At 39.6% G+C, this 72,089-nt stretch overlaps 1 protein-coding gene across 1 annotated transcript; it reads right to left on the bottom strand.

The window, feature by feature from the left end:
- Positions 1-47,999: 47,999 nt before the first annotated feature.
- On the bottom strand, positions 48,000-50,355 carry LOC141637265 (uncharacterized). Its single transcript, XM_074446827.1, has 5 exons — positions 50,107-50,355; positions 49,506-50,013; positions 49,322-49,426; positions 48,344-48,770; positions 48,000-48,221 (listed from the first exon to the last, which is right to left on the bottom strand). Exons 2-4 carry the CDS (start codon positions 49,554-49,556, stop codon positions 48,390-48,392), a joined length of 537 nt encoding a protein of 178 aa, XP_074302928.1. The 5' UTR covers positions 49,557-50,013; positions 50,107-50,355; the 3' UTR covers positions 48,000-48,221; positions 48,344-48,389.
- Between the last annotated feature and the right edge of the window lie 21,734 nt (positions 50,356-72,089).

Below are 72,089 nucleotides of genomic sequence, written 5' to 3'. Positions count from 1 at the left end.
CCCATATTTAAAGTTATAAAAATTGAATACGGCATAACACTAACACTAGCCCCTAAATCGCAAAGGGCTTTATCAATACCTATACTACCAATATGACAAGGAATAGAAAAACTCCCTGGATCCTTTAACTTTGGTGATGAGTTAGCTTGTAATGCGGCCGTGCACTCCTGAGTGAATGCCACCGTCTCAGCTTCATCAAAAGACCGCTTCTTGGACAAGATTTCTTTCAAAAACTTAGCATACGCCGGCACTTGAGTGACTAATTCAGTAAATGGCACAATCACTTGAAGATTCTTTATTACCTCTATGAACCTCCCAAATTGTTGCTCAAACTTAGACTTCTGCAATCATTCAGGAAAAGGTAGTTAAATTTTAATTGGCTCGGGTTCTTTAGCTTTGGTAGTAATTTTAGAACTACCGTTGTTACTTATAGGGTGTACTCGATCGAGTCCAGTGGTCACTCGATCAAGGATCCTATTTTCTTCCAAAGCCGTAGCTGAAACACGAGAAAAATCATGCTCTGAGAGGTGTCCTCGATCGAGCCCAGGGTGAACTCGATCGAGCACGGGTGATACTCGATCGAGCCCACATGTACTCGATCGAGGAACCATGCTTTGCATCATTTTTTCGCTTTTCTTCTTATCCCGTGTTTGATCCTTGCTTAATTCTTTCTCGTCATCGCTTAGCTCGAGATTACCCTATCCCTTAGGATGCATGTAAGGAACCTCATCTTCACCAATGGGCACATCCGGACATTGATAAGTAGTACCGCTCCTCAAAGAAATATCATTAACTTGCTCATGTGCTTGCTTACCTTGAGGAGGAAGATTGTCGGACTATTTTGAAGGAATTTGTGCCGCCATTTGAGCAACTTGAGTATCCAACATCTTGTTGTGAGCCATTAGTTCGGAAATATAAGCCGTTTGCTTTTATTGAATCATCAAACTTTGTTGCAATAGAGCCTTCATCTCTGCCATCTCAATACTTGGAGCTTGAGGAGGAGGTTGCATCTGTTGGAAACCTCCTTGATTTTTCTGAACAAAGTTCCCTTATGGTTGATTACCCCGATTTGGAGGAATAATATAAGCATTATGTTACGGGGCTTGAGCATATGCATTCTGACTCCTTTCAGGGAAGAAGTTAGAATAGGGAGTACCTTGCTCGAAAGACTGGAAAGCATGAACTTGTTCAATGGTACTCATACACTTGGCCGCAGTGTGTCCATCTATCCCACATCTCTCATAGGACACCTCTTGATTAATCATTGCATGGACCGTTTCTTGCTTATTACCCAAAGACTGAGATGTCTTTAATTCACCTATTTGAGCCATTAAGGCCTCCAGCTGTGCCGCAATAACATTGTGTGAACGACTTCCACTCTTGCTACCACTGGGGTTACCATACTCAACAGTGTGAGTAGCTATCTGATCAATCAATTTCCAAGCATTACCGTCATTAGTATTATCATGGAATCTCCCATTGCCAATGGAGTCTAGCAAAGCTCTGTGATCATCATACAACCCGTTGTAAAACTGGTTGCAAAGGGAGCAAATCTGGAAACCATGATGAGGGACGGATCGAACTAGCCTTTTGAAACGAACACAAGCCGTATTAAAGTCTTTGGTAGGACCTTGTTTAAAACTCGTAATCTGGCTTCTAAGAGCATTAGTCTTCTGTGGTGGAAAATACTTTTTGTAGAATGCAAGAGCTAGCGAAGTCCAGTTAGTGATTGGGTCGATCTCCATATCCAAGTCACATAGCCATTCTGCTACATCATCTCTCAGAGAGAATGGAAAACGAGTCTGTTTAACTTGATCTTGTGTCACCCCAGCAGTCAAAGGAATAGAACAACAATATGTGACAAATTTCTCCATGTGCTTGGCAGGGTCTTCTCCAGCTTTTCCTCCAAATAGATTTCGCTCTACCAGGCTTATAAAAGACGGTTTGATCTCAAAAGTCCCTTTATCAATAGGTTCAGAATGACTTGCCAAGGTCAGCATCTTCAATGTTGTAGGAGTAACGGGTGCATAAATAAATGTGTCCTCTTCAAAGGACGAATCTTCAGCGAAAGTAAACCGCTCGTAGTCAAGTGTACTCAAGTCTTCCACGTGACTTACTTTTCTTTGAAATTTCCGTCTATAGCTAAAAGTCTTCTGTGGCTCGGGATCAAAAGGTACAATCTCCGACCTGTCAGACCTGGGCATACACAAAAACAACAATAAAATATCAAACTGTCTCAAGGAACTGATGCTCCCTGAGACAAAAGACAAAAATAAACAAAAACAAACAGAAAAATTGTTGCCTCCGCGGCAACGTCGCCAAATTTGATAAGGTTGTTTTCAGTCGTTGGCCTATCAAAATAAATCCTATTCTCAACTAAAAAGTATCTAGCACTGAGAAAGGGTCGACTCCACGAGGAGGCGAGTTAATTAATCTAGTTTGTTTATATTAAAGTTCGTCTTAAAGGTAAAAATTTATTGGGGGTTTGTTTGGTTGATTTCTAAACTAATTGCTATGTAAATAAAGACAAATTCAAATATATTAAAAGAGTCTAGGGATCAGGTTCACTAGGTAGTCATCTAAGGGTGAGATTTAATTCATTTATTGAGCAATTTATATTGTTGAAAGTCATACGACCGGTCGATTCTAATATGTCTTTTTAGATCTAAGCTTAACATTCGACCGCTATTACCGTAATAGAGGAATGCTTAGATCTGAAAGTAAGAACAATAAAGTAAACTAAACTAATAGTTTTAGAGATTTTTTTAGGGTAATTGTACGTAGCTAGGTAAAATAAAGCGTAAATAAACATAGGGTACGAATTGGGTATTTATAGTAAAACACAACCGACTTACGAAAATTGCGGAAAATCCCTGAGAATATAGGATCCTCGATCAAGCTTATGTGCACTCGATCGAGTACACTACTTCCTCGATCGAGCCTAGGTGGGATTGATCGAGTGTCCACTCTATTTCAGCTCTTTTCTTCGTGTTGTCTTCTTAACTTGTCTTCCTTTATTTTTCTAGATTCCCGTGCCATGCTTCGTGTATTCCTTCATGCCCACTCCGCGATGCCCATTTCATCCCTTTGCTCCTCAAATGCATAATTCTGGCATTAAACATCAAATAGCGGAAGTAACAACATTCTAACATAAAAGGCATGTAATTAATATAAATTAGCACGAAAACTGTATCAAAAGTAATTAAGGGGAGGCATAAATATGCATATAATTATGACTCATCATTAATAATGTAGGATCGGGCTGTATAATCATAGGATCGGGTTAAGATTCTACTTTAAAAAAATTTGACACAAGTTGGATCATAAGATCCTGATGTGACTCATTTTTGAGCACATTTAGTCCCCGAAAAAAAATTAGGGTCATTTCTTATCTTTAGTTTCCCACTTTGCATATTCTTTGAGGTTTTGTGTCCTTGGTAGGAGAGGATTGTTAGCCTTGCATTTATGGAGTTAAATGGATCGCATCTAATGACCAAGCATCGAAGAGGAGACCGACAATAGAAGCCTAAGCAAATAAATGAAGAGAAATGGGCAATGATGAAAGATCCGTGCATCCCCAAAACAATCCCCACGGATTGTTAGGGAGCCAAAACAACAGAAGAACCCTGGGCTACGATTCGAGTGTCTTGAGCTCAAGACGAGCGTCCCAGAGCCATGATCCGAGTGTCTCCAAGCCAGCCCGAGCGGATCTTCTTACAGGATCAACTTTGCTTCAGGCAAAGGCGCGCGGAATCCCCTCGGAGTTTCTGCATGATCCGCGCATGTCCCTCAAGATTAGCAAAATTCTCAAGCTTCTCTTAGGGTCTTAATCGTCATTTAAACCCTTAGTCACCCTAATCCTTGTACTTAATTTTAGTATAAATACCCTATTATACAACCTAGATTATCATGTCATCTTAATCTTAGAACATATAATCTCATCTTATTATAATCATTCTCTTAATTTAGTCTTAATCAAAGTTGCACTACACATTTCAATATTAATCACATCTTAATCTTTCCTTATTCTCTCAATTGTTCTTAGTTTAGTTGGGTAATTAGATGATTATTTGGGGTTTATTGGAGGATTGACAACGTTCCATCAATCATCAAGTTTACTTCTATTATTATTTGCTTTATTATTTGGATCATCTCAATAGGTATAATCTCTTTTTACCTTTGTTTAATTATTGTTAATCGCATTATTTATTCATCATGTTTTGCTTTGTTAGTATGATTGACACCTTATTAGCATGCTAAACTTGATCACGAGTGAGTAGTTTCTTAAGCTAGGTTTAATGAGGAATGAGGGTAACCAATCATAGAAATTAGTCTATACTTAATCTAATATATTTTCATAATTAATTGCTTGCTTGTTGTGATTTCAACCTATGCACATGTTATGTTTGATGAAATGCTAGACTATGAAACCTTGCATTTTTTTGCCCATCTCTTATCTTTTCAATGAGGCTTGTAAGACATAAACCAACTCGAGCCTCATTAGACCATGCATAGAGTTGAATAGGAAGAATTAAGTCGACTTGTAGGTGTTGTAAAGTGTTGATCGACTCGGCTCCGGGACCCAAATCTTCCTAGGGATTGTAAGATATTCACTAACTCGATCCCATCACAACAATAAGTGCTTGCTTCTAATTGAGAACATGTTTGTATGATCTATTTCCATGATTCCCCTATGAACCCATGACACCCTAGTGCCTTTAATCAATTATTTACAAACCCCTTTAATTTCTTTACTTTGTTTTCATTAGTTTACATTCATCTTGTTGATTAGTTTAGACCATACCTCATCTCAACCCAATTTGTGACCCCCTAAGACATACTACTTGCAATTGAAATCTTAAATCGATACCCGTCCCTTGGGATCCGATCTTTACTTACCTCTTTACTAAGAGTAGTTTGTGAAGTTATAAATATTTTTTGGTTAGGTAGTGATAACGACTAAGCACTAAGCACAAAAACGACTCGACCAAAAATGGCGCCATTGCCGGGGACGGTGTTCAATTGATTTGATTTTCGTTAATTGTTTTTAGTTGTGTCTTTCTTTACCTTGGGGAAGTCAATCTCCTCACGGTTGTTCTAATTTTTTTCTAGTTGTTTGATATTTTGCATGACTAGGAGATCACAAGGTAATTTGTTACCTATTGATTTCGAGATTGAAAGGACCTTGACCAACAATAGAAGAGTTGCTAGAGGTACTTCAAGAGTTGTAGGTATTGGAGAGATTGTGGACATTCAACCAAATAACATTGATTTTGTCAATCATTTTGCAAGAGAAGGAGAGGATAACCCAATTCCAAACCAACCACAAAATCAACCCACAATGCCTAAATTTTAATCACATTCCGTACCAATCAAGGAGAATCTATCAAATGGTACTCCTACACAACCACATTTAATCGGTAATTTCATTGCCAAATCCGCATTCATACAATTAGTTGAGAGAAGTCAATTTGGAGGGATGCCTAGTGAGGATCCTCATTTACATATGGAGACTTTTTGCGATTATAGTGATACAATTTCTCAAACCGGTGTTACTTAAGACCAAATCCGATGGGTATTGTTTCCTTTTTCCTTGATCGATACCGCAAAGCAATGGTTGAAGTGCCTAGACAAGGCTACCCTTGGTATTGATTCATGGAAGAAGCTAGCACTTGCCTTCTACAAGAAATTCTATCCTCCGGAAAAGACTAATATGTTGATAGCCCAAATCACCGGGTTCAAGCAAAGGGATAAGGAATCATTGTATGAAGCATGGGAGAGATTTAAGGACACTTGTCGTTCTATTCCACACCATGGACTTAGTGAGTGGTTCATTGTGCAACAATTTGGAACGGGTTATATGAAGACTAACGCAAGGTTCTTAATATGGGATCCAATGGGAGGTTTACCAAAGTTGATGACAATCAAACATGGGCCAAAATCGAAAAGATGGTGGTTCATAATTCCCAATATAGTAGGCCTCGAAAGGCCACTAGAGGAGGAAAGCATGAGGTAGATTCCATCACACAATTGGGTGCTCAACTAAGTGCTCATATCAACACTATCAACTTAAAGTTTGAGAAGGCCATGGCTAAGCTTGATGAAGCTTCCAAATCACCCAAACAACATGTTAATGCTATGGTGGCATCATCCTCAATCCCAAATGGAGTATGTGAAAGTTGTGGAACCCTGGGACATGATCAAAATGAATGTAGGGGAACAAATGAACAAGTAAATGCTTTCTAAGCATACAAGAGTAGTACCCCTTATTCCAACTACTATAATGAGAACACCAAATTCCATCCAAATCTTTCATACAAGAGCCAAAATGTTCAAAACCCTCAACCCACATACACTCCACCTCCAATGAGAAACCAAGCTCAAAGACCTTTTTTCAACCAAAGCCAAGGATATCAAAATCAACCTTCCTACAACCAATCTAATGACCAAAGCTTTGATGTTCAAAAAGCGATCCTCCAAATGCAAAAGAACCAACAAGAATTCTTCACCCAAATGCAAAAAGATAGCCAAGCTAAAGCAATGACCATCAACAACATACTTGCCCACACCAAAATGTTAGAGACTCAAATGACCCAATTAGCATCTTCTTGCTCTCAAAGACAAAAGGGGCAATTACCTCCTCAAGGTAACCCGCCCACAGGACATGAGACGGTTATTGCCATCCATTTGAGGAGCGGTACAAGATATGAGGGGCCAAAGAGGACAGTTGATGAAGATATTGTGGATGCTAGTAGCAAGCAAGGAGTTGTGGAGAACTCTAAGGAGGTAGATCCTACTATTAATGAACTTTCAAAGAAGAATAATGAAGAGAAGGCCAAGGAAAAAGAGCCTATTGTGATTAGACTTCAATTCCCAAGTCGCCAAGCTAAGCCTAAGTTTGATGAGAAACATGGAAAGTTCATGGAAATTGTGATGAACTTAGAAGTCTCAATCCCATTAACAGAATTGATCAACCATGTTCCGGCTTATGCAAAGTACATGAAGGATATTCTTACCAAGAAGAAATCCATCCGAAAGTTGGAGACTATTGCGTTTACCAAAGTGAGTAGTGCTATTCTTTAAGGGAGTTCCCCTCCAAAGCTCAAAGATCCGGGAAGTTTTTCTATTCCATGTATCATTGGCGACACTACAATCAACAAAGCATTGTGCGATCTTGGAGCAAGTGTAAGTGTCATGCCATACTCGGTATGTAAGAGGCTAGGAATGGGAGAGCTCAAATGCACCAACATCACTCTTCAAATGGCGGATTGATCAACAAAGATACCTTTAGGGGTATGGGAGGATGTGCCCGTGAGAATTGGCAAATTATTCATCCCGGTAGACTTTGTCATTGTAGACATAGAGGAAGATTCCAACATTCCTATCATCTTAGGAAGACCTTTATGGCACACCGCGGGAGCAGTAATCGATGTGAAACATGGAGAGCTCACACTTGAAGTAGGGTATGAGACAAGTACTTTCAATCTTGACAAAACAATGAGAACCCCCCGATTACATGAGCCATGCTTCATGGTCGATCAGTATAGCCGAAAAAGTTAGAGGAAGAAGTTAGAATCTCTATGCAAATAACAAGCCATGGGTAAAGAAACATCACCCATATGGAAGGAGAAAGTGGATGACCTTCAAGTAGCTCTATTCGGAGAGCATGGAATTTTCACCAACAACAATGAGAGCTTGAATATCTCACCCATCGTGACAAGTAATGAAGAAGGCCTCAATGGCCATGATAACAAGAAAGGAGAGTTGCTCTTGTCACCTCATGACATCATTGGGGAACAAGCTAGTGAAGTTTGTGGTCTATGGGACGATGAATTTGAAGGATTGGTCAATCCTTATATTGGAAATGCTATGACCTTAGACCAAGGTTTTGTAGATCCTTATCATCACTTTGACTTGGACTACAACAATGACGAAAACATTGCACAAAGATCTATGCAAGATCTTTATCGTCAAAATGAGCAAGCCTTCGATTACTTCTACAAGGTGTTGAGCAACATCAACAACACCTTGGCTCTGCCCCCATGATACCTCTCACAAGAAGGAGAGTTTGGTGGAGTCCTCTCTGAACCACCATTTATAAATATTCTAACCCCTTAACTAGCATTTTATTTCCTTTATTGCATCTTTGTCATTTTTTGGATTTGCATTTTTATGCTTTGATACAAGATTTTTGACATGAGAGCAAGTGTGGGAGGTATTTTAATGTGTAGTGTTTGATCAAGTATGGGGATGGTAAATGCCTAGGCTAACCAAGCCTTTGTAGTACAACCCACTACATTAAACAAGGAAAGGAAGGAAGAATGACATGGGAAAAGGAATCCCCACGAGCAGACCTGAGCTCGTGGGAGCTGAGTATGATCCGAGCGTCCCCAGGCTCAATCTGCGCGTCCTAGCCTTAGGACGTGGGAGCTGGGAAGTTTCAAAATTGTGGGAAAGACCCTGTAAGGAAATCCGCGCAAGCCCAGCTCTGGACGCTCGTCCTCCATCACAATCCACTTGTCCTCCATCACAATCCGCTCGTCCTACTATCGAGCCGCGGGTCCTGGGAAGGTTCAAAACTGATGAATTTTTGCTGAAGTAAAATATGCACGTCCCAGGCCTGATCCGAGCGTCCTAACTGTAATCCGCTCGAGCTGGCTTCAATCCGCGGGTCCCAGCACTGCTTTGATATTTCAGAAAGTCCTATGAGACAATCCGCGCGTCCCAACTATGATCCGAGCATCCCAGGTCTGATACTTAAACAAACACGGGACACTTCTTCTTCTTCCCAATTCATTTCTATCTTTCAAAAACACAAACACATACATTTTCCCTCACTACAACCCTCAATCCCCTCATTCAAAAACACCAATTTCTCAACAAAATTCACCACAATCAAAACAACACTTGCTCAAAACAAGATTAAATCACTCCTTCATCAACAAAAGACCATCTAAACATCAAATTCCTCACAAATTAAATCAATTTTCTAGGGTTTGTGCAAAATTTCGAAAATCCTAAATTGATTAAATAATTCATTAAAGTTTGAAGAAGCAAAGAACATTCAAGCAACATCTTGGATTGTTGATACCAATTTGATAAGGAGAACACAATGGCAAGAACCAAAGGCGGAACCAAGGCACCCAAAACCCAAAATTTATCAAAGAGGCAACAATCTCTTCTTGCATCTAAGGCTTTGGTAGTGACTCAACAAAGGGAGGAAGTCCAAGTAACCGTCAATCCTATTGAGGAAGCTACCACATCTACTCCGGTTGTAGAACAATTGTCAAATTTTCCAGAGGTAACTTTCTTAACCGATAAGCATAGGATTGCCTTTCTATCCTTTGCCAAAAAGACTATTGTAGCTACCAAGTTTATTTGTCAAGACACTTTGGAAAAATTGGGTGTGCTTGAGCGAACTAGAGCATTTTTTAAGTCCATGGGGTTGATGACCCTCTTTGAAATTGATGAATTAACTTACCCCTCATTGACCATGGAGTTCATAAGCTCCTTGAGGGTATATAAGATAGAGACTCGAAATTATGTTGATTTCCGTCTTGAGAACAAGAGTAGAAGCATGACTAAGGGTGAGTTTGGTAAAGTGTTTGGTCTTATGAGATATGATCATTTTGAGAAAAAGCCTTTGAAGTATGATGCCTCACCCCTTTGGAAAGCTATAACCGGTAGAAAATTTGATTCCTTCCGGGAGTGCCATGCTTTATATGTTCACCATCCGGGCATAAGAGTTTGGCACAAATTTGTGGCAAATACCTTGATTTCTAGGAAAGGCACCAACCACTTCACCAAACTTGATTTTGTCTACCTTGAGTCCTTCATGAATATCAATGGGAAGTTCACCAAAAAGTAAAACATTCTTCAACTATTGCTTGATCGGTGGCTCGAGATTGATAATGGGAAAGATGGAGTGGCCTTCATTGTAAACGGGGGCTTGGTAAAGAGGTTAGCTAAACACTTTAACCCGGAGTTCAACAAGGATAACACCTACAAACCGGTTAAGGGGAGCAACCTTCTTGATATGAGCACTATGATCAACAAGTTTCAGTGGTTCAAGAATGATAACCTTGACCATAAATATGAGTGGCTCATCAAAGAAGCCAAGTCCATTGTCTTGCCCAAAAAGATTTGCCATATCTCCGTCCGTAGACCAAACTACCTTCTTCCCGTCTCCAAAGAAGCAGAGTTGATAATAAAGCAACATAGAGATCCAATTGCCTAGCCCTCTTCCTCCACCATTGTGACTCCACCCTATCCTTTTGCCTACCAAGAATTCAAACTAAGTGGCTCTAATATCATGGTAGGCAATGACTATTTGACCCAATTAATGAAACAAATGCATAAAGAAGCTCACGATGACCGGGTGAATGCTTACCATGCCCAATATCCAGCCCTACTACATCTAGCTAGGAAAGGACTCCTTGATCCTTTGTGTCCTTTGCCTAGTTGGGCGGATAAGGAGGTATTCTTCCCTAGTGCTTCTTAAGATGACGAAAAGGTTAGTCGGGTGGCTAATGGAAAGGACGTTGTTGTTGTTGTTGAAGAGGGGAAGGTATTGGTTCATGCCAAGAAGAAGAAGAGTAAGGTTCAAGTTCCTATGATGAAGATGAAAATGGTGAATCCTCCGAGTCAATGGAGGTGGATGATGAAGAAGATAATGAAGAAATTGATGATGAAAGTCATGATGATGATGGCCGCACTAATGCCGGTGATGAGGATGTCGCAATGAGCAAAAATTGAGGGTTGACAAATCTTATTGGAGTATACCACAAGTGCAAGGTTGATTACTTGACTTCAACCTATTCCATTGTGAGTTTCCTACACCTCCTTTAGCTTTGTCTCTATAATATGTTTTTAATCTTTATCTTGAGCATTTGTTTTGAGTCCTAGCACCATATAAAAGACTCCCACCTCGGTTCCATTGAGGTGTCTCAAATTTTGTTCCTATTTGTAAAATCCAAAATGACAATTAGGATTCATGCATTGCATCTTTTCCTGTGCATGAACTTTCCTTCTTTTTACACTAGAAATAGTGTCTTGTTTGGTTTGGGGAAGTTCACTCACAAGGGATGCAAGTTAATTCAAATTAGCTCTCCGAACAATAGAAAGCATGCATCCTATAGGATAGATTCGATTGCATTCACTTGTTTTATATGTCATATAGTTTGCATATTAGTTCAGGAATCATGCATACTCATATAGATTGCATAGCATAATTTCCTATCGTATTGGCCTGGCCATTGAGGACAATGCCCATACTAGTGTGGGGATGGGAAATTCTAACTTAACCTTGCATTCAAAAATGATAAAAATGATAAAAACTGAAAAATTATTGAAAAATTCAAAAAAATTGAAAATTTTCTCAAAAATACAAAAACATGTTCATTCCTTTGTAGTATAGAGTTGTATATATTGTATATATTTGTGTTTGTTTGTCACTCTTATCACATTGGATCGACTACGCCACATCCGAAGCATGAGGAATATGAAGAGCGCATGGTATGATCTTTCCAAATCTCCTTTTTCCTCTCTATGTTAATGACTATGTGGCTTTATTTTGGTTGATGCGGTACAAACCAATGTGATTCTAGGAGTTACATTAATCTTATATGGTATACTAGTTGATAGAAGCATTTGCATTAGGTTTTATAAATGTTAGTTGCATCATAGCATGTAGTTGCATTTTAGGAAAAAATTTGTGAAAACATCTATTTAGGAAGCTTGATAAGTGTATATAAGGCCCTTATAGATACTTTTTCTTCTTTAGACTTTGCTCATTAGGATACCTCTAAAACCCCCTAGGATGTGTCATGCTAGTATCCTTTGACCCATGGACTAATGCCTATTCAACAGTACCTTGTGATGTGATGACTCCTTGGCTACCGTTTATTCAAAGGTGACCCTTAAAACCATGCAACCATCTTCCACTTCTATCATGTTTTGTCAACAAAAAGGGAATGGGCACAAAACTCTCAATTTGAGTTCAAGTACCAAAATGAAAATCAAGAAGTTTGCACAAATTTTGCATCAAAGAAAAGAGGACTTTGAAAATGTTCAAAAAATGCAAAGATGTTCAAAAAATGTTCAAAAAATGCAAAGATGTCCAAAAAGTAAAAGCACCCTCGTTACAAATTGGGGTGACTTTGAAAATGTTCAAAAAAAGCAAAGATTGAAAAATTTGTCAAGTATCAAAATGCCAAACATCAAAGAAATGGCAAGAAATTGTTCTCAAAAATGTCAAATGCCACAAGAAATTGGGGGGGGGGGGGGGGGATAACAAAATCAAAAGCAAACTCCCATTATGTAACTCAAGATATTATTGATCCCTTTATCCATTGATTCCACTTTTGTGCATGGTAGAGAGGGGACGACCCTTCTTCTTGTCTAGGCAAGAAGGGGAATTCCGTGATCCTACAGTGTTTCTAACATCTTAGGGAGTCTACTCTTGACAAAAGCATTTAGCAATTGAGGACAAAGGTATGCTAGCTTGACACAACTTGGAGGTGATTTGTTGGTATCCTCCTAGGCTTAGTAATTTGAAGAAACCATATCTATAATGGAGTGTATACCCTTAGATTGCTTCCCCCTTAGATAATTTCCGCCACATAGATGAGGAAAGTGGATATTCTTTTGTAGATGCATCGATTACTTGCTTTTGTGTGCTTAATGATTGGATGTATCGCCATTTCGGCAAGCCCCACCTTGCCTTGCAAGAAGGCATCTTACCTCATGGGTGTCATGTTGTGAGTGGAAGGGGCGGAGTGGGACCCGCTAATTGTCTCATATAGGCTATATTAGTAAGATAGTTTAAATAAAGGTCATTGTTTTAGTCACCTCTTTACTCGGGACGAGCAAAGGTTCGGTTTGGGGATGTTTGATGTGACTCATATTTGAGCACATTTAGTCCCCGAAATAACCGCATTCCTATGCTTTCTAGCATATATTAGGGTCATTTCTTATCTTTAGTTTTCCATTTTGCATATTCTTTGAGATTTTGTGTCCTTGGTTGGAGAGGATTGCTAGCCTTGCATTTATGGAGCAAAATGGAGCTAAATGGATCGCATCTAATGACCAAGCATCAAAGAGGAGACCGACACTCGAAGCCTAAGCAAATAAATGAAGAGAAATGGGCAATGATGAAAGATTCGTGCATCCCCAAAATAATCCCCACGGATTGTTAGGGAGCCAAAACAAGAGAAGAACCCTGTGCTACGATCTGAGCGTCCTGAGCTCTGGACGAGCGTCCCAGAGCCAGGATCCGAGCGTCTCCAAGCCAGCCCTAGCAGATCTTCTTACAGGACCAACCATGCTTCAGGTAAGGACGCACAGATTCCCCTGGGAGTTGCTGCATGATCCGCGCATGTCCCTCAAGATTAGCAAAATTGTCAAGCTTCTCTTAGGGTCTTAATCGTTATTTAAGCCCTTACTAACCCTAATCCTCGTACTTAATTTTAGTATAAATACCCTATTATACCACCTTGATTATCATGTCATCTTAATCTTAGAACATCTAATCTCATCTTATTATAATCGTTCTCGTAATTTAGTCTTAATCAAAGTTGTAATAAACATTTCAATATTAATCACATCTTAATCTTTTCTTATTCTCTCAATTGTTCTTAGTTTAGTTGGGTAATTAGAAGATTATTTGGGGTTTATTGGAGGTTTGACAACCTTCCATCAATCATCAAGTTTACTTCTATTATTCTTTGCTTTATTATTTGGATCATGTCAATAGGTATAATCTCTTTTTACCTTTTTTTAATTATTGTTAATCAAATCATTTATTCATCATGTTTTTCTTTGTTAGTATGATGGACAACCTTATTAGCATGCTAAATTTGATCATGAGTGAGTAGTTTCTTAAGCTAGGGTTAATGGGGAATTAGGGGAACCAATCATAGGAATTAATCTATGCTTAATCTAATATGTTTTCATAATTAATTGCTTGCTTGTTGTGATTTAAACCTATACACATGTTATGTTTGATGAAATGCTAGACTATGAAACCTTGTATTTTTTGCCCATCTCTTATCTTTTCAATGAGGCTTGTAAGACATAATCCAACTCGGGCCTCATTAGACCATCCATAGAGTTAAATAGGAAGAATTAAGTCGACTTGTAGGTGTTGTAAAGTCTTGATCGACTCGGCTCCGGGACCCAAATCTTCCTAGGGATTGTAAGATATACACTAACTCGATCCCATCACAACAATAAGTGCTTGCTTCTAATTGAGAACATGTTTGTATGATCTATTTCCATGATTCCTCTATGAACCCATGACACCCTAGTACCTTTAATCAATTGTTTACAAACCCCTTTAATTGCTTTTCTTTGTTTTCATTAGTTTACATTCATCTTGCTGATTAGTTTAGACCATACCTCATCTCAACCCAATTTGTGACAGCCTAAGACATAACTACTTGCAATTGAAATCCTAACTCGATACTCGTCCCTTGGGATCCGACCTTTACTTACCTCTTTACTAAGAGTAGTTTGTGAAGTTATAAATATCTTTTTGGTTAGGTAGTGACAACGACTAAGCACTAAGCACAAAAACGACCCGACCAGATCCTACAAAATTAAGATCCTGACTAGGATCGGGATCAGTTACCACGTTTTGGATCGTAGAATCGTAAGATCCTACGATCCGGATCGGGAGTTTAACAACAACGCCTACAACCAAAACTACCACATATCGGACCTTATCCAAAGAGTGAACAGCGACTTTGTGATGCGGGACTTGCATGAAATGGTGTGGAATCAAGGAGTGCGACCCGCCCATCGCCCTAGCTATTGGACCTCCATGGGAGATACCTCGGGTGTTTTTAAAGCTTATAGAATCGCTCCGTCGGATTGGAATACTACGATTCCTCATGATGCGGGACACTTGCTTGGCCCTTGGGTCGATATGCTATAGGGCACTACTTTGGCAATGCCTCCCAAGGAGGTGGAAGTGGTGAAGGTACGTTCGGGGTGGCGATGGATCCTACGGATCATGATGGTGATCGTGGGAAGGAGATGTTCGTGGAGGATGAAGGTGAAGATGAAGAGGAAGAGGATGAAGAATGTGAAGAGAAAAGGGAACAAGCAGGAAGAGGAGAAAGAGTGGTGAAGGCCCAAGCAGATTGGATGTAATGGGGGAAGGGCCTCGGCAAGAAAATGGAGTCATATCATTAGTATTATGAATATGAGTCAGAATTTTAAAAAACCTTTTGTTGTTGGTTCAACTTGAACAATTTATTTTGGTTGCTGTAACCTTTTCCATAAGGCCAAAACTCACCTACATTTGGTAGTGTGATGGTCTGGTAGCCACCATTCACTACGCCAAATTTGGCAATCAATAAGGAGCGTATCATAACAGTTTAATTCATTTAATAACGACACTTAGATTACCGTTTTCCAAATATTGGCGGAAACCTAGACCACACTAATAAGAATAACGGTTTCCCTCGAAAACCGCTGTTATTATAATTTGACAACGGTTGCTTAACAAACCGTTGTCAAAAGCTTGTAACGGTTTCCAAAACCTCATTATAGAATCACTCTTATCAACGGTCGTTAGAAAACAGTTACTAGTTTAAGATATCGGTATTTCGAAAACCGTTACTAAATTAACACCAGCAACGGTTTTTGTTACCCGTTGTTATGTTATAGCTACGGATTTTTTGTAACCGTGATTATTTTCTATTATGAGATAACGGTTTTCAATTCAATCGTTGTTAGTATTTGATTAGATTTTTCAATTTGATTACTGCATTCAAAACTAAACTTTAATAAATATTCAATATGACCAAAATAATTCTATAAATATGTCTTCATAATGTTTTAGGTCAAATTCTAAATTATCAAATATTTACTCTCTAATTTCTTTCTAAATTTCTCTCTAAAAAAAACTATGACTGGTGTATCGGAGCTATAATCACATTCTCGTTACACACAGCCTTTTACTTGCATTCTTTATAATCTCCCGGTTCATTATGGTGTGAATGGAAAGGGTTTAAACCCTAATTTTGGGTGGTTGACCCAAATGCTTCATAACTCCGGTTTCACCGCGGTTAAAAAACTGTACCATGTGTCTACAATCAAGCAAGGTTTTATAGGCTTCGCTTTTGTCGTGTTTGACGAAGCCAACTGCCATGATAGTTTTTGTCAGGCAAGAAAATTAGGGGCTAGATTTGCGGGGGAAGATGCGGGGAAAGAGGACATCTATTCGGATGATAAACAACAAAGCCCTTATCTATGGGTTGCGACCCATCTTGATCATCATCTGCTTAAACATTGCAGGAAGCATCACATTCTTGCCACCGTGCCTATGTCATGGGAGAGGGAGGCCATTCCACCTGCGCTTCCCGGTGATAATGAAGGGCCGATCTACGACTTGCTCTATACCGAAATTCATAATGAGTATCCTAATACTTCATCAGATTCTAGTAATTAAGTATTTAATTATTATATGGCATTGTAAGGTATTTGTAATACTACGGTTTTATGAGTCTCTGGGTATTCTATCAAGTGGGCCTTACTCTGTCGAGTAATGGTGTTTTTATTTTAGAAACAGTATTCTATCTGTAGGGATTGGGGTAATTCGACGTGTTTTGTTAATAACACGGATTAATATATAAATCTTTCCGTCACCTTCATAATACACTTTTACAAACCTAATAACTTTAAAAAGGAGATTCAACCTACGTTCTTCGCATCATCCGTGTTATTGACAATTCCCGGAGCTTGAGAGGTCGTATTTTATCGTTCTTTGCATCCTTGTGATCCTTGCGTCGAGGGTAAGATCTACGTACCAATTTTATAGTAATTAGTTAAGTTTGTTTAAACCCTAATTTTGGGGATTGGGGTTTTTTGTTGGTTATTGTAGTGTTAGTAATTATATGACTGTATGTTAGGAGGACGATTCGTAGAAGAGAGATTTTGATACAGCTGTTGAGATCGTCTGCTTGTTTTGCATTCCAGGTAGAGTTTCCCCACTCAGTATTAGTCACATAATGTGTTGGTTGTTGGTTGTGGTTGTTGTATAGTATCATACTCGTATTGTGACGGTTGTTGGAATTGGTTACTGTTGATGATTGTGATTGTTTGTATCTGTCTGTGTTCTTCGGGGGGCGTCCCTGGCTGAGTGGAGTCACTTGCGGGAGTGGCTTCATGCCCATTATTCGCCTTCTGTGGAACCCGCCACAGAAGGGATGTGCACATTAATGGATTTGGGTTTATCGCTCAATGGAGATGAGAGGGGCTTAGGTGGGAAGGGCTGTGGTCCCCCACTGGCGGAGTGAAGTTACCTGTTGCGATGGGTACATACGACCCTGATACACATCCCCATGTGACCGGTTCAAAATTGCAGGGCGAGTTCGCGACTATAGGACGTCTCCCAAACCTTTACATTAGCTCCTACAAAACCAATTAAAGAGATATGTTTTATATGTGAATTGAATGAGAAGTATGTTGGGTGTTTATAATGTGGCATTTGATAACATGAAGTAGATTATTTTGTTGATTATATGAAGAATTGCGTAGATTTGCATGCTTAGCTATAGTTATGATGCTGAGATTATAAAGATTGCGTATTACATTGGGGTAAGTGAGATAACATGCGGGTAGTGTGTACGAGTCTACATGACTCGATCGAGTGGGGGGCACTCGATCGAGTAGGTGAGGTGCTCGATCGAGTGGGCTTAACTCGATCGAGTGGATAGGTTGACGTTTTTATGGTCAGAACCGTGTTTTGGGGTAGTCGATCGAGTACATGGGGGCACTCGATCGAGTAGGGGGCACTCGATCGAGTAGGGGGCACTCGATCGAGTGGCTTGTCAGCTCGGTCGAGTATGTTAGAGGTCAGAAGGTCTGTTTGGAGTTTGGAGTCGGGGCACTCGATCGAGTATGTTGGGCACTCGATCGAGTAGCCTTAACTCGATCGAGTGGGTTTTGGTACTCGATCGAGTGGGGTCTGTGCAGGCTGTTTTCATGTTTTTGGTTATAGTATGTATGTTTATATCAACCTTTTCTTATATAGTTTCAAGATGCCGCGAAAGAAAATTGCCTTGTATACGAGAGCTGAGAGCATGAACGTTGATGACATAGTTAAGATGTTGGAGGACCAAGATGATCTTACGGAAGCACTAAAGAGAGTGGGGAAGGATAAGGAGGTTGATCATTCTAAGATCAGTCTCTACATAGCTAGGTTTAACTCGAAAGAGTATAAGGGAACCGGGGAGCCAATTCTTCTTGACAACTGGCATCGTGAGATGGAGAACATTCTGGATTTGGTACATTGTCCGGATGAGATGAGGATAGAACAAGCTGCGTTCTACTTGAGGGAGGCAGCAGGAGAGTGGTGGGATAAGGTAAAGTTGAATGCTATAGATATGTATAAGAAGCAGGGGCTACCTGCTATTCCTTGGGAAGAGTTTATGAAAGCTATGAAGACGGAGTTCCTGCTGGAGCATGTGAGGAGTAAGCTGAGGGAGGAGTTTGATGGGTTCAAGATGACCTCTGAGATGTCTGTGGCTGAGTACTACAAACAGTTTAATGAGAAGGCTAGGTATGCTGAGGATATAGGATTGAGTGATGAGAACTTAGCTCTGAGGTTTGAGAAGGGGTTGAACCCCAAGATAATGGAGAAGTTACCCGTGGGGATCCTTACAGATGTTAAGGAAGCTTTTGAGAGGGCTGGGAGTGCTGAGAGGCTGGTAAAGATGACCCGAGAGTGGGGTGCTGAGAAAAGAAAGGCTGAGAGCGAGGGTGGTGGCCAATCTAACTACAAGAAGGGCAACCACACTCAGGCTAAAGCATATTCATCTGGCTCAGGGTTTAGTACAGGGGCTTCTTATGGGCGTGGCCAGGGGAAAAGTAGCGGCAGCTGGGGGATGACCTGTTTTAAATGTGGCGGTGTAGGCCACAAGAGACATGAGTTCACTAGTGCGGTGATCGGGGGTTACCAGAGGCCGGGACAGGGGAGCTTTTCTCAGGGGCCGGCACAGAGTTTTGCGAGCAATAGACCTGTTGGGTCATGGAACAACCGGGGAGGTCAGAGCAACAACGGGGGAGGTAACCGCAATGGCGGTAATTCTTATCAGAAGCCAGCTACCAACACCAATAGCAATCAAGGGTCGGGTGCTAAGCCGACTACCTCAGTGAGTACTGTCCAAGGAGGTGGACAGAAGACCAGTGGAAAGCTGTTTATGATGGAGAAACAAGCAGCTGAGGACGACGCACTGGTAGTCGGACTTATATAATTGTATGTTCCTTAATGGTTTTATGTGTATGTAGAGGATCTGTGAGAACGAGGTACATGAAGGAAAATGGAAGCGTGAAGGACGTGATGACATTCTTGCTAAGGTAATCGGCAAAGCAGGGCATCCAGGTCGCGTGAGAGGGTTATCGACGCATGTTGGTATCACTAAGTATTTTGGAAAACTACTCGAAGTGATGATGATTCCAAGATGGTAATCTATAAATACTGTATTTGAACCAACGTAATTTATAACTATATATGTTGACATTAATTTCTACTACACATCTACATAAAATAGCCAGGTTGATGATGGGAATTCTAAAAACTGGGGAAAAGCCATCAGAAAAAGAGTTGGATATGGTTCAAGAAGTCATAAAGAAAGCAAAGGAGGAGGAGGAGGAGGAGGAGGAGGAGGTGGAGGAAAAAGAGGTAATAATATTTATGTCTTATATATATATATACAATGTGTTATATGATTTGGAAAATCAGTACGTGTTATATGGACAAGTGTTAATGTAAAGAAGGAAGCCGAGGACGACATGGCAAAGGAGAAGGAAATGGCAAAGGAGACTTAGCTGGGAACCGAGGATCGATATCAGGCAGTTGAAGAGGAAGAGGAAGCCAGGAAGGCTATGACAAAGGAAGAGATTGAGGTAGTTGATGATCAGACGTTCTTCTCTACACCGAAAAAGGTAATAGCTGCTAGTTTATAATTATTCATCTCAGTACACTTTTTTACTTATGAAATTTATTAAAGGTAGTGAATGTATGTGTACTAATTGATTAAAGCTGTCGTGAAGGACGATTGCAAGGTGGCTTGTCACCTGTTTTATTTACAGGGGAAACAGAAAGTTGTTGTTGCCAGGGGATACGTGTTCGCTTACGACCGACTTCAACAAGTTAAGGTTCATGGTATACCCCTTCGTCACAATTGCAGTAAGGTGGAAGTGTCCCAATTATATAAAGACGAGTATAGGGAAGTAAAAGTACCATTTCCCAATGAGGAGATCACTTATTTGAAAGAAGCCATAAGCTCTTATGTGCAATGACCTAACAACCTCATCAATGTTGTCATCCCCAAGGTACCTATACGCAGACGTTAATTATTACTTGTTCTTTAAATATATTAGGGTACGAATATTAACACATCGTAAGTTTTTTAATATTTACATTTGTAGAAGTTAAGCAAAGCCATGGTAGCAGCTAATGCAATTACTACTACGTCAACGGAAGTTGTTGCAGTCAAGCCAGCTTATGATTCTTATTATGAATCGTGTGAATATAAGAAAAAAATAAAAACTGCTTCGCTGATGGCTTTGCACAACTTGGATGTAAAGAAGTCACCTAGAGGGGATGCAGTCTTGATTAACATTGAAGAGGAAATTATGGGCGCAGCTGATATAGCCATACTGGACCCGAAGCAACTGATGGAATTTGTCGACCTTGACAATTTAGATGTTGTTCACATTTTGATTTGGATAAAGTTTTATTAATAAAACTATTTAGTCATTTCCATTTACGAATAATGATGTTTGTTAAAATTATCAATTACAATAACATTTTTCATTCCATGTGGCGTAATAGGTACCTGAATAATCAGATCGCTGAGTGGAAGTTCCCATTTCACGCCTACGGATTCTTGAGTCCTAAGGCGTTCTCTGTGCACAGAATTTCATACGAAGAACAAATCAATAGTATCGCTCGTCGGTTGATGTCGTCCAAAAAACTATGGCTTGCCCCCTACAATGAGAATATGTATGTATAGTACGTGATTATTGTAATAAATCACGGTTCTATAAATTTATTATTAACATGCTTAAATGCGTGTAAATGAACTAACAGTTCAATGTCCCAAATTGAATAAGAAGCATTGGGTGCTACTGGCAATCCAAGTGGAAACAAAAACAGTGTACTGGATTGAATCTCGCGAAGGCAAGCCCTCTGAAAGTTGTGTAAGAATGATAACTGAGTAAGTTTACAACCTTCAATAATGTCCTTTGTTATTGTATGACTTGAGACATATATATGCAAATAATAATGGCATGTGTGTATATTTATGATTTAGTGTTTTTGAAGCAAAAAAAAGATTATGTCCACTTGAAAAATATGAAAGCGACGCTGTTCCCAATTTTATCACGCCATTAGTAAGTGTATTCTTAATAATTACTCATAGCATTTAATTAATGTTTATGCGAGAGGTTGATTATCTAATTCAGCTGATTTGTGTGTAATTTATATAATAATCTCCTAAAGCACCAGACGACAAACAATGCGCCTTTTACGTTTTCCAGTCCATGTAAGAGGTTATCAATAGAAAACTATCTACCATTCCGATACGGGTTAATGTGATTTAAAAACTATTTCATACGTAAATTGAGTTCAATTCTGTATACTTCCATGTATTATATCTATTTTGATTATGTATATTTTGAGTTGTAGTTTCCACAAATACTGAACAAAGTCCCGGAATATTCGCCAGAGGACATAAACCAGATGAGAAATATGTGGGCCAGTTATGTTGTTTCATCAGCGAGGTCTCAATAGTTTTCTCATGCTTTATGTACGAGTGTGTATATATAGATCCATTCTGTATTGGTTTCTTTTGTTTTCTCAATAACAGTTGTGTTTTGGCTGTTGATCATCATGTTTGTACTATTTTTAAACTGGGTTTAATTGATTGCGGGGTGTAATATCTTGATACAAGATTGAATTTTTGCACTGCAAAGCTGCTAAAATGCTATTTTTCAGCAGTAGCTGGAAAAATAGTATTTCAGCAGCTGCTACAAACGCTACTGAAAAAATAGCATTTCAGCAGCTGCTAGCACATGCTAAAATCATTTTTTAAAAAAAAAATTATTAAAAACGATAACGGTTAAAAACGACCCGTTGCAAACAATTATTTGACAACGGTTTTATTTAGATAAATAACCGTTGACTTATTTTCCCTCCCATTCAAACCGCCAAAAATATAAGATAACGAACGATAACTGTTGTCAAGTTCAAAACTTTTACAAAGGTTTATTTAAGTAGAACCGTTGACAAAATTTCATCAATATAAATAGATAACGGTTACATATCTTTGTCAGCAGATGAATATAACAACGGTTTTGCACGCAATAAAGCCGTTGTTAAATTTTGACATTCAATTAAATAAGATAACGAAATGAACTGTTATCATATATAATATTTAACAACGGTTTTGGAACGATAAGACGTTGTCAATAGTAAACTACGACAACGAATTTGAAACCGTTCTTAAGATTTAACAACGGTTTATTAAAAGATTTTATAACGGTTCTTGATGTTATATAACGGTCGCGTGTTATTTGTACAACTGTGGTATATATTTAACAACTGTCGTTGCAATAACAGTCTCGTGTTTCTATTTAAAAACGGTAATTTGCATTATTTGACCGTTATTGGATGTCTTATTTGGCGTGGTGATTGAGACTTAATTGCTTTGTGTGAAAGATAGGTACATTTGAAGGTCATTTACGAGCCAATGACACTTTTCTCAGACGACACTCGACCGAGTACTAGCTTCACTTGACCGAGTGGGTCCGTTCACTCGACCGAGAAGGGCCATTAATAGAATCTAGAAACCTCCTTGGAATTGGGCACTCGACCGAGTATGTTTGGTCACTCGACAGTCTCTTTTACGCCTGTCCTTGAGATTAGAATACGGAGTGGAGTTTATCACTCGACAGAGTGGATTGGTTTTACACCGTTTTGCATAATTTCGACCAAATATCAAGTGTATACCATTTCTTAGTGACCATAAGAATCTCTTAGTAGTTGAATGGGCCTAGTAATACTTGCATGATCGATTTTCGTGAATTGTTTACGTTCGGAAATGATACTTAGTGTGCCACTATCGCTTGGTGTATTAACATTAAATGTGTGTTTAAACAATCAATAGCGACATAGCATGACTAAATAGACAGCAAAGACATGTGATAATTTTGTGTGACATGTGATGATTTTCGTGAAATTATAATGAGTGCCACTTATGGATTTTATGATGATTGATTGATATATAAATGAGTCTTATAACGATTACAGATGGGAATACTTGCATGAAGTGAAAATAGACACAAATTCATGTGCGATCATGTGGTACATTTGACGCGGTATATGCGTGGCATGAGGATGACAATTGAGTTCTACTAGAATTCATAATTTATTATGTGGTGTTCATCATTTTGTTCCTTGTCATATGTTATATAAGTAGCTTATGAGTATATCCATGTTTTCGAACACTGAACTATGGGACGAAGTTCTCTTTGATGGGCAGTGAATGTAACAATCAGAAGTTTAAGGAACGTAAATAAGCATGGTATGAGTGTGAACAACCACGATAGGTGTACAAGTGTATACAAGTCGGGTAAGGAGATGTGTACAAGTGTAAGAGATTACTTTCGGTAAAGTACCAAGTGCGAGTCGAGTGAGGAAGGTGAGAACCATATCGGCATGACAAGAGTGAGTGATTGGGAGAAGAAAGAGGCTTGAGAGCCGGTAATGAGACGGGAAGAGACTTGTAGGAATATTAGGAAATGAGAGTGTGAGACGAACTTAGGGGGACGAAGTTCATTTTAAGTGGGGATGATTATAATACACGGATATTTTGGGACCCACAAAGGACTCTTGGGATGCGTGAGTGGACCCTCAGAGATGGTGAGACTTTCGGAAGTAAAGGATGACCGTACACTAGACCAAGTAGAACCTATACTAGACCTAGTAAGACTACAGTGGAACGAGTAAGACTTCTAGTGGACCGAGTAGCGGTCACTCGGTCGAGTAAGCATAGTACTCGCTGAGCTGTGTTTACTCGGTCGAGTGAACTTTTTACTCGACCAAGTGAGACTCGTATGATGGGGTTATAAGCTATTTCGGGATTCTATCTTATCCTAACCCTACCTCATTTCTATCTTCTTCCTTATCACTCTAAACTGTCCCCCTTCTCTCTAAGATATCCCTAAACACCTTCTAGTGAGATTAAAGCTTGGATTAGAATATTTGACCACCTTACCTTCCCTCCCTTCCACTTTGTAAGTTGAGATATATCCCTTTTCTTGTCTTATGAACCGTAGATTTTTGGGTTTTTGTTATGGGTAATTAGTTAGTAATTAGTATGTGTAATATGGGTAATTAGTGGGTAATAATAAGGGGTTTTATATGTATAATAATGTAGGATGTGTGTTGATGGTATTATGTGAATTGTTTATGCGATGAGACAGTTTTATGAGGCGGAATCGGGTCGGATTCGAGTGGCTTGTGAAGATTGCTAAAACGTAGGTTAATCCTACTCGGTTTAAATAATGTGGGTATTGCTTATGTTATTGTTAAAGTTGTAATTAGTCTCACATGTTTATAGAATTTACATTATAACATATTTAGTGGTTAATTGCGTCGTTAAGAAAATGATTATGTTATCGGAAAATGCATTATAACATGACATTGGTTTATTATGACGCAAGGAGTCGGAATATTTGAGGAATGGGTATTATGTCATTTTGGAAGGTGTGGTTCATAGTTAGTCTTATGTGATATGTTGTGTTGCATATTATGTCTTGGTTATTGTCGTATATGTTGAGGATGTGGTTGTTGTTGAAAAGATGTAAGACGGTTGGGAGACTGTCTTACGCTTGGGTCGCCTCTTGTAGCTTCCTATTCCAAAGGGGATGTGCACATTAATGACTTGAGTACGGAGGGACTCGTGTGGTTGAGGCACGACGTCTGGCATGGGATCCGGTTGGCTTCCGGACCCGATACCACGGACGTGTTTCGAGTACCTATGTGTGAGATGTGGAGTCGTGGGCGTGTCCCTGGCATCAATGTGGTTGTGGGTACGTCTGGGCGTGTCCCGGTACAGGTGTGGTGATTCTATAATCATGTCTCGTTTATATCATTAACATATTGCATATTGATAACTCATTATTGTACCTATATTTTACATAGTTATTCCCCTTAAATTATATATGATTCCTGCATTTGTAGTATGTTTTACATTATATTTGTCTCCTTTGCGATTTACTACGAGTTAGTGTAATTATTTGCAGGAAAGACGGTTTTAATGCTAAAAGTTGACAATTATGAAGATGGGCCGAGAAATTCAATGGTGTTGATGCAGCTGATCGGTCCGTTTCGTGTTCACAATTTTATAGATGTTGTCGTTGGGTCACGTCCGAATCAAAACACAATTTATAGCTTCACAAACAACTCTACAATTAGTAAAGGGGCAAGTAAAGGTCGGATCCCAAGGGACGGGAATTGAGATGAGTTTTCTATTGAAACTAGTGGTGTCTTAGGGGTGTCACAATTTGGGTTGATGTAGAAGGTCACTAACTAAATAGCAATGAAAGTAAATAAGCAAGATGAATTAAAAGGGTTGTAAGCAATTGATAAAAAGCACTAGGGTGTCATGGGGTCATAGGGGAATCATGGGAATTGATCATACAAACATGTTCTCAAATTATAAGCAAGCAATTATTGTTGTGATGGATTGAGTTGGGTTATATCTTACAATCCTAGGAAAGTTTGGGTCTCGGAGCCGAATCGATTAGATTGTAAAACACCTACAAGTCGACTTAGTCTTCCATACTCAATAACATGCATGGTCTAATGAGACTCGAGTTGGTTTATGTCTTATAAGTCTCATTGAAAAGATAGGTGATGGGTAAAAAATACAAGGATTCATAGGCTCACATTTCATTAAACATAACATGTGCATGAGTTGAGATCAAAACAAGCAAGCAAATAAACCATGAAAGCATATTAATTTAAGCATGAATCATTCCCCATGTTGGTTTCCCCTAATTATCCATTAACCCTAGCTAGGTCACTACTCACTCATTATCATGTTGATCATGCTAGCAAGGTTGTCAATCATACCAGCAAAAGGAAACATGATAAATAAATGAAAGTAATTAACAATAACTAAAAAGGGATTAAGAGAATTATACCTACTAATGATTCCAATAATAGAGCAAAGAATAAAAGAAGTACTTGATGCTTGATTGAGAGGTTGTTAATCTCCCAATAATAACCCAAATAATCTTCAATTATCCAAAATAAAGGATGAACAAGAGAGAGATTAAGGAAATAAAACTTGTATTAAAACTTGATTAATTGTTAATTACAATACTAAAGAGAGATTTTTTTGATATTAACTACTCTAATTATTGATAAGAAGAACATGCTCTTCTAATTAGACTAATGGGGTATTTATAGTGGAAATTAGGTGGATGCATTAAGGTTAACTAAAGGCTAAACTAGTAATTACACTTTTTAGATTGAGCAGGGAGGAGCCGGTATTTTTCGAAGGAAGGGCTTCTTTTTTTATAGCTTAGAGATGACGAAATTTCGCTGTACTGGAATCCGTGCGTATTGGAGTCGGGACGGGCGGATTCAGGCGGCGGAAGACGGGCGTCTTCAGGGGAATCCGGGCGGATTCTGGTGGCTGCTAACCCGGGCGTCTTTGAAGGAAGACGCACGGATTGTGCTTGTGGAGGACGGGCGGATTCAGGACAATCCGCTCGGATTGTAGTTCAGCACTATTTCTTCTTCTTTTCTTCCCTTTTCTTCATAAAATCCTTGGGGATTTCCTCGGGGATACAAGGATCCTTTCTCAACATTGCTCATCTACTATCATATGTACAAAGGCCTTCTAATCTTGTCTCTCCTTGATGCTTGGTCATTGAATTCAATCAATTTTGTCTCGTTTTGCCATGAAAATGCAAGATTTGCACTCCTTTCCTACCAAGGGATCTAAAACTCAAAGAATATGCAAAACAAAGAACTAAAGACAATAAATGACCCAAATATGCACTAAAAAGCATGGGAATAAGGCTAATTCGGGGGCTAAATATGCGCTAATTATGGTCACATCAAATATCCCCAAACCGAACCTTTTCTCGTCCCGAGTAAAGAGGTGACAAAGACTAGGACCATTATTTAAACTAACCTAATAACATAGCCGATATGAGACAATTAGCGGGTCTCACTCCGCCCTTTCAACTCACAACAAGACAACTATGAGGTAGGATGCCTTCTTTCAAGGCAAGGTGGGTCTTGCCAAAATGGCGACACATCCAAACATTAAGCACACAAAATCAAATAATGGATGCATCTACGAAAGGAATAGCCACTTCCTCATCAAGTGGCGGAGGCAACCAAGAGAGAACAAATTTAAGAGCATATAATCCTTCACAAATACTAGTTCAACAAATTACTAAGGCTAAGAGGATGGCACTAAATCACCTCCAAATGGTGTTCAACTAGACTACTTTCGTCCTCAATTTCCAAATGCTTTCGTCAAGAGCGATCGGATGGTGGTGGAATGATGATCCCTATGATGCTAGTAGCATATGACATGACAAGTCTCGAATTCTCTACAAAAGTAAAGGTCATGGATCGTCCCAAGCTTGACAAAGTGGTTTGACAAAAAGGCTTTTTGGGAATGAAATGCTCAAATCTTTATAAACAAGGGTGGATATGACTAGTATTCAAAATTGTCCTCATTTAACTTTCACATTTCAAAAATTTAAGATGGGGTTTGTCCCTTCCGGGCTAGTGTCCTTTGCTTTCGCCAATCGCTTATTAGGCAACCGGTTAACCTCTAGACAATAGCTTTTCGGGGTGATAGTAACTCTGTCTCTGGGCGGTCGAATTCACAACCGTGTGGGGGCCCAATTCAATGGATCCCTCTCCAAAGCACATTGAAGTGGTACGCCTCCATCAAGACAACTAAATTTCTCAACATTTCATAACATTTGAGGTTTCCTTGGCAATAAATTACCTCCACATGACAAAATTTTCGAAATGGGCACTTGAAACTTATTGATAGAAAGTATTTTTGGTCAAACCATGATTTCGTCAAACCCAACCACATCAAACCATGATTTCAACCCTCTTGTCATTAAGCCTTATAGGTTGAAAAAAAATAGCAAAACTAATTAATTTGCCGGAATATTATAAGACTATCACTGGCATATACAGAGTACAAGTTAACGATTCTATACTTAAAACGATATACTGACAGTTATTAAACTTCCTGGAATGCCGCTTGACACATAGAGTATACAGTAGTATTTCGTGAGTTTTATACTCCCTCCATTCAACTCCACTTTACAGGTTTGCTTTATCACGTTTGCGAACGCGACTTTTGCGCGATAAATATCTTTAGCTACGTATTTGCAAAAATTCTAAAAGTTAAATATTTTTAATCTAATCTTAAAGACGAATCAAATAAGATCCCACATAAATATATTTTAACTTATGTATCGATAGAAAATTGATGTTGAATGTCTGCTTGTGAATACTGTACAAAAGAGAAATATTCAAAGTGGAGTTGAATGGAGGGAGTAGCTGATACGGTTTTCAATCAAATTCCTCACAAACAATGCCATCTTACCCATGATACTATATATTTGAATATAAAAAATTTCAACGTAAATACTTGATTAACCCTTGCATATATTTAGATAATATGCTCGCAACTATAATTTTTAGACTCCGTTGTTCTTGCTATAATAGAGGACACACACTAGTCACTTATCTCAGTCTTCGACCGACATCACGCCATAGCCAAACTGATTACAGGATACAAAATCCATAAACAAACCCATTTAGCAATTGAACAATTATCGACCAAACTTGCATACAAGATCGCAATACCGCAACATGATACCGAGGTCAGTCGTCTAAGTTACCTTTTAGCGCTTAATCTTCAATGTAGTTGTCAACCACGTAAGCGATAGCATTCGAGTCATCCAAGTTTTAACCCAGGGGCGGCCCAATGGTTGTGCAATTCGGTTCTCAGCACAGGGCCTAAGGGGAAATAGGGCCCTAAAATCTAAGCCCAATCCATTTCAGTAATGAAAATGACAGGTCTTTCCCCTCTTTGTGGACTACTTCGTATAATTCTATATGCTACTATGCTAGTCTACACTCTACACCCTCTTTGTTTCCCTCTGAAATACACGTGAATCAAGAAGTTTTTTTTCTTTTCTCTTTTTTTTTAAGTAGAGCACAAACTTCAAAGACTATACACTCTTCCCCCTTTTTTGAGTCTTTTGTTATTTTGCCATGACTACGTGTTAGAGATATGTCGAGATATCGACATCCTATAACTAGGGAATATGATATATGACAATATATCATATATCATATATAATCTATATATATTTATAAAATAGGCCTTTTTCGAGCGATTCTAAGTTGTTCACATCATTAAAAATCAATTTAGGAAAGTTTTTTAAATAATAATTTTTGATGTAAAGAATAAATTGGAGAATTTTTTATTTATTATAATATAGTACTCCCTCCATACTACACCAATGGTAACATTGACTTTTTCACACTTGTCGAGACACGTTTTGCAACGTGAATATCTTTAGTTACACATTATTAAAAAATTATAAAAATTTGATATTCTTATACCATTCGTGACGATAAATCAAACAAAATCTCTCATGAATATTTTTTGTCTTATAGATTAAGAAAAATATCGAAGATTTCCTTACGACCATGAATAGTACCAAGATTCTCAATGTTACCATTGGTGTGGTATGGAGGGAGAATATAGTATATATTTCCTAATTTATATTCAAGTCATGTTTCTATTTTTTACAGAAAACTTCTTACATTTCATTTGACAAAAAAAGATTATTTAAAAAATTATGAAAATAATATAATTAGATTCATGGTAAAAATGGTATCATTAGAGTATAAATTGTGTATTTCATACTATGTTATTTTTCTCACATTGAAAAATAATGTTTGTGAGGTAAATATACTATGTATAAATAATAGAATTGTCCCACATCGAAAGATTAACATAAGGTGGGGTGATCCTATGATTATAAATAGGAAGCATCCTTTGAACTTAGGTATCAATCCAAAATCTTTTGAGTCTCTTAAGTATTGTCTTAGAAAGCTCTTAAGAGTTTGTATCATTATCTTCAAAATGTGATATATATTTTCTATATTATATTTAAGTAAAGTTTATAAATTTTATATAAAAACTTATACCATTTGGCAAAAATACATCGTAAAGGAAGTATGAAAATTATATAATTAGATTTGTGGTAACAAATGTTATCATTAGAGTATTGATTTTATATCATTTGAACATATTTTAATTATGATAAAAAAAAATTGAAACAAAATGTACGAATATTAATAGATAGTATAGTATTTGCTTATTATTAAATCGGGTTGGATGTCAATGTAAGTTCGAAAATTATGGTGTATTTCTAAGTATATTATTCATTCCACATTGAAAAATAATGGATGTGTTATGAATATACTACATACAAATGGTTGAATTGTACCACATCAGAAAATTATCATAAGGTGGGGTGGTCTCATGATTATAATTAGGATTCATCCTTGAAACTTACTTATCAACCGAAAATATTTTGAGTCGCTCAAGTATTGTCTTAGATCAAGAGCTCTTATATATTTTAAGTCTCTCAAGTATTGTCTTAGATAACTCTTATAAGAGTTTGTATTAACGACACGCCTTAGTTACAACAATAACATACAAATATTAATCACGTAAATAATTATAAAGGCGATTACATATTAGTGATAATATAATATCATTATTTTAAGACAATCGATAGTATAAATAACTTCATTTATGTCAAAATTACAACTTAAAATAGAATGGTGCTAAGTATAAGTAAATTGGGTATTAATTTGTCATAAATAATGATAATCTCTACACTAAGATAGAAAATTTATAAAATATAATAAAATCAGGTGTTATATAAAAAGATCGTGAATACACAAACAAATCAATAATTAGCTTTTTACTTTGATAAATAGTAGAACTAAATCTTTTTAACTTCCAAATATAGGTTATTATTATGCCTTATAACATTTATATAAGACTAAAACACAATGTTATTTTTAACCACTTATCAAAATTGCACCAGAAAAAAAAAGCATTTTACATTTATTTATACATTATATTGATTCCTCCATTTCATATTAAAATTTGTGTTAGGAAAATAAAAATAAAAATATGTAATTAAAACAAATAGATTAGTAAAAATACTTATTATATGTTCCCAAAGATCACTAATTGCATAAGCTAGGTGGATGATCCTATGATATAGTTAAAAAAATTATAAAAATAATATAATTAAATTCATGGTAAAAAATAGTACCATTAAAGTATAGGTTTTGTATTATTTGCACAAATTACAGGTAGTATACTTCTTAGTATATTATATATCTAAAATTGAACATTTAAATAATAGAATTGTCCACATCCAAAGATTAGAATAAAATGGGTGATCCTATGATTATAAATAGAATGCATCCTTGAAACTTAGGTACCAACCCAAAATATTTTGAGTCTTAGAGAGTTCTTACAATATGATATAAAATATAATGTGGAGAATGTTTTAATTATTATAATACACATTTCCTATTATATTTAAGTGATGTTGTGACACCTCATGTTTTGAGTTTACTTTGAGATATACTTCCGTGTTTTGACTTTATTTTATGATGCATTTTGATAAGTTGATATAGCTTGATAATAATAATAATAAATGGTTAATTGTGTTGCAATGATCATAAGTTGGAATGGTACTCAGTTGTATGGGTGTTTACAAAGAATTTTGTGGTATTCCTGGGTGAACTTCGGGACGAAATTCATTTTAAAGGAGGAAGAATGTAATACCCCGTATTTTAGGTTGGGTTTATATGGAAATAATAAGGTAATTATAAGTTCATAATCAAATAAGACGGAAATACACTAGCATATATAAAATTTGGTAATGTTATTGTATTTTTATATTATACTCCGTATATTATATTGGCTACCTTATAGTAGTAATAAATAAAATTACATAATACAATATTATAATGTATTAGGATTGACCAGTTGGAAAAGGGCTTCTAACCTTACCAAATCACAACACTCATATATATATATATATATATATATATATATATATATATATATAAATAAATAGGTATAATTCGTGTAAACCCTTCCCCTATTTCCCATCTTCAACAAGAAAACAAGAAGAGAGGCGGCTAAGAACAAGAACGCGATCGGTCGTCACGCTTGTCATTGCCACCGAGTCTTCACCATAGATATCGCCTCCAGTCTCCCATTATTATCCAAGGTTCAGACTTGGTAAAGGATCGGTGTTACTTGTACTTCGTTAATTAGATTTGCGACTGTCTCAGGTAGGAATATCCTACTCAACCTTGTGTTATGTTCTTATATGACGGAGTCATATCTGAGATAAGTTTAATAAAGAATTGTGGTTAAGAGTATTAAATTTTGAGATGTATGTCACTATTATTTATACTGTTGCGATTGTTATTGATAAGTCATACGAGTATTGTGATGAGTTGTGCATAGCGGGAGAGACGCTACTGCCAGTTGTGTATAACAAGGGAATTTTTACTGCCAGATGTGCATAGTACGGAGGGTACTACTGCCAGCTGAGCATGGTATGAGAGTACCTCTGCCAGTTGAGTTGAGCATGGCACGGTGTTAAGGGGGTTGTGCTACTGCCAGTGAAATCGTTGAGATAGATACGGTATAGTTGGATGAGTTGATAATGACTGGAGATCGGTTGGTTGTGTTTTATATTGATTAATTATTGTTGTTTAGTTTATTCCTACTCAACCTCGTGGTTGACTGTGTATTCGTGAAGACCTGTGGTGAACCGTTTTATGGGGAGCAGATTTGACAGGTACTAAAGATTAGCTGACTTGGGAGCATTTGGGACGTGAGCTTGACTTGGACCATAGTTGCTGTCTAGATCACTTGGATTAGTTCATCACTTTATTTATTTCCGCTGCGAGTTGTATTTATTTTATATTAAGTTTAGTTGGTTAATTTGTAAAACATATGTAATCATTAATATTTTTATTTAAAGTACTTTGGTGAGTTGGACTTTGTTATCTACTACCTCGGGAAACCGAGATGGTAACAATCCTATTTATTTGGGAATGTCTAGCTAAAGGCTCCCGAATAAATGGGGGTGTTTCAGATGTTTATAATTTTTATATAAACACTTATACATTTCATTTGACAAAAAAATATCGTAGAAAACAAAAATAATAGAAATTATATAATTAGATTCGTGTTAAAAAAATGCTACAATTAGAGTACATATTTCTTATTATTTGCACAAATTTTAATTATGATAAAAAATAGAAAACAAAAACGTACAAATATAGTATGTTATTTGTCCCATAATGAAAAATAATATAGATATGGTTAATATATAAAGTATAAAAACTCGAATTGAGGTGATCCTATATTCCTTTGATTATAAATATGAGTCATCTTTGAACCTACGTGTCAGCAACCTAAAATCTTTTGAATCTCTTAAGTATTTGTAGATACCCAGTATCTGCCGAGACTCCAGCAAACACCCGATAATTATCGGACTACAACATGCTTTGGAATCGCGGCGTTTGATCGACAGTTTGTGTACAACTTTACGTTGGAAAACTTAAAACGATTTCGAAAATAAAACATCTCAAAACATTTCAAAAATACCTGGAGTGTTTAATGCACGGTGACGGGGTCGCAATGACACTAACTAGAGTCAAAACCGACAACAGACCAAAAACCGACTCAAAAATTCAAATCCCGACTCCAACAACGAGTCAAACCGAGTAACCCACAAAAAGTCAAACATTTCAAACCTTCTACCTTAAGTTTTCCCGGATTCATGTTGGTCAAGTACCAAACATGTGACTACAAAACCTAGGATAGAACAAATCATGATTGCATTTTTTGTGAAAGTGACAACACAGCTCGAAGACCCGCGACGTGGCTCGCGCCTCTTTGAGCAGCCTAGGTGGCCACGTCGCTCAAAACTCACACAACCACTCATTCTCCTATAAATATCCCTCAAATGCCACCCATTTGAGAGTTACGCGAGTGTCCGCCCCCTCTTTTCTCCCTTAAAATTCTTGACTCGACTTCTAAAGTCACAATCCGACGCGTATTTACGACGTACCAATCGTAAACACGAGCCTTACACATTGTTTGGTACCGTCATCGTGCATTAAATCACTTGACCGACCATTTCGACCACTACACCATCACTAAACTTTTAAAACACTCTTTTACTTACCAAAACGGTTTTAAACCGAATTTTTCCCGATCCAACGAGTCGTTACACTTACGTCGGTCACTCGCCATAACCAAACATGTAAGTATGAGGGTGTAAAAATCCTCTTTTATTGTGTTTTCATTTTGTTTCATGACTCTAGCATGCTAAAACATGCATAACATGAACCAAAACATGGAATAAAACTGAGGCAGAAGCCCCTTAGGTCGCAAACTAGCTCGCGACTAAATGGGGTATTCAGACCAGAGATCAACCGTGTTTGTTCTCGTCATTTCCCTTAATCCATTTTTCATATTTGTAATCGGTTTTCACCATTGCAAGTATTTTCGAACCTTTATTGTTTTATTTCACATGTTTTAACCATAAAGCATTTTTCACCCTTGGTTCTTCATACCACGACGGTTAAATCCGTGTTTCGGTGATAATATTTGGTTAATGACATTTAGAAGGTATTTTAAAGCCTTTTATTTCATTTGTTTACATTTTCAAATAAACATATTAGTCACCAACACAAAGTCATCCTTGGTTCTACATACCATGCCGGATTTTAACCCGGGTACGATGATGAGTACCGACTAATTACATTCAAATGGACTTAAAAATCTAGTCCATAATCATTTTCAAAACTATTCATGTCAAGTTTATCAAATCGAACCTGACACCGAATATTATCAAATAATGATGATTATTCGAGTCTAGTTCTTCAAATCAACAAATGCGGTCTAAACGACCCCCTTTCAAGTCAAACCAGGTTCAAACACCCATTTTCAACACGTTTTACAACGTTTTCTAAAAGGTCAGAACACGGTACATGAACCGTGGGCTAACCCGCGCCTAAACAGGCTCTCCACTTCTCATTTTCAAAACCATAGGGAGGCCCCTTACACCGCCGGCTGGCTCGCGCCTCTTATAGTCGCCTGGTACAGGGCCTGTTCCCTTCCAGCATTAGTGTAGGATGATCCCGACTCCCGTTAACCCGGATATAGGACGGATCAGACGACTATACAAACCATATTTGCAAAATGCCTTACTAAGACAAATGGATCATGTTATGCACCCTAAACCTAATACGGTAAATGGATGTTTAATTACCGTCTTGCATGAAAATCAATCATTAATCCAACTCGACATCTTATACTTGATACTTGGATTAAATCAACCGACTTAGAAAGCTCTCACATGTTAGGTTTAAATTATTGGATGCGCATTCATGCATTTAAACCGTTCTACCAACTTTTGCATTCAACCAACCAAGATCGATCAGTAGAGGCCGCTAAACGCGGGCGGGATTGGGTGTCTGATTAAAGGGCTTCCCAATACGTACCTTCACCTCTTACTCAGAAACTTTGAATAGTGGACGACCTTATCTAGGGCGTACGAGAGTCATTCTAGAGATAGGATGCTAAAGAGGGACGGTTTCCTTATCTTTAGTACCAATGTCAAACGCTGCTTTGTGCTTCGATTTGACCGAGGTATAAAGTGGAATTCGAACGGGTTCCAGGCATCCCACAAATGCTTGGTGGCGACTCCGAACATCTCTAATCATTTCGAGACCCTTACCGAGACGAAACCGACCGATCTAAAATGATCCGATCGAAAGCATTTTTACGCCGCCGAGCGTGGCTTTCAAAAGACCGCTGCATGTCCACAGATTGGCTTAGCGTGCAGGTGGCCCGTGACTACGGACCGGTAGGTGACCCAAATCCACAGACCGAGACGTGACCCATGTCCACAGATTGGCGACTCCGCTGGGGAAAACTAGGACACTTACGTCTTTGTGATCCCTAGATGGTGAGACTCGAACGAGGTCTTGGTTGGAATGCATTAATTGATATTACGGTCACGGTCGGGTTTCCTTGTCCGGGCCCACAACCTAACCCTTTTCGACCAATTGGCTCGTTTCGTCGGCGTGAGTTTTCTCATCCCCGCGTTTCGAATCCCGATTGAGTCAAGCATACAGTTGACGTCCCACATTTCTGTTTCGTCAAAGAGCTTTCATCACTTTCGAGCACGAGGCTAGGGCACCCTCCTTACACATATTGTTTGGATTGGTATCCCTCTCGCAAATCGGGGTTTGATTGCTTGGTGTGTAACCCACCCTTCTAAGCCAAAACCCGTGTTAGCATAATGCATAATATAATGAAACTGTGAGTGCTTATGTGCTATCTGATCATAAGTCCTTCCGTGTCATTTCTTTTCAAAAAAAAAAAACACCTTTTCGCGCCGTTATAATGGCCATTTCAAACCTCGGTCTTTCGTCGACCGATGCACGCCTTTCTAGGCCGTCGTAATGACGATTTTCAAACTCGGTTTTGTATAACCATTTCAACACGCCTTTCTAGGCCGTCGTAATGACGATTTTCAAACTCGGTTTTGTATAACCATTTCAACACGCCTTTCTAGGCCGTCGTAATGACGATTTTCAAACTTGGTTTTCTATAACCATTTCAACACGCCTTTCTAGGCCGTCGTAATGACGATTTTCAAACTCGATTTTGTATAACCATTTCAACACGCCTTTCTAGGCCGTCGTAATGACGATTTTCAAACTCGGTTTTGTATAACCATTTCAAATCACCTTTTTACGCCGTTATAATTGCCGCGTCTAGACACGGATTTTAACCCGTTTCGCACTGACAATGGCTCTTTCAAAACCCGAGAAAAGCACACACCCTATTTCTCGAGACACTTTCGGGATCCCGAGGACTATGCACCGTCCCCGAGACCTCTTCAAACATTTCAAACTCGATTTTCAAAACATACGATTTTGAATTTCAAAACCGTCTTGGGAAACGATGCACTGTTTTCCGAGCCGATTCAAACTCAAACCGTCTTTTGCAAATAAACTTAAGACAACCCTTTTAACTGATCGAGTTGCGTAGATTTCTGTCTTCGGAAGCCGCCCATTCAAAAGTGACAAATGAATCTTTTTGAAAATTTCTATTTTCGAAAACTTCAGTCCACCAATCCAATTCCGCCTCGTGTCTATCGAGTCAAAGCAAACGTACTTATGGGTCTTTACTTATGAGTCGTCTCACCACGAGACCCGTCCAATAGCGTCGCGCCGTCATGATTGGACTCGTGTCAAAGGTTCGGTCAAACACCGTCACGTCATAAATCGAGTCAGCATCGAGGGACCACACACGGTCGCCCCATCTTGTTGAGTTTATCTTTGTCTCGTCCTCTGCGTTGTCTGCGTTTAGTCTTGGAACCTGTCGGGTTGAGTTGTAATGTGAGCCGTTTTTCTGCCTTAGAGCCATGGCCCTGTCTTCAGCTTCATCCAACAACAACAATGATAACAACAGAGATGTCACAACTGATCAGCTAGCCAGCCTGCTTACCGCTCTTAAGGTCCTCCTGGATCGCGTCGAGACCCTTATCGACGCCCTGGAAAACAAAGAAACTGGCGAACATAATACCCCACCTCTGACTGAAACTGAGAAGATACTGAAACTCTTGGAAGAACAGCTCCTAGCCCGGGGTAACAATATCCATCTTGAGAACAACCAAAGGTTCGAGCCTGTCAGGGACCAGTTACCTGACAACTTTATCCTGACTGATGTGCCTAAGTTCAAGGGAGTGGAGGACCCACTCAACCATATCCGTGCTTTCAAGGACTACATGGCCATTAAGGGGGTCAAACAGGAGCTCTTTACCCGGATCTTCCTATCCTCTTTGGAGCCGATTCCTCGCCAATGGTACTACTCCTTGGACCCGAAAAACCTTACTACTTGGGATGAGATCGCAGTTGAGTTTGCCAAGCAGTATGCCGACAACGTCGAAATCCAGGCCAACACCAGCACTCTCTAGGTGTTAACCCAAAACGACAAGGAAGGGTTCACTGAATTCCTAACCCGTTGGAGGAGGGTGAATACTCAATTGGTCAGTAAGCCGAGTGAATCAACTCTGGTGGAAAAATTTGTCAACAATCTTCGCCCGGTTTATGCCAACCTACTGAGGTATCAGAATATCAAAACTTTCCAAGATCTGCAGATTCTGGGGACGCGTATTGAAGACGACCTCCGAAAGGGTGTCTTAGCAAAGACCACTGGCAGGGGTTACCAGGGATCCACCTCAACCGGATCTCGCCCTTACGGTCAGACAAACAAGATTGATGAGGTCAACCTCGTCGAACCATCTGCCAAGAAAACTGAGCGCCCCCAGAGAGTCTTCACCAAGATAGGGTCGACTTATGCAAGTGCCCTGAAAAGACTCATGGACCAAGGGAAGCTACAACCGATCGGGCCCACCTGGATCCGACCGATGCCAAGAAGTCCCGGTTTTGGAACCTCCTGTCCTCATACCGCCTCAACCGGGGATTCCTCTATCCCTATACCTGACTGTTACCAACACGGCCATGGGACAATGCTAGCACAAACAGTAGGCAACGAAGAACGAGCCATCTACTACATCAGCAAAATTTTTATTGAGTACGAGACGAGGTATACCCAACTGGAAAAGACATGCCTTGCCCTAGTATGGTCAACAAAAAGCGGCGGCATTACATGCTCAGCTACACGGTCCACATCTACTCCAAGATGGACCCGGTTAAATACATCTTCGAAAAACCCGTACTAAACGGAAGGCTGTCTAGATGGACACTCATGCTGTCCGAATTTGACCTCAAGTTTGTACCCCTCAAGCTTATCAATGGAAGAGCAGTTGCCGATTTCCTGGCAGAAAATCCCGTCAACGAGGATCTAACAACCGACACATGGTCACTTCCTGACGAAGACATCCTTTTTGCCAACTCCGACGCATGGAACCTATACTTTGATGGTGCATCTAATCTGAGAGGCTTCGGGGTAGGAATCCTTCTAATATCACCAGAGGGAGAACATGTTCCGATCTCGGTCAAGCTAGACTTCGCCGTCACCAACAATGCCGCTGAATATGAAGCATGTCTCAGCGGCCTACAAGGAGTCATCACACTTGGCATCAAGAGACTGAGGGTCCACGGCGATTCCTCACTCATAATCAATCAGGTATCCGGATCATGGAAAATCCGATCTGACAGCTTAGCTCCCTACCAAGCGAAGATCAGTCAAGAGGCCGAATTCTTCGACCAAGTCGACTACTTCCACTTGCCACGAGAGGAAAATCAATTTGCTAATGCCCTGGCAAAACTTGCCGCGCTCGTCAACATACCTGACGACATGACATTAATGCCCCTATGTGTCGAGAGACGGAGCGAGCCAGCTCACATTTGTGCTATTATCGACGACGAGGAAAGCCATGATGAACCGTGGTACCAAGCCATCCTCAATTACAGAACCAAAAACGAATTCCCTCCCAACTCTGATCAAAGAGGACAAAGAGCCATCCGTTTACTTGCATCACAATTCGTGATAAACCAAAGCCAACTCTACAAAAGAACACCCCAAGGAATTCTCCTCCTTTGCATTGACCATCACAAAGCAAAGAAAGTCATGGGAGAGGTTCACGACGGAGAATGTGGCCCTCACATGAGTGCAATGATGCTTACACGGAAAATCACGCGATATGTTACTACTGGACCACCATGGAAGCCGATTGTCGTAACTACGTCAAACATTGCTACAATTGCCAAATCTTCGCCAACATACAACACATACCACCATCCCTTTTGTACACCATGACGTCACCCTGGCCTTTCTCAACCTGGGGCATCGACATCATCGGGAAAGTCAACCCGATACGCACCAATGGGTATTTCTTCGTCCTCGTCGCCATCGACTACTTCACTAAATGGGTGGAAGCACAGTCATATGCAGTCTTGACCGCCAAACAAGTGGCCAAGTTCATTCAAAACAACATCATCTGCCGATACGGGGTACCCCATGAAATCATCAGCGATCAAGGCTCTCACTTCCGGGCGGAAACTCAAGCTTTGCTGGACAAATACAAGATCTAACGACATCGATCATCCCCCTACCGCCCCCAAACTAACGGAGCGGTGGAGGCAGCGAACAAAACTCTTGTCACCATTATCAAGAGAATGCAAGACAACTACCACGATTGGCCGAGCAAACTCCGATTCGCACTCTGGGGATACCGAACCTCCATTCGAACACCGACAGGCGCCACACCCTTCTACCTAGCATATGGTATGGAGGCGGTTCAACCAGTAGAATTAGAGGTCCCATCTCTACGCATCCTACTGGAGAGTCAAGTCCCTGAGGTGGAATGAACCAGTCGAAGGTACGAACAACTCACTCTTCTAGACGAACGGCGACTCAACGCCTTGCACAACGTCCAGTTATACCAACGACGTATATAATGGGCATTCAACAAGAAGGTTAAACCCAGAAACATCCAGGAGGGCGACTTGGTCCTCAAGTCAGTTCGAGCACCATTACCCGTCGATCCGAGGGGAAAATTCAAACCCAACTGGGTCGGGCCATACCTGGTCAAAAAAATACTTTCAGGGGGCGTAGTGAGACTGAGTGACCTAGATGGGGAAGACTTTATAAACCCAACCAACCTAGACCAACTCAAGAAATACTACCCTTGAACCCTAGAAACCAACGACCTAGCCTAGTTTTACAACTAGCAACGACCTCAACCCTTTTCAAGTCAAGTTCCTCAACGTGTTCTGATTTGAAATTGCATGTTTTATCGAGTCTAAGCTGTGGCACTTTGCCCGTTTCGAATGTCCTTTGATCTGTCAAAGGCGACGTCCATTTGCACTAAAACAAAAAACCCCTGAACTACGAGCATGGTTTGATTTCACCTCTTTAGGTGGATACGTAGGCAGTCCCTCTTATGCCTGAAGGATACAACCACAAAACCCAATTCAAATTTACAAAACGTTTTGAACTACGATCATGGTTTGATTTCACCTCTTCAGGTGAATACGTAGGCAATCCTTTCTTACACAAGGAGGATACAAACATTCCCCACATACAAAAATCCCTATCAAAAAAAAAGGGAGAAAAGGGAAAACCATTCCCTTTCCCACCAAAATACAAACAATAAGCCTTTCTCCCTTTCCACAAAATACCACTTTCCCAAGTGCAAATGTTTAGGACGATTCAAATTGAATTGCCTTCACCAAATGGATGGAAGAAACAAGCGTTCACAATTTTCGACATGAGCAATCCTCTTATTTAATTAATAATGGGAGGGATTACAATTTCTACAAATTAAGCTCGACGAGTCTACAACTTGTCAAAGCTAAGGTGTCAACTAACACACCTCACATAATAAAACTAGCACAAAACACACAATAACTAGCTAGTACAACATAATAAAAACCTACAACAATAATAAAACATAATAATAAAACGGGTAATGGAAGTCTTCACTCTTCCATTCTACCCTTGCCTTTTCCCTCGGGGTACATCTTCCCCTTGTTCTTCTTGTTGGCCCCCTAGCATGGATTTCCTCCTCGGAACGGATCCTCAACGGATCTAAGACGGCGACGGCCTCCGGTCTAGCACAAGACCCCATATCGACCCAAGACGAGCCAATGCACGGCCCACCATATTCTTGGGGCTGGAACTCCTCCTTTTCGGTGGTCTCATTACATCGGGGGTAGCTCCATCAACATACTCCTCAAAGAAGCCACGGTTGGCCTTGCCAACCTCTCGGTACTTCATGTCGACAACCTCGTCCTTACGAAATTTGGATCTCTCTTCCATGGACGGAGCACGTGACAACTTGACATAAGCGGGAGTCACCCATGTCGTGGCTGCGGGGTTTGGCACCTCCCAAAGCGGCTGAGTGGCCCACCACCTTTCGAAGAACTCCACAAGCTCGGAGTTTCGGAAAATATTCTCTTGGACAAGAGTATCTTGAGCGGGCACCTTTTGTTGACGCCCCATTTGCCTCATGAGCCTTTCGAGATATATGAAGGAAACAACCTTCAAGCCCACCACCATCAAAGAACGAGGACTAGCACCCGAAGCGGGCAACCCCGTGAAAGACCTCAAGTGCCACCACGGCACCACCCAACGGATATGAGGACCACCCTCCTCCGCCAATCTTGCGGCCCAATAGGTCTCGGTGGAAGAAAAACTATCCGGGTACAACTTCTTCCTCATAGTAAGGTGACGGAAGGAGTAAGAAGAAGGATTAACCGGAGGCTCCACATACCTTAGCCTCTCCAATAGCCACACTTGGAGGATCCTTGGGGATCCGAAAGAGGGAGCTTCTCCACAAGAGCCTTCCTTGTCCAAAGCTTGGATAATCTCTCCAAGCTCCAACCATGATGGATCTCTACCATGCTCCATTTGCTCAATCACATGGATAAGGGTCATGCTACCATGGCATCTCGGCCCCTCCTTCTTCAAGACATCAACAAAGAGGTACACATAGACAAGGCAAAATGCAAGAGCCCTTCTCCTAGCCACCTCCGAGACATTAACATCTAATCGGTTTGAAAAGATGTTGATAAGAGCTAGCATATCCACACCATGTGGAGCAAGAAGAAAGTTGATTTGGCTTGTTGATAAGCCCAACATGGAACGGAATTTCTCCTTGTAGCACAACCGAGTCGGAGGAAGCACCGAAACACAACCCGGCCACCCACCAATGGCTCCAACTTTTTCGGTAAGAGGACAAAGCTCACCTTTCGGGAAAATGAAAACATGGTGTTTCGAATCCCAAAACCGAGAACATGCTTCAAGAAACGAAGGTTGCACCTTGACTTGACGAAGCACCAATAATTGACCAACTCCCATGCTAACGAGTTGATGCTTTTCGGGAGACGACAAATCCCGCCACCATTGTCGCAATGCGTTCTCAAAAAGCAACCATGAAATATTTTTGTGGAAGAAGAAGAGGTTTGGTAGAGATGTTTTTGTGTTTCGGATGATGAAACAATAAAGCGCAAATGTCCTTATTTATACAAACTGATCAACGCCTTTTTTCAGAAAAAGAAGAGAGCCGGCTTCCATCGCCAGACTGCTCGCGCCTCTTTGACGCTTCTCCAAGATTCCCGCTGTTGACTTGTCTCTTTCAACTTGTGCTTTCTCCTGACAACTAAAACCTCCCGCCAAGAAGCTTGCGCCTCTTCGGGATAATTCGGGACATTTTGTGTTTCCTCACACTCACATTTCCTCGTTTTCGCGTTTTACGAAATCTGACACGGTTTCCATGACGCAGCTTTAAACATACGGATTTTTCTTTCTTTTTTTAAGGGGGGAAGGGCTAGTCGCCCCGATCCGCGATGGATCGTTTCCATGTCAGTCGAAATTCAAAAAATTTTTCGCTTTTTCGCAATTTTCCAACAAAAATCAAAACCGAAGATTGATAACACGACATCAGTTTTCCTCAAAAATTCAAGTACTCACAAATTCGAGTCTTGACCTCAAAAAATCAAATATACTCGCAAAAATCCTTTTCTAAAATTCTTTCCTGACGGTTTGATGTTGAATTTTTCGAGTCAACTTCGAAGGTTTCGACGCAATTTAATTCACAACACGAGTTAATTGCTCAAATTTTCAAATCATTTCTTTTTGAATTTCGAACGTGACGACTTGTCACGGAATTTTCAAAAGTCATTTCAAAATTTCAAATTTTAACTTCAAGTCATCTTGGTTAATTTTTTTTCCAATCAAATGCTTTTACGTGTTTACGTTTATGCGTATGTGCTATTTGTTGCTTGTTTTCTACACTAACGATGCAGGAACTAGTGCGAAGCAAAAGAAGAATCAAACAGCCGACAACGCTCCTCCGAAACACAACACAAAAAGCCAAAAATCACAAAATGAACCACAATCCAAAAACACATATATACAAACCGCCTCACGCAAAATGTAAATATGTACAGACAAGGGTCCAAGACACGGACAAGCTACAAAAACTACTCAGCGTCTCCCGTTGGACCAGTCATGGTTTCACTAGGGGTCGCCGCCAATGCAGACACCACCACCTGCTCAGGCTCCCTCTCCGGAGAACTCTCCAGTGTCTCCTCCTCCATCACGACGCGAACCTCCTTCGCCGCAGCCAACTAAGCCCTGAGGGAGGCAATCTCCGCGTCTCGACTCCGCAGCTCGTCATCATGACGCCTCAACACCTGGTCCCAACGAGTGATTCCCAACCCCTGGGCCTCGATCATCGACCTAGCTGCCTCCAACTCAGCACAGACCCGAGCAAGTTCCGCCGGATCCGCAGTGCCCTACAAATCACAATAACAGATCCTCAAGATCTAAAAACATGAAATACAACACCAAATACACAAAAACAGCACACAAAACGTACCTAAGAAAGCCGAGCCTCTCTCGTAGCCAGGTCACCAGCAAGCGCCTACCAGCGGTTAGCCATCCGCCACAAGTTCTGGTGACTAACAGTCGTCACCTACAAAACAAAAATGTCCTTCAATACAATGGAAGGCAAAGTATAATCGGAGAAAGTGTTCAAGTCAGGAACTCATCCTCAGAACAATCAACCTCCACTCCATGTCGGCTTCGGTCACCTCGGCCGCCGCGGGCTCCGGTAAGCGCAACTGAAGCTCCTCACCACCCGGCCCCTGAAAAGTGGTCTCCGTCGGGAAAGCTGGAGGCTGAGTCCTCATCAGCGGGTCGACTCCCTGCCATTTGGATCCACGTCAAAGATGACAAACCCTCCTATCAAGGGAGGCAATGAAAATAAAAGAAAAGAGGAAAACATACCTCGATCGGGTTCCAGGCAAGCCTCGACAACCGGAAGGTGTCGTAGTCGGCGTCCCGCAGCAACAGCTCCTCACCTCCCCGACCGTGAAGGTGCTCCTCAACCTCGTCAGGGGTCGACTCCTGGAACAACACCTTAGGTGGGTCAACCGGAACGACGAAAGTCTCGGTAAAGCACTGGCGAATTATGTGGGTGATGTCGTCACTCATCCAATCAAACACATTTATAATACTCAACAAACAACTAGTTAGCGGTAAGTCGAGGTCGATCCATGGGACGGTGTGCTTTGGGTTCTAAGTCTATCTATCTCAATTTATGCTAGTGTCACAATTTTGTTGGGTTTGTAGTTGTGTTTAGACTAAAGCAAACAATAAGGTAAAACAAGTAATAAAAGGAAGGATGTAAACAGTTGATTAAAAGTGCTAGGATGTCATGGGGTCATAGGGGGATCCATGGTGTTGATCATACAAACATGTTTACAAAGTTTCAAGCAATTAATGTTGTGGAGGAACCGAGTTGGTTTATGTCTTACGGTTCATAGGAAGAGTTGGGTCCCGGAGCCGAATCGATTAGATTGTACAACACCTACAAGTCGACTTACTTTCCTCCTATTCAACTTCTATGCATGGTCTAACAAGACTCGAGTTGGTTTATATCTTACAAGTCAAGTTGAGTAGATAAGAGATGGTAAAAATGCAAGGATTCATAGTCTTAGCATTTCATCAAACATAACATGCGCATAAAGTTGACATCACAACAAGCAAGCAATTTGATCATGAAAACATATTAGATTAAGCATTAATCAATCCCATGTTGGTTTCCCTTAATTACCCACTAATCCTAGCTAAAAGACTACTAACTCATTATCATGGAGAACATGTCATTAATGGTGTCAAATATAACAACAAGTGTAAACATGATAAGAGAATGAGGAAATGAACAATAAAGAGTAAAGAGTAAAGGAATTATACCAAACTTGAGATGATCCAAATAATAAAGCAAAGAATAATAGAAGAAACTTGATTGATTGATGAAGGGTTGTCAATCCTTCAATAATAACCTAATAATCTTCAATTACCCAAAAGTGATGAACTTGAAATAATAAACTTGAACAATAATTAAGGAGAGATTAATGTGAGATTTGTGGAAAGATTGAGATTAATCTATTCTAATCTACTCCTAATCTAATCTAGGAAAGCTTGATTTAATCTAAGGAAACTTGATTCTATTGATAATTGATAAAAGGATCCCCTCTTTGATTATTTACAAGTGGGGTATTTATAGTAGGAATTCATTAGGTTAACTAAGGCTAAATTAGTAATTACACGTCTGAGTTTAGAGCAGGGAAACGCTAGTCTTTTTAGAAGGATGGGCATCTTTCACGGAGCTTGAAGAAACGAAAGTTTGTTGTAAGGGAATCCGGGCGTCCGAGGGGGAAGACGGGTGGATTGTTGAGGTGGTTCCCGGGCGTCTTCATGAGAATCCGCTCGGATTCTCTGGGGGAATCCGGGCGTCTTGATTGTTGGGACGCACGGGTTGTCACTGCAAGACGGGCGTCTTCGTGGGAATCCGCTCGTCTTCTGTGACAGCGTCTTATTTCTCCACTTCCTTTTTATTCTTATGGGATTGGTCTTTAGTTCTTGCTTCCTCTTCATACTAGTCCATCAAACATCGTCAAATATCTTCCGAATATGCACGAAAAATTGGAATTTCCGCCTTATTGTCTTCTTTCCTACAAAACATATGAAATGCGATAGAAGAGCAAATAGGGAGGTTTTGACGGATAAAATGGCCATAGAATGTTATAATAGTATGCCAAATAGGCTCAATTAGGGGACTAAATATGCTCAAATAATGTTCACATCAAATATCCCCAAACCGAACCTTTACTCGTCCCGAGTAAAGAGGTGACAAAAACTAGACCTTTATTTAAACTATCCTACTAATATAACCGATATGAGACAATTAGCGGGTCTCACTCCACCCCTTCAACTCACAACAAGACAACCATGAGGTAGGATGCCTTCTTTCAAGGCAAGGTGGGTCTTGCCCAAAATGGCGACACATCCAAACATTAAAGCACACAAAACAAGTAATGGATGCATCTATAAAAGAATAGCCACTTTCCTCATCTAAGTGGCGGAAATTATCTATAAGGGAAGCAATTCAAGGGTACACATTCCTTCATAGATGGAATTTCTTCAAACTACTAAGCCTAGAAGGATACCAATAAATCACCTCTAAGTTGTGTCAAGCTAGGGTACCTTTGTCCTCAATCGTTAAATGCTTTTGTCAAGAATAGACTCCCTATGGTGTTAGAAACACTGGAGGATCGCGGAATTCCCCCTCTTGCCTAGACAAGAAGAAGGGTCGTCCCCTCTCTACCATGCACAAAAATGGATACGATGGATAGAGGGATCAATAGACATTTGAGTTTCACTTTGGGAGTTTGCTTTCATTTTTGTTTTTCCCCCCAATTTCTTGTGGCATACAACATTTGAGAACACTTTCTTGCCATTTCTTTTGATTTTTGGCAATTCAACACTTGACAATTTTTTGCATTTTCTTTTGAACATTTTCAAAGTCACCCCATATGTAGTGAGGGTGGCTTATATTTTTTTTTTTTTTTTTTGGCGAAATGTAAGAATTTCATTACACTACAACAAGGCATAGCTATAACGGCGTTTATTTTTTATTAAGGCGGCATATATAAATGCCGCGAAAGGTGATAGCGGCGTTTGATTAAATGCCACTAGATGCAATGTCGCTAAAAGTTATTGTGGCATTTATTTATATGCTGGTAAAAGCTTGCATAACCGCCCTCTAAGCCTTTTCAACAAATTTCGAGGCCCACCCATTTTCCCATTTAGTTCATTGATACGCGTGCCATTTTTTTTTTGCATTGGTATTTTTTTGTATAAAATAAACGTATGTAACTACTTAAAAAAAGGACAAAATGTATAAAATAATAGCACATATATATATATATATTGAATATAAAATTTGTGCTTACAAAAGCTTTTATCAGCTTCCCTGAATTTTTCCAAAAGATATAACTTAAACCTAAATTAGTATCATCCAAAAGTTACAAATGCTGCGGTTTACAACGCTATTAGAACATTCACAAAAACTTCAATTTAACAGCCTAGATCTCGCACCACACGCAGCACATCTATTTCTTCTAAATTTGACTATAAAGCTTTGTGAAAACCAAAATGCCATACATCTTTCTCCTACAATCTGACCTGGACAAAGGAAATCAGCCAAATATGTCACAGTACTTGTAAAATTTACATGAGAATAGATACATTGGACCAATATAGAGATTATTGTGTTTGCGTAAAAAAAATGAAGGAAGAAGACTTACTATTTCTTATGGCCATTCGTATGAAACAAGTGAGAGATTGCGACGCCTATGTAGCGTGACTAAGGATATCTCTACCAAATAAGGCCATATGTAGCATGGCTAAATCCTCTTGCATTTTTCTTTGCACTTCGATATTGTCCTCTTGTATCTTCACACATTTATCATTCACTTTTTTCAGCTCACACTCCAAAAACTCGATTTTTTTGTTACATATAGTGTGATCACCATAAGATTCCTCCGTGTTAACATTGCAAGTTATAGATGGAAGAGATGTCGGGCCTTTACCAAGGCCTCGAACTCGACCTTTTCTCTCCGGGCCTATAATTTCGTTGATCACTTGAGAGTAGATATCTCCGTTCCAAGCAACAGCCCCATTTGTGACCTCTTTATTGTTGGGCATATCATTTAGTTTCTCATTGATCATATCCTAAACACAACCAAAATAAAGTATACATTTCAGTGGCAAGAAATTGTTGTGGCTTTCACAGCGCACAGCTACACTAAAATTAAAATAAACTTGGTCTTCATTGTATGATGGAGTTCTACTACAAGACCATGATGGGGATGATGGATGCTGAGCCATCAGGTCCTGTACTTTAATCTCTATGTATATGTAATAGTAATAGTAGTCAGGTTAAGAACCCGGACAGACACTTCTATACCACCTACAAAAGTGAAGTATAGAATCTATTTAGTCAAATGATGGAATCACAAGCAAAATCCCGGGATGGGGATTGGTCGAGAGTTCTTTAATTACCTATTTACATTAAGCACCAGCAAAAACAACTTCCTGAATTCATTCAAAATATGCTTTTAAGCACTTCAAGCTACAAGGCCAACTCTATCCTATCTGACCACTCCCATCAGAATTTATGGAAAATGGAGTTCTTGGTGTGGGGAGTTCACACAAATCAGATCATAATTCATATCTAATCAAAGATACTCTTAATTAAATTAAGAGTTGAACATGGTTCTTACCACCGCTTGCTTTGATTTTTCATCCATTGCAGCAGGTTCAGTCTTCCGGTCTTTATGAGTCTCCAAGAATACATGAGCTCGGGATGGTGGTACTCCATCAACAGTCTAATAAAAAATAAATTCATATGATAAATAACCGCTATTTTAAGGTAATAAACTTTGACCAAAAAAAAAAATCACACACCTGTTCTTCAATAACGCAAGCAAAACTTTTTGACCCAGCTGTGTGTGCCATAACCTGGCACGCACGACTTTGTCTATTTATAACACTCCGTTCCTGCCCATTTTAATCAAAGTATTAAGCTAAACATATTAGAAGGCAAAAATATGAGAAGTTTAGCATTCATTACTTTTCGATCCAAGGTGTGTCTGCCACGGCACTCACTATATGGTATACAATGTTAGTAACACAACTCGTTAATGTTAGATTGCTACTATAACCTTCTTACAAAAATAAACAAAGTTAGAAATTCAAATCATACCTTCCCTTTTGCTGAAGTCCAATAAGTAACTAATGAAATCCATTGGTCTCGTGGTATATTACCAGGCTTAGCATTAAGAACATTGCTTACATTTCCACGATTTGGTTCGTAGTCGTCATTTTTATGTTCAGCCTTGAAATTACTCCATTTTCTTCCCATTGATTGTAGCACATACTTTGCAGCTTCATCATTTGGAATAATATATTTGGACTGTACAATTTGAAAAAATATACCAATATAATAAGGAAAATATATTTCATACTAGCAATAAGCCTTTTTACTTAAAATATTCGTAAAAGTCACCTTCACAATTTGAAGAAGTTCGTCCTTTTTCTCTTTTGGAACTAGTCTCCAATCAGGTGGATAACTCAACGAGCATAGAGCAGGGGTCCGAGCCATTGTACCAATGAAATGTGCAAGCTGAGATCGTTCACCCCCCACTGGCTGCCAATAGCTGTTCCAGTCAACCTTTGCCCTTTTGTTCTTAGGTAAATTCCATATATGGGACATCATAGTTGGTCCCCTATGCTTAGTAGTTACCTTAGTGGTTACTGATTGAGAATGATCTTTAAAGATAAAAAGAGAGAAAATAAATCAGGCAAATACTCTAATACAATAGTTGTTCAGTATGTATTCAAATATATTCTCTACTACATTACTACATTAACATTCTGATGCTTAAAATAAAAATGGTGATGAAGAAAGGGTACGTCCTCTTACCTTCAACATTTTCACCTTCTAGAGTCGTGTCTACAAAATACCCTTCGTTATCATAGTTGACATCAGGATGGGAAGCTTCATTTTCGGGAGCTTGAAGAGAGTCAGGTGGTGGTCGTCGAGTCTGAACATGTGTAATATCATCACCAAGAACTTGGACAGTTACGGTACGAGGACGTTTTCTCACCATTGAAAGCAATATGATACACCTGAATAAAAAGAAACAGTAACATACGCAAAAACATCAACTTATACGTAGAGAAATGTCAAGATTGTCCAATACAATCAAGAGAGGAAAATCACTGCACACATTGAAACAGATGAAAAAAATCTACCAACATATTTATATCAAAAGTCATATAAATGCGTATGGAAATAAAAGAAGAAAACCAGCACACATTTGGTGACAAAATCAACACACATTCATTTCACCAACAATTTGAACATTAGTTGCCAGGAAAAAAAATTGCACATTATATCATAACTAAAATATCATGTCCTATTTGATCGTCATTTAATTAAGCATATTTCCGTCCTCATCATCTGCATCTCCCATTTGGTCATCATTTACATACAACCCTTCAAAGTTAGATGTTGAAGGCTCGTCCATTTCAACATTTAAATCAACTTCCAAGTCAACCATATCAAAATCATTATTCATAAACAACCCAACATCTTGATAGTCATCCTCTTCTATGTCAAAAGTATCCCTACGTTTCATCGGAATCGGAACACACCAATGTGGCTCTATACCATCCTCAACGAAAATAACTTGTTGGACTTGAGATGGGAAAACAAAAGGATCATCAGTTAGACGACTTCCAGTGTGTATAAGATGTTGAAAGCTAACTAGTGTGCAACCCAATCTATCTCTTTTTATTCCTCTTCCACTCACTACATCCACCCAATCACATGCCAGCAAAACAACCTTAAAATCTCCGTAATAATCCAACTCGACAATGTCACTAACACGACCAAAGTAAGTCACATCTCCCATTATGGGACGCGAGTCACTAGAGCTAGCATAGCTCTGTGTTTTTGCAACAACCATTAAACCGCTATTTTGAGTTGTCATATCCTGCTCATACTCTTTACTTCTAAACCGAAATCCATTTTTTACATCAAACGCCTGAAACCTTCTTGCAATAAAATTTGGGCCTCTTGCAAGGGTCTTAATGTAACTAGTAAGTCGATGATCTGCCTCATTGCTAGGATCGTTAACCTACAAAATTAATATAAAAAATATATCAGATTATATCTAACCAAATAAAATGCTTAGAACTATGTTAAAACTAATATTGGTTAATAGCACATACATAATCCCTTAGCCAATCACTAAAATTTTCACTATGAAGCAGCTCTTTTTCACGGTGTGATGGACGCCTTCGACGGGTTATTCTACTAATGTGTGCCATATGATCCCTAGCATTAGAAAAAAAATATTAATCATATCCCAACTTATTAATGTTAAACATTCTGATATTTGCTAAAAAAAATAATTTTACTTACTTCTTTAGAGCATTAAGATTTGTATCATCACAATTGAACAACACGTAACGATGTGCTTGCTTCCACATTTTTCCTTCTATTCTAAATCCAAGTATACTTCCATATGGTTTCCCTTCAGGAGGAAACAAACATGTCCCCTGTTCATTGCTGTAACCTTCCACGTTATCAGCAGTATTACGAGGATAACTTTTTGGCTCTACTCCTTTTAGATATCTTGAGCAAAAGATGAGACACTCATCAGCAAGGTAAGCCTTTGCAATGGAACCTTCTGGTCGAGCCTGGTTTCGAACATAAGACTTCAAGGTTTTTAAGTACCTGTCAATTGGATACATCCAACGGTAATGCACTGGCCCACTTACTCTAGCTTCATGAATTAAGTGAATAACTAAGTGAACGCTAACCGTGAAAAAAGAAGGCAAAAATATCTTCTCCAAAGAACAAAGAATTTTGGCAACCTTTCCTTGAAGTAGATCGAGCTCATGGATGTGTAGCGTTTTCCCACAGAGCACTCTAAATATGGTACATAGCTCAATCAAAGTTGATGTAACTTTGTCATTTAGATTTCCTCTCAAAGCAACCGGAAGAAGACATTGCATAAGGACATGACAATCATGACTTTTAAGTCCACACAAAGTGTTATTCTTATGGATGCATCGCGATATGTTAGAGGCGTACCCATCCGGAAATTTGACCCTTTTCAAGACCTTTAAAAAACACTTTTTACCCTCTTTAGTCAAGGAATAAGGAGCTGGTGGCAAAAATGTTCTTCGCCCTCGCAATTGTGGCCATAATTTTTTCCTAATTCCAAGAAGTTTAAGGTCCTTTCTAGCACTCAAGTTGTCTTTCGATTTCTTTTCAAAATTCAGCAGTGTGTATATGATGTTGTCACACACATTTTTTTTGATATGCATGACATCAAGATTATGACGCACTGAATTAAACTCCCAGTAAGGATGTTTGAAAAATATACTCTTCTTTTTCCATGTACAATCAATCACCCCCGTAGGTGGATCACTAAGTTTTCCAAAAGTAAAATTAATATCTTTTAGTTGCTCTAACAGTTCAGATCCAGAAGGTGGTTTGAGTTTTGTGACATCATCAACAAATCGCTGATGATCCATATAAGAAAACTTCTTACCATGCTTTAACCTTTTTGCACAATAACTTGTATTGCATGAAACACAACCAAACTTACCATGTATGTTCCAACCAGACAAGTTTCCTAGAGCAGGATAATCATTAATTGTCCAACATAGTGATGCCCGCATTTGAAAGACTTCCTGGGCTGAGGAATCAAATGTAGGTATTCCATTCTCCCACAAGTTTACCAATTCTTCTATAAGAGGTTGCAAGTACACATCAATATTATTTCCAGGTGATTTTGGGCCTGGAATGATCAATGACAAAAGGAAGTTTTCTTTCCTCATGCATAACCACGGAGGTAAGTTATAAGGAATTAAAATAACTGGCCAAATGCTATGAGTACTATCCATTCTACCAAACGGATTAAAACCATCACTTGATAGCCCCAACCTAACGTTACGAGGTTCAAGGGCAAACTCTGGAAATCATTTGGACACGCATCAATATTTACACATGAGAGACCTAATCCATCGATAATCTTTTTACATTCACTGAAAGAATTAGGTAAAGTCTCACCCTTAGGAAAAGCTTCTTTAAGTAGTTTAACTAAGGCATCGAAAGATGTATTAGACCAACCAAATCTGCACTTAATGTTGTATAATTGTAGCAAAACTGATAATCGGTTAAACTTATTACACCCGGGATAAAGCTCTCTATCAACATCTTTGATGAACATATTGTATTTTTCTATTTCAGCCTGACAACCAACAATATTAGGTCTCCCTAACCCATCTTGATTATCATTGATTGTATTTATACTTTCTTGAACACCACCACTTTCTTCAACAATATTTTGTGTCAAGTTAGAAGCTCTTATAATGTCAGATAATAATCTCATTGTATCCTCATTACACCCACCATTAACATTTTCATTACCATTGTTAGGTTCGTCAATAGTTTGACTGTTTGTTTCAGAAACTTTGTTAGACAATGATTCACCATGACAATACCAAACCTCATAATTGACCATCATTCTGTTTATCACAAGGTGGTCATACATATGAACCTTGTATAAAGTAAAGCGATTTAAACATTTGGTACATGGACAAGGTACCTCCCCGTCCTTATCTTTGCTAAAGGCGAAATTCAGAAAATCGGAAACCCCAGTTAAATACTCATGCCAATTGTCACTAGCAATCCATTTGCGATTTCTACCATCCATGATCTTGATAAGTTCTGAATATTTCATTTAACAAAAATTTCATTATATAAGTCTAAATATTTCATTTAACAAACATTTCATTATAAAGTGAGTCTCCTTAATAAAGAGCAGACGCGACCCTCTTCCATTAATACCTTATAAACAAAAGACAATGTCCTAAATTTGCCAGCAAAATTGCAGAAAAACAGTGAACTCAGAAGAGACCTGAAGTTCATATATCATTGAAGTTCGATTTATAAAACAAACTTCAGAGAACGACAAAAGATGAGATTCAATCAAAAATCGACCCAAATTAAAATAAGATAACCCATATCATACCGAACTAAGAACCATACTACCTATTCCGAAAATCTAACTAGCTTACATACACAAATCACTAAAAATCACTCTCAAGCAGCTTTCTTTGGTGATTTAGACACAGCCTAACAAGCCATATAATTTCAGAAAGACTTTATAAACAAAAAAAAAAAAAAAAAAACGATCTCAACGACAACAACCCACAGTCACAGCCTACTACAAATTTCCAACCAAAAAAATCCGAGTAAACGGTAAATTAAGGACCTCAACTATCTTTTATTTTTCCGTTAAGGACCTCAACTATTAAATTTTCCAGTTAAGACACTCAACCCAAATTTTTAACAGTTTCCGTTAAACTCAACCGCACTAATCTTATACTTCTCATTTAATAAAAAACTAATCAAAACTTATAAAACTGGTTCATCACTTTCCTAGAAATTGATAGATAATTTCTCTTCAGTCCAGTAGTTATTTGGGAAAAAATGGAACGACGCTTGACTGGTGTTAAACTAATCACAATACATTCGCAAATAAGATGATAAATCTTGTATAGGATATTGAAAACAAGCCGTGATATACCGAAAACTTATGCAGCACCACACCATAGGTTCCTACGTTGATTCATTGTTGTGGCCAATACAACTTTGGCTGACGAAAAAATAAACCTTCTCTTCCAGAAATTCAAAAGATAATGGATCGTTCAGTATTATATTTGAAAGCATCTTCATTAAAAACAACTCGTCGTTAGAAAAAAGATTGTGTTTCTCTTTGATTAGGAGATTTTTCTCCAAGGATTGATAAGAAGGCTTGGTTAATTGAGGCGAAATAGATATAATTGAATTAAAATGAAGGAAAAGATATATTAGTGAGACTATGACGTGGAGCTTCATTGCATTATTAAATGCAAGGCAGAGTTTTTATAATGAAATCCTTTTTCATACAACGAAAATAGTCATACAGTCACACAGATACACAGCATATGCTTAAAGAAAAGTTGGCGGAAATTAGGATTGGGTCCTTAACAGAAAATTTTATTGTTGAGTTCCTTAAGTGGAAAATTTAAGTTAGTTTAGGTCCTTATATTACCCTTTACTCAAAAAAAACCTCAACCCTTAACAACAATTTCAACGACAACAACAACAATTCTAATTTCTAGCAAAACAATCAGACCCACATCACAAATCATCCCCAAAACACTTTGTTTCAACAAATTTCAATATGGGTAACTCCAAAATTCCAGATTTTACAACAAAAATTAAAACTTTCCCAAAACATATATCAGAAATACTTTTAGTTTGACAGATATCAGATGACATTATTGCTAAAACAATGAAACACAAGTGAAATATGATTGTATTAGCAAATATGAACTAAAATTGAAGCTAAAAGAAGAATTAGAGAGAAAGTTGGTCAGGAATGGAAAAAACTAATGAATTTTACTTAGCTTACAGCAAGCTCTTGAACATCAACTAATTCCATGATCTTGTCATATATAGAATGATAAAAAAACTATAGAAATCGACAAAAAATTAAAAAATGCAACAACTGGAATCAATCAAATAACTAATATATCACAAAAATGTTCAAATAATTGGGAAAGTAGATGGCATATGATATAAAAAGAGGAAGAAAGGTAAAGCAAACCTGCACGAACTGGATTGAAGAGCTCCGATCGGGATATGTTGTTAGGGTTTTGCCGTTTTGGTGTATTTGGGAGGAATTGAGTTCTCTTCAGCGTTTTTGTTTTTTTTTGATTTTTTTTTTCTATTTGGATTTGGGTAATGAAATGTCTAAAAGGTAATAAGGGAAAAGAGCGGCAAATAGACTACAAAGCGCGCGGAGACAAAAAATAAGTTATGACGGCATTTATATCATTTGCCATACTAAATGCCACCTTAAGTATAACTAAGATGACGTTTGTTCTTTTGCCATTAGATAAATGCCATTAAATGTATGCACTCTTGTAGTGTTAAGCACAAACTTAGGTAATACAACCTAACAGTTTTACAAACTAAGCCAATTTGATAGAGACAAGCCTCTATTTACAAACATCAATACTTTTTAACCATTGCCTATCAAGGATATCCATTTGGTTCTGGAAAGTACAAATTCTCATCTTAGTAACATTCCTAGCCAACCTAACTACCTCAGCAGGCCTGACCAGGGAGTGCTCCACCCTTGCTCTATTTCGCTGCAACCAAATGAAGTACAAACAAGCCATGAAAGCACAAAGTAGAACACCTCTTCTATGCTTAGACCATTTCTGCAACCAGATCCATCTAAGAATATCAGTAGATGGGAGGAGTACATGGCACAAACGAGCCATTTCCAACAAGATAGTTCTGCTATACAGGCACTGCTGAAATAAATGCACATGTGTCTCATCAGCATTCCCACATAGCAAGCAAACAGCATCAGGAGCAATACCCAAACCAAACAGACTTCATTTTTACCTCACACTTCTTCGCAATAAGCCAACAGATGAATTTATGCTTAGGAATTTCCATCTTGTTCCACACAATACTATGCCAATCAACAGGATGATACTTCACTCTCAACATCTCATAACCACTCTTCACAATATACCCCTTAGCATCAGGTAACCAGTGACCCTGACTGTAACCAGAACTGAGTTTATCACGAACTCTGCAAACTGATCTCCACCCCCAACTGATATCACCACTGGGTACATACTCAGTCCAGCATCTGCCTTTTAAATAAATATGGCTGATCCATTTCACCTATAGCTTATCAGGATTAAAGTAGTTCCACCAGACTAACTTACCCATAGCAGCTACATTCCACACAAAACTATCCCTTAAACCCAGACCACCCTCCTTTTTTGGTGAACAGATCTTAGCCCAACTGACAGGGGGTACTCTCAGGTGATCAACACTGCCATCCCACAAATAGTTTCGACAGATGGAGTTCAACCTATGCAAGACACCCTTAGGAATAACAAAGATGTTCATCCAATAAGAGTATAAAGAGGTCAATACTGAATTAACAAGTACTAACCTCCCTGAATAAGACAGGTGTCTGGATCCAAAACTTACAATTCTTGCAGTAATCTTCTCAACCAAAATTTGACCTTGAGCTTTTGTTAACCTACCAGCTGTAATAGGCACTCCAAGATACTAAAATGGGAGTTGCCCTTCCTGAATTCCAGTGGCAAGCAATATATCCTCCTTAACTCCCCCAGGGACCCCATTAAAATAAGCATTGGTCTTGGGAGGGCTTATATGTAAACCAGAAGCCCTAGAAAAAGTAGCAAAAGCTCTTAGTATGACCATGATAGAACCCACATCACCCTTACTGAAAAAGAGCAAGTCATCTGCAAACATCAAGTGTGACAATTTGAGTTTGCCACACATAGGGTGATATTTGAATCCCATATTTTCTGTAACATAACCCAGAATCCTGCTCAAGTACTCCATAAAAATAGTAAACAAGAGAGGAGACAATGGATCCCCTTGCCTTGATCCTTTCTTGCCATTAAAGAAGCCAAATACATCTCCATTCAGAACCAAAGAGTAACTTGCAGTCCTAACACATTCCATTATCAAGGATATAAAGTGGGTAGGGAACTCCAAAGAAACCAGCATCTCCTCTAAAAAGTCCCAGCTGACTGAATCATATGCTTTCATCAGATCAACTTTCATAAGAAATCTAGGGGAGACTGATTTCCTATTGTAAAGCCTGACAATATCCTAGCATATAAGAATGTTTTCCACAATGCTCCTTCCCTTAATGAAACCACCTTGACTATCACTGATCAACTCAGGCAGCACCTCAGAAAGTCTTGCACACAAAAGCTTAGAAATACACTTGTACACAACATTGCAACAGGAGATTGGACGAAACTGAGTAACATTCTGAGGCATTGCACACTTAGGTATTAGAGAAATGAGGGTATGGTTTAACTGTTTAAGTAATTTACTAGTTTGGAAGAAATCCTTAATAGCAAGACACACATCCTCCCCCACAACTTCCCAGGCATCTTTGAAGAAGGCACTAGAATAACCATCTAGCCCTGCTGCCTTATGGTTAGGAATAGAAAACATAGCCTTCTTAATTTCATCATTAGTGACAGGCTTCAATAGCAACTGTTTGTGCTCAGCAGTACACACCTTCCCTATCTTAACCACTCTGTGACTAATATTCAAGACTTCCTCAGAGGTACCCAGCAATTTAGTATAAAAATTTAAGAAAGCTTTCTGGATTTGCTGATGATCTTCACACTTTACCCCCTGAGTATCCTCAATTTTGATAACCTTATTCCTGATCTGCCTCCCCTTAATAACACTATGAAAGTATTTTGTATTGTCATCACCTTTATCAACCCATATAGCCTTTGATTTTTGCAGCAGGAACTCAGAACAGGCAAACTCCAGAAATCTTACACTACTATTAGCTTCCATCTCTTGAACTATAAGTGCAGCATTAGAAGGATCATTCCTGAGTTTTAATTGAATAAACTCAAGGTTCATTTTAGCCCTAGTAGCATTGTTAACAACATCATCAAAATTTTCCTTGTTAAGCTTCTTTAGAGGCCATTTTAAGGACTTCAACCTCTTAACCAGCTGAAACATCAAAGTACCATGCCAGCTAGTATCCCATACTTCCTTCACACACTCCTTAAAATCCTCAGCTTTACTCCACATGTTATAATACTTGAAACTTCTCCTTGGTTTAAAAGCATTACTATGTTCTTATATCACACAGGGAGTGTGATCAAAAACACCTTCAGTATAGAAGTGAGCATAAGAACTTTCATTACTTCTAATCCAACCTTCATTCACCAAAACTCTATCCAATCTACTAAAACCTCTAGAGGAAGGCTCTTGTTTATTAGACCATGTATACAGAGAACCTATGGAAGAGCAGTCAGTCACCCCACACTCAGCAACACACTGATGAAAATCATCCATTTCCTCATAAGTTGAATTACCTCCTAACCTCTCAGAAGGAACCAAGACAGTATTGAAATCACCACAAATAACCCAAGGCCCCTTAACATCTCTATTATAACTACACAGTCTAGACCACAAAGTTTTCCTTTCATTCAAATCATTAAAGGCATACACCATAGTACACTTAAACTGAAAACCAGTGCCTAAATCCTTAACCTCCATGTGAATAGATTGAGCAGTGTTATCTAAAAAATTAACAGAAAACATAGAAGGTTGCCACAAAACCCAAACTCGACCTCCTTTGTGATAAGATGTATTAGTAGAGACTCACCAATTAGCACAAATATTATTACGCACACTATTTAGAGACAAAGGCTTCACCTTTGTCTCAAGGAGACCAAATAACCCAATTTGATGATGGTGTAAAAACCATTTAATAGTATTCTGCTTGGTTGGGCTATTGAGTCCCCTAATGTTCCAAAATCCAAAATTATACATTACCCCCAGAGGGAGGTAATGCACTACCATTTCCAGCAACCACACCAATTCCAACAGAAGGAGCAGGAGTGTTAAGGGACTCAAGGAAAGTGTCCTTACCAAACTTGATAGAACTATACCCTTTGTCCATCAACTCATGTCTACTGAATCTGATAATTCTCTTTGCAGGGGTTTGAGCCATATGGTACTTCCCATTCGTTCCCCAAGTCACCTGGAACTGGTTAGGCTTTTCAAAAGGAGTAACTAATCCTGACTCCTCAGTGGCAGGCACTGGAACAACAGGCTCAACTGGTGGTCGAGCTTTAGGTCTCCATTGCTTAACTACCTCCTTTGGAGCCTTGGGTTTAGGAGCCTGTGGCTGTTTAGTTTTCCAGCAACTTGCAGAAACATGACCAACTCCTTTACACGACGTACAAAGGACTGGTTTCCATTCAGAAACAATCTTAATAACAACCACATGACCATCTTCATCTAGAAACTTAATCTTATCAGGGAGTGCCTTGCCAAAAGGAACTTCCACCATGACTCGGGCAAATCCAAGCCTAGTCTTGTCCTTAGTAGCCGCATCACATTGAATATATTTCCCTAATAAGCCTGCAATTCTGGGAAGACACTTACCCCAAAATTTCAGAGGAAGCTGTTCTAATCTCACCCAAACTGGCACCTCTTTGACATCCTCCTTCACGAGGTCAACATCAGGACTCCAAGGACGCACAATAAAAGGTTTATTGTCGAACAAGAAGTGCCCTTGTTGCAAGACACGATCTTTGGCAGCACTAGTGGTAAATCTCACCAAAAATACTCCATTCGGAAGGAATGATACCTTGTCTATTGGAAGATGAGCCCAGATTCTCCTGATAAAGCCATCTACTACTTCTACTGGCGGATTAGCACCCAGTATAAAGCAATACACCGAATTTTGCCAGAACTCAATCTCCTCCTTGACATCCTCTGAGGAGAACCGTAACAGAGCATCGGGTTCCTCCACAATCACTTCAAGCTGGTTCTTCCCTTTTCTCCTACGCTGAACCACCCACTCCTGTTCATTAGCCTGAAGTGAATCCAGGTCATAAGGTTGAACCCCAACAATAGAATTCACGCTTTTTGTTTTCTCAGTATCCTCCTCTGACGGACCCCCACCTAACACCACAGGAGCAGAGGACGCATCAGAGGACGGTACAACCGAAGTAGTACCCACTTTAGAACTTTTAGATTTAGAGTTACCAGAGATCAGAGGAGGAAATTGTTCAACATTCGAACAATCGAGAGACATGTTTATGGATTTTAGGGTTTAATATATTTTTGGGATTTTTTTGGGATTTATTAGGGTTTATGAATTTTAGAGCTTTTTCTCTCTCTATCTCTTCATTTTTATTCACCTTCTTTGCTTTACCCTTCCTTGGGTGGCTTATATTTGAACCTTTAGGAGTTCTATTTTTGCTCCTCTTTTCATTTGATGCATTGTTTTTGCAAACTTTCTTTCACTTTTCATTTCATTGAACTCAAATTGATTTTTTTTTGTGCCCATTCCCTTTGATGACAAAATGTGGTAGAACATGGATGATGGATGGATGCATGGTTTCAAGGGTCACCTTGGAATAAACGGTAGCCAAGGAGTTATCACACCATAAGGTACTCTTGACTAGGCCTTAAACCATGGGTCAAAGGATACTAGCATGACACATCTTAGGGTGTTTTACAAGTATTCTAACAAGCAAAGTTTTAAGAAGAAAAAGCATCTATTAGGGCCTATATGCACTTGTCAAACTTCCCAAGTAGACGGTTTCGTAAAATTTTTCTAACCATGCAAACTACATGCCATGATGCAACTAACATATATACAACCTAATGCATATGATTCTACCAACTAATATGACATATAAACTAAATGCAAGTCCTAAGTTCACATTGTTATACCGCATCAATAAAAATAATGGCACATAGTCATTAACATAAAGAGGAAAAAGGAGATTGGAAAGATCATACCATGCGGTCTTCAATATCCTCATGTCTCGGATGTGGCGTAGTCGATCAATGTGAACAAGGATAGAACAAATACAATATATACAACAATATATACAAGTCTACACTACAAAGGAAATTAACTTGTTTTTGGGTTTTTGAAATTTTCCAATTTTTATGGGTTTTTGTCTTATGAAATTAAAGGACATATTTTTGTGATTTTTCGAAATTTTTCAATTTTTATGCATTTTTGGAATATAAATTCCCATCCTCCCCCACTTTATTTTGGACATTGTCCTCAATGTACATGTAGGAGTGGGAATAAAAAGGAAATACATGTTTATGGATTTTTGATTTTTTGAAATAAAGTACAAATGCAATGATATGATATGAATGAATGCATGCTCTAACTAAATGCAATTCTATATGACATATATAACAAATGAATGCAATCTAAACTATACTATATGATGCATGTTTTCTAGTAAACTATGGTCACTTATGATCAAACCTCCCCAAACCGATTTAAACACTATTTCTAGTGTAGAAATGAATAGGTTTGGCCATTAGTAACTATGCATGAATTCTAATCTATATGCTACTATCTACATGAGTCATGTGGGATAAATACAATGTAAACTAATCTAATCATGTGAGGTATATTACAATGCAAACTATACTATATGAACTAACTAATGCAAATGAAGTATGATACAAATGCATGTGAAAACTACACTAAATGCAATGTATATACAAAAGAGAGAGGGAGATATGGGTATCATACAAATGGAGGTGGTGAGGTAGGCCTCTTTCACTCGTCATCCTCCTCATCTTGGTAGCCGTATTGATGAGAGCTCCCAGCTTGGTCATACCCTCTTGGCTGGCCCCAATACCTTCCTTGGTCAAATTCTCCTCCTTGACCCGAGTATCCTCCACCTTGGCTATCCCAAGCTTGGTTCCCTTGATTAGGGAACAATTGCTCCGGTTGCGCCCAAGAGGGCTTAGGACCATTGGGGTCAATATACCCTTGTTGAGCCATGTTATAGTACTGGGGATAAAGGGCCAAGTAGTTGTCGACCCTCCTGTTATGTACCCCGAGGTCCACTCTATTCATGAGTGCCATCAAATCATTAATACCCGGGGTATTGGGGATTTTCGGCTCAAATTTGGTATGAGGGATTGGGTATGGTGGGATAGGCACATAGGAAGGCGGGCGAAAAGGTCTTGCCATTCCCCCACGAGGTATTTGGCGGGGTGGTTCTTCCCTTTGAGGGGGATTGTCTAGAATTTGGATATCAAGGAGGTAACTTGGTGGAGGCGAGTATGGGCTCAATCTTGGGTCAATGCCCGATATCTTCCAACCTTCTAGGATGATTGGAGTGCATCCTTTGGTGTACCACTCTACATTCCCGTCTTGAGTGTAGTTACACCACCGGTGATGATTGAAGACGGTGTGCTCATCAATAAAAGTCCTCCCTTCAAGAAGAATATAGGTCCCTTGGGCATTGAACCCGGGACAAAGGTTGTTGTCCAAAATAGTAATTAGACCTCCCATTACGAAGGTCTTGAGTTGAGTGGTTCCTTGAGCAAAATCATTGAACCTAGTGAGTATCTCAAGGGGTGTGTTGAAGTTATAGCGCCTCGTCCCTCGAACATTCAAATAGGACTCAAGAAAAGTTAGGTCGATAAGAGTAGACCTATCTTGTTCGTACCTCCCATTGATGGTACGGGCCATAAAGCGCTCGGTGAGTCGAATCACCGGATGTTGGATAGCGAAAGTGTAGCATTGTTTTAGACCGGTAAAATTCCTCCCGGAAATAGCCCTCCAAAGTAGGTCCACATCGAAATTATTGGGTTTATCGGTGTAGTTGGTGGGTACATCAAGACCGAGAATGTAGGCAAATTGCTCAAGGGAAAGACTATGGTCTAGGTTGCACAACCTAAACTCCATGCCCACAGTTGTACGGGTATTCGTTACAATGCGAAGGCTACTCAAAAATTCAAGGGTGAGACTAAGGTACGTCTCCTCATGGGCATGGAAATGTTTTCCAATCCCAAGGCCATTAAAGAACATCTCGGTAGGGTACCTTTCTTAAGGATTTCCAACACCCTAGTATCTATGAATTGAGTAGGTTCATAGTTCTTACCTAGCAATTTGACAAAGTTCTTGCGGTGGTTATCGGATGCAAAAAGCACTTCTTGGAAGTACTCAAGTTGTTCAATTCCTCCTCTTACTAAGGGACGGACGTTCCTTGGTAGTACTACCTCTCGCGGAATTGAGGAGGATGATCCTTTGCGTTTCCTTCCGGTAGATTCAACCAACTTCTTGGCCTTGCCTTTGAGGTTCATCATCTTGAAGTTGGGGAAATGGGGGTTTTGTTGGCTTTTGATAAGGTGAGGAAATGAGGAAGAAAGGGGGTGATTTTATAGAAGAAGGGGGAGTCCGAGCGGATAAGGGTGGGTCCTGTCCGGTTTATCCGATAAAAATGGGCCAATCCGAGCGTCTTTGCGTCAGGACGGACGTCTCGTGGTTGTAGAAGACGGGCGTCTTCCCACAAATCCGGGCGGATTCTAATGTAGGGATTCTGCTGAGTTGAGAACAGGAAGAAGACGGGCGTCTTCTCGGTTGGGACGGGCGTCTTGCTCGGGACGGGCGGATTTTCAAAAATCCGCTCGGATATCTTGGCAGCTCTAAATCTCGGTTCAGATGACATTTAGGACGGGCGTCCCGTGAAGAATACGGACGTCTTTTCTCAAGACGGGCGTCTTGTGTTGAATCCGCCCGTCTTCTGAGACAGCGTCAACCAGTTATGCGACGGGGGTCCTGGACGGGCGTCCGGCTTCGACAGACAGCTTCTTACCTTCCTTTCTTCTTTTTCTTTCCTTTCTTTTCACAATCATACCCTTTCACCGATTTGTTATTCCTCCTTATCTTTTTTTTTCTGAAATTTGCTCAATAAAGATGTAAGATGACTCTCTCTCTCATCACTCTCATGCAAGAAATCAAATGCAAATGCAATAATGTACAATATTTATACAAAGTGAAAGGGTCTAGGAAATATCATACAAATGGTGGTTTGAGATAGGACTCCACCAAACTAGTCAAATTGTAGAAATTCTTATCCATAGAGCTCAAGGCTCTTAATAAGAGATCAAAAGCTTGTGAACAAGCTCCAAATAGACACAAGTATGGGTTGCTCCATTTGAACATGAAATTTGGCCAAGGAAGCTTGTAAAATGTTCTTTTTCTTTTTGCTTTGTCCTTGGCACTAGAGCTTTCCCAATGTTGCCAATGAACAAGCCCATGATTCTTGTCAATACTAGGCATGAAGTATGGTTCATTTTCATCTGTAGACTTCCACTCACCAACTTCTTCTCCGATTCCGGTAATGATGATAGCATTTTGATTGTTCAATCCTTCCAAGGTGGAGGGAGAATTCTCATGGCTTTGATGATCGAGTGGCTTCACGGCAATATTCTCTTTGAGCTTTTTCACCAAGTAACTCTTGTATGTTACCTTGGCCTTTTGAAGAAGGTCCATCATATCCTCTTCAATGATCATTGGCTCCATGATAGGTGTCAAGTAGTCTTCATGAGGAATAGGGGAAGGACGTTCTTCTTAATGATAGGGTATCTCAAATGTCTCAAGGATAGGCTCCTCAAGCAAGGTGATCTTACGAGTCCATCCTCTAGGCTCATCATCATTGTTTCTATCTTCATACGAATCATAGATGGGGGCTTCATTTAACTCTTTTTCCATTGTCTCAACATTCACTTCAAAGGACACACCCTCATACTCACAAAGGCTAAGAGTATTTGGCTTACTCAACCTCATGTCTTCCTCATCGAACACAACACTTTCATAGTCACAAGAGCTCAAGGAGATTGGCTCTTCCCATTCTTCACTTTTTATGTCAAAAGTTACCACTTCAAATTCGCATTCATGCTCAATGTCCAAATAACGGTGGGGAGTGATTGCTTGGGATTCTTTCATTTGGGCAATTTGAATCTACAATTCCTCACCTTGGGCAACAATGCCTTGAAGGACATTATCCCTCTTTTGGCTCTCTTCTAGCATTTGTTTGAAGAAGTTTTGTTGATCTCCCATCATTTGGAGAATCACATTTTGAATGGGTTCATCTTCTTGTTGTGGGTAGGTGTGAAAGTGGTTATATTGTGGCAATTTAAAGTCATTATGAAGCGGGTATTGGGTGGGTGGTTGTTGTGGACATTGGATGTGAGTGTTTTGGTTGGAAAAATTGGGGTAGTAGTTAGGATTTTCATTGTATGAGTTGTAAGGTAGGTTTGTGTTGACTTGCTCCTCAAACTCCCCATACCCATAGTCATACTCAAAAGATCCACCATATACTCCATATGTCAAGTCTTGAGTAATCATAGCTAAGATAAGGAAACAACTACAAGCATAGAAACTACATAAAAACGGTAAGAAAAATCCTTGAGGAACAAGTTCCTCAAGGTGAAAGCAAAAATCAAAATAGACAAACAAGTAAGAACTTAATCACATAGCACCATCCCCGGCAACGGCGCCATTTTGATGTGGGAGATGTCGTCACTCATCCAATCAAACACATTTATAATACTCAACAAACAACTACTTAGCGGTAAGTCGAGGTCGATCCATGGGATGGTGTGCTTTGGGTTCTAAGTCTATCTATCTCAATTTATGCTAGTGTCACAATTTGGTTGGGTTTGTAGTTGTGTTTAGACTAATGCAAACAATAAGGTAAAACAAGTAATAAAAGGAAGGATGTAAACAATTGATTAAAAGTGCTAGGATGTCATGGGTTCATAGGGGGATTCATGGTGTTGATCATACAAACATGTTTACAAAGTTGCAAGCAATTAATGTTGTGGAGGAACCGAGTTGTTTTATGTCTTACGGTTCATAAGAAGAGTTGGGTCCCGGAGCCGAATCGATTAGATTGTACAACACCTACAAGTCGACTTACTTTCCTCCTATTCAACTTCTATGCATGGTCTAACAAGACTCGAGTTGGTTTATATCTTACAAGTCAAGTTGAGTAGATAAGAGATGGTAAAAATGCAAGGATTCATAGTCTTAGCATTTCATCAAACATAACATGCGCATAAAGTTGACATCACAACAAGCAAGCAATTTGATCATGAAAACATATTAGATTAAGCATTAATCAATCCCATGTTAGTTTCCCTTAATTACCCACTAATCCTAGCTAAAAGACTACTCACTCATTATCATGGAGAACATGTCATTAATGGTGTCAAATAAAACAACAAGTGTAAACATGATAAGAGAATGAGGAAATGAACAATAAAGATTAAAGAGTAAAGGAATTATACCAAACTTGAGATGATCCAAATAATAAAGCAAAGAATAATAGAAGAATCTTGATTGATTGATGAAGAGTTGTCAATAGTTCAATAATAACCCAATAATCTTAAATTACCCAAAAGTGATGAACTTGAAATAATAAACTTGAACAATAATTAAGGAGAGATTAATGTGAGATTTGTGGAAAGATTGAGATTAATCTATTCTAATCTACTCCTAATCTAATCTTGGAAAGCTTGATTTAATCTAAGGAAACTTGATTCTATTGATATTTGATAAAAGGATCCCCTCTTTGATTATTTACAAGTCGGGTATTTATAGTAGGGATTCATTAGGTTAACTAAGGCTAAATTAGTAATTACACTTCTGAGTTTAGAGAAGGGAAACGCTAGTCTTTTTAGAAGGATGGGCATCTTTCACGGAGCTTGAAGAAACGAAAGTTTGCTGTAAGGGAATCCGGGCATCCGAGGGGGAAGACGGGCGGATTGTTGAGGTGGTGCTCGGGCGTATTCATGGGAATCCGATCGGATTCTCTGGGGGAATCCGGGCGTCTTGATTGCTGGGACGCACGGGTTGTCACTGCAAGACGGGCGTCTTCGTGGGAATCCGCTCGTCTTCTGTGACAGTGTCTTATTTCTTCACTTCCTTTTTATTCTTATGGGATTGGTCTTTAGTTCTTGCTTCCTCTTCATACTAGTCCATCAAACATCGTCAAATAGCTTCTGAATATGCACGAAAAATGGGAATTTCCGCCTTATTGTCTTGTTTCCTACTAAACATGTGAAATGCGATAGACGGGCAAATAGGGAGGTTTTGACAGATAAAATGGCCATAGAATGTTATAATAGTATGCAAAATAGGCTCAATTAGGGGACTAAATGTGCGCAAATAATGTTCACATCAGCGAACTAAACGCTCCCCAGGTACCAAACCGGCTCAATCGCCGTCTCCAAGTACAGACGCAGGGAGCTGCGAGGCCGCAAACGCTCCTTGATGGCAGCCGGTACACCCGTGTAGTGCTCCCAAGGCCGCCCAACAAACTGCATCCAAAGCAAAGCTATTTAGCTAACTAGGGGCTTCATGAGCTACCTAATCATCCTATCTCTATCTATTTCTATAAAGGAGAAGGGAAATAAAGCGGAAACTTACATCAGTAACCCGAAGCTTGTTCACGCGACGCCTGCAGTCCTCGTAAGTCGACTTAATCGACTTCTTCCGAGCCACCGTCCAATCCCTCACAGCAGGGTAAGCCGAGGGAACACCGTCTGTAGTCCCCGGACGCAGAGGAGTGAAGTAAGCATACAACCAAGCCTGTAATCAAACACAACAAACACAAATTAGCCAATTTCTCAAAAATTGCCAAAGTCAAAATCAAAATCAAATTAAAAAAAAAGCTACCACAAAAAAACTTGTACCTCAAAGATGAGGCCGGGACCAACCAAGGCAGGAGCACTACCTGCTCCCACTGTCTCCGGACGCACCGCCGCGTGCAAGTACCGGGTGAAACTCGCCAAAGCCGGCGTAACCTAGTCAAACCGACCTAAAGTGTCAAGGTCGGTGAGGAGAGGAAGCACCTTGGTCGACAAGCGCTCACCCTTGTCACCAAAGTACGTGGCACCCAAGAAGTACCACAACCACAGCCGCGCCTCTTTCGCGTCGGCCTCAACCTCTGCCTCCGGGCTCGCCAACGGCACCGGAGTAACACCTTCCACCCTCTCAGTGAAGTGGTCCTTCACATACGAACTCGCAATCAGGTACGGAGTGACGTCGGAAGGCTCCGGCAAAGCAGTACCGATCAAAGCAGTAACGATCAAAGTAGTAACCGCAGGAGGGACACTCTCTCCGGTGTCGCAGTAAACTCAATGGGCAGGTCGCCGCAAGGAAGGCCGGATACCATGGCGAAGTCCACTAAAGTCACGCGCGACCTCCCCAAACTCCATGTGGAACGACGACGTCGTATCCCAATACCGATCCAACATAGCGCGGATCAAACACAGGTTCGCCCTAATCAAAGACCTGTGAATGTCCCGCCAAGCGGCAACTAACGGCCCAAAAGCCGACCTCTCTATCAACGCCCTCGACCCAGCTCGGAGAACGTTGTAGAGACCCAAGCAGGTAGAAAAGCCCGAGAAAGTCCTCATGGTGCCAATCTCCTGAAATCAAAAACAGACAACGTCAAAATGCCTATTTAGGCCCGACACTTCAAAAATGACAAAATTCAACCAAAAAAATACGACTCACCATGCCCTCGTGAGCACGGTAGGAAAGGTGTCGGTCCAGTCGAAGCAACAACTGACTACCGTCAAAACCCTCGGCCCACTCAGGCGCCGCCCGTAAAAGAAATCCCCGCGAGGCCGTAACTCGCCTGGCTCTCCAGCTCGCGACGTCAGCATCGTCCTCGGCTGTCTCCACTCTCCGTCTCTTATGGCCATGAGACTCGACGTGGTGGGTATGGCCCAACTCAACGACCCTGTGGATGTCCCGCAACGACCGCCTAGTCGCCCGAGGACGTCGCTCCCTCGAAAACAAGGGTAATCCCGCCCAAAATCCAACCAAACAAAACCATTCACAAAAAAAAACACACAAAAACGACTCGCCCCTCATTTCAAGCAAAAGACGAGTCAAAATCACAAAAACGGCATTTCAAGACCCCTACAAGGTCCGCCAACAACCCAAAATACATTCCCGACACAATGGGGATTTTTCTACGGTTCAGAAAGGCAATTCATACGCTAATTTGAGCCCAAACCGGTCAAAATTTCAAAACGACCGCAAAAAGGCAAACGTGATTTTATCCCGCCTCAAGGTGACCTAAAATACCAATAAGGTCCAATTCAAGGCGAACTGACTCAATTCAAGCCCAAACAGGCGCTTATTTTGTCAGACATAAGACCGTCACAAAAGGCAAAAATCCAATTTTGCCCACAAGCATCCAACGAAGGTCCTTAAATGGCAAATACGGGGTTTCCCAACTACAATGCAACCTAGTGGGACCCACTACCGAAGCAAATAAACTTGGCATTGTGAAATGAGACGGTTTCTCGCCTCACTCACGTTTTTCGAGCATAGGGAGGGGGAACGGGGACCAAAATGCGAATTAAAAGCACCCCTATACTCCTAAACAGGTTTCTAACCTAATGCAAGCATCAATTTCACTCGAAATGGGCTCAATCAAAAACGCCCAATTCGATTTTTAGGGCAAAGTTCGCCCTAATTCAATCAAACTAAAGATCAACAAATTTAAATGGATTCAAGAGGAAATACTTACCTTGAGATGACATTGTTGATGAAGGCAAGAATTTGAACAAGCTAGAAGGTCCAACAATGGCGGATTTCGCTTTGTTTTGTCGAAGAGAAGGAAGACGAGATTATGGTTGATAGGCGGCCTGACCTCGCGTCTTTTACAGAAAATAGGGAAGCCCCTTTGGTTCGCTAGGTGGCTCTCGCCTAAAGCAGGCCTCCCCCTTGCTCTTTCGGCGGATTTTGGGCTTTAGCCCAATTTCCCGTAACAAACTTCAAACTTTCACTTGGCGATATTAAAGGTCGTCAGTATTTTCAAAAACAAATAGTGAAAATTCAAATTCACTATTTTCGAAAGCTTTAAACGACGGCACATAAACCGTCCCTCCAATCGAATAGTGAAAATTTAAATTCACTATTTTCGAGAATTTTCATGCAAACGGCGATCAAAACCGCCAATTTCAAAAATAATGGTGAAATCAAAATTCACCATTTTCCTTCAAAATTTCAAAAATAATAGCGAAAATTTAAAAACCGCTATTTCTCCAAATTTTAGACGACGACAATTAAAACCGTCATTTTCAAGATAATAGTTGGAAATTGAATTCCACTATTTTCACCACACATGTCAACGGCGGCACATAAACCGTCACTTCAATCAATAGTGAAGATTCCAAATTCACTATTTCCATCGAACGTCAACGACGACACATAAACCATCATTTCAAAACGTAATATTAGATTTAAAATTTGCTATTTTCCTTCATAATTCAAACAAACGGCGATCAAAACCGCCACTTCAAGAACGACGAATGGTGAAGATGCCAAATTCACTATTCTTTCAAATACCAGCAGGGGGCTTCCTCGCGGAACCCGCTCATTCCAAAAACAGTGATAGTGAGAATCCATACTCACTATTTCCCTAGCGACATCACGAGTTCGCTACTTTCAAAATAAGCCCATTCGACGCGGCTACTCCCATGGTCCATTAACCGACCTACCATTGGCTGGCAAGCCTTTGTCCGCAACCTTTCAAGTACAGATCCCGAAGATGCCTCTGGTACATTTCCTTACCATTGGCTGGCGAGCCTTTGTCCGCAACCTTTCAAAAGATAGATCCTGAATATGCCTCCGGTACATTTCCTTACCATTGGATGGCGAGCCTTTATCCGCAACCTTTCAAGAATATATCCCGAAGATGCCTCGCGTACGTTTCCTTACCATTGGCTGGCGAGCCTTTGTCCGCAACCTTTCAAGGATAGATCCCGAAGATGCCTCGGGTACATTTCCTTACCATGGCTGGCGAGCCTTTGTCCGCAAACCTTTCAAGGACACATCCCGAAGATGCCTCAGGTACATTTCCTTACCATGGCTGGCGAGCCTTTGTCCGCAAACCTTTCAAGGACACATCCCGAAGATGCCTCGGGTACATTTCCTTACCATTGGCTGGCGAGCCTTTGTCCGCAACCTTTCAAGGACACATCCCGAAGATGCCTCGGGAACATTTTCTTAT

The sequence above is a fragment of the Silene latifolia genome, unplaced genomic scaffold, assembly GCF_048544455.1.
Source record: "Silene latifolia isolate original U9 population unplaced genomic scaffold, ASM4854445v1 chrun_scaffold_16, whole genome shotgun sequence".
NCBI classification, from domain to species: domain Eukaryota; kingdom Viridiplantae; phylum Streptophyta; class Magnoliopsida; order Caryophyllales; family Caryophyllaceae; genus Silene; species Silene latifolia.
Note: the sequence above shows the minus strand (reverse complement) of the source record. Positions and strands in the feature narration are given on the sequence as shown.

Excerpts from the sequence above, each read along its gene's own strand:
- LOC141637265 (XM_074446827.1), bottom strand. The coding sequence starts at position 49,556 with ATGGCACACACAGCTGGGTCAAAAAGTTTTGCTTGCGTTATTGAAGAA. Across the intron at positions 49,427-49,505 it reads CTTGCGTTATTGAAGAACAG|ACTGTTGATGGAGTACCACC; the intron begins GTGTGTGATTTT and ends ATTTTTTATTAG. Across the intron at positions 48,771-49,321 it reads AAAAATCAAAGCAAGCGGTG|GATATGATCAATGAGAAACT; the intron begins GTAAGAACCATG and ends GGTTGTGTTTAG.